Here is a 72,089-nt window from a genome sequence, read left to right on the forward strand (position 1 = left end):
ATAAGCTACATCGCTTCCTGTACACCTAACTCTTCTGTCCCCCATTGGTGGACATACTCTTACGGATTTCAGAGAAAAGAACAGACATGGCTGAAAGTTGCCCCTCCAGGATCCCACTGCCACAGACTCCAATGTGCCACATGACCTTGCTGTTGTTTAAAATTCCACCAGAATCCCTTTTGAAACAAGCACCCCATTTTCCAGGTGTGCCTGGCAACTTGGGTGTTTTTTCTTCTGAGTCACAACCTCTGTCTTCCTACCCAACTGGGGAAAGTGGGTGAGGACCAGCAGTGAGACTTGGGTGGGATGGGCAGGTAGGAACCAGCCAACAGTTAGCACAGGAGCAGCAAGTGATCTCAAGATCCGGGAGGACGGTGGAACTGGCGCTGAGGCAGGGGCGCACCACACCTGAGCTGGTGACCCAGACCGGCGCCAGGGCGGAGGCCCGCTCACCTGTGCCCACGTGACGGGGCGGGGCTCTGTCGGTAGAGGGCCCGTGGCCACACCCTTTCTGCGCGCAGCACGCCTGAACCCCGCGGACCGGATCGGCGGCGGCGGCGGCCAAGCCAGGGAGGCGGAGGCGGGACGCGGGAGGCGGTGGCGGCGGTGCGCGGAGACGTAGCAGCGGCAGCATGTCGGCCGGCGGAGCGGCAGTCCCGCCGCCCCCGAACCCTGCCGTGTCCTTCCCGGCGCCCCGGGTCACCCTGCCCGCTGGCCCGGACATCCTGAGGACCTACTCGGGAGCTTTCGTCTGCCTGGAGATTGTAAGTGGGGCAGCGGAGGTGACGATCGAGCCCCGGGAGCAAGGACAGGCAGCATCCTTCCCCCCCCAGCCCTTGCCCCCAGCCCGGGCTGGTCCTTCTGCACCCTCCCTCAGCTTTCTTCCTCTAGAAGTGGCCTTTTCCTGATGTCGGTCTTGGGGTCCTCTCCACGCTGTACCGGGGCCTCTTGCCTGGCACCTGTTACGCGGACACCTGCTCACCGGCCTGGAATGGAAATGTGCCCTAGAGACCCAGCAGGCGGGGGCCCATGATTAGGGACTTGGGCAGGAGCCCTTTCCTGTTAGCTTTTGGAGGGATCTTGGGGACTCAGGGCTTTGGAAAGGAGCTGCGCTTGGCTAGAGGAGGAACCAGCGCCCTTGGCCTCTCCTGTCGCCAACCTGCCATTTTGTTGGGTGGTGCAAAGGTGTACTGATGACTGGGTAGCCAGGAAGCTGTTAGGATGTGGAAAGCCTGGGCGGGAGGTGCCAGGAAAAGGAAGAGAGGGGGCTGAAGCCTGGGTATGGTTTGCACCAGACTTACCCTGGCCATCGCCAGTGCCCTTTGGATTGGGGACGAACAGGGCAGGGAGAAAGGTGAGGTTGTAGGTGCAGCAGGCAGTGTGTAATCAAGTGGGTGTGAAAACAGAGAGGCAAAGTGGAAGTGGGGCCGTCAGTGTCAGCCACAACTCTTGCCTTTGTGCCTCGTCCTTTTCTACGTTTACCTGAGAATTCCAAACCACCTCAGAACACGTTGCTCCGCCCAAAGTCAAGTTGATGCCACAGGCCTGCCCCGCCACCTTGTTGAACTAGACACTTGAACTTAACGAAAGGAACGCTGTGGAGCTGGGAGCTTTTGAAGCTCCTTGTGGACAAGGGGGAAATGTGCAAATAGAAATTGGGCAACTGGGCTTGCATCATGCCCAGAGAATGTCAAATAGAAAGAAATGTCAGCAAAGCCGTGTCATTCCTGCAGGCTGGTTTTGTTTGCTCTGTTTAGGGTTTTCATGTCAACCTTCATCTACTCCTGCGAGTTTGCATAACCTGGATCTAGGTCATTCTGGTTCCCCTTTGTGCTGCGGAGCTGAAAACCTTGTGAGCATTGGTTTTCTGCCCCATTATGCTTAGGTAGCCAAGCCACCTTGGGTTTAGCCCAGATTTGAATCTGAAAGAAGAGACACAAGGCAAGAAAGAGTCACAGGCAGTGGCAGCTGAGATCAGATAGTGAGTGTGACACTAGAAGACCCTGGCATGGATTCGGGTTTGAGCCTAATTCAGCATCATCGTAGTGATGACTGAGGTGTGTGGCAGGCATCCATTTGAGAAGAACAAGGAGATGGCATTGGACCAGACTCCTGGCTGTGGAGGGGACACAGCCTTTAAAACAGGAAGTAATGCAGAGAAAGAGTTCCCAGATTCTGGGCTCCTTTCCTACCATGTTCAAGTTCTACATGCTTGCTTCCTCTTTCTCGAGTTCTTCCCACTGCTTTACTTACGTCCTCCTTATCCTGAAATTTACAGAAGATCCCCATACATAGATGTGCAGCCTAAACTTTAGTAGAAGTTACCCTTATCCTCAGCAGTAATATACATGTAATCTCCAATTTGATATATTGGTTTCTAATAGTTATTCAAATATGTATGTAAATTATACACAGAGAAGTTGTGTGTGTGTGTGTGTGTGTGTGTGTGTGTGTGTGTGTAAAATACATGCACGGAAGTCTTACCCATGTGTTACTAAATCAAATGATACTCAAGATCCACCTGTGGACATGCCACACTTTGTGGAACGCTATTTAGTTCTAAAGGTTAACAAACCAAAGAGGTGATTTGCTCAACCCCTCCCAATTTCATATCTCCTTTCCCTATCTATCATAGTAGTTAGTTCTCAATTCTTGCTGTACTTAATAACTTGGCAGCTTTTACAAGTCCTGTTGCCAGCCCAGCCTAATTAAATCAGAGTCTCAGGGGAGCGCCCAGATTCAGCTAATTTTTTTAAAGGCTCCCTGGGGATTCTAATACACAGTATAGCTGCAACCCACTGGTAGAGTCTTTGAACCAGGCTGTGGAGAGAGAGAGAGAGAGAGAGAGAGAGAGAGAGAGAGAGAGAGAGAGAGAGAGAGAGAGAGAGAGAGAGAGAGAGAATGAGAGAATTTCCTCACACATGTGAATATTTCTGTTTGTTAGGACAGATAGGATAATTAGATCCTGGAATGTGGGGAAGTATCCCACACATTTCCAAAAAGGAGGCTTGCTTCCTGCTTTCTAAAACTTTTGCTCCTCTGGCAACTTACCTAACCCTGACATGTGGTCAAACTCGTATAAAGATAGAAGGGACTCTTTCAGACGCCATTTGAAGCACATTCATGTTCAGTTTATGTGGGAGTATGGGGGTGGGGGCTCATACTTGTGTGTGTAAGTGAATATAGAGGTGTCATTCCTCAGGGACTGTCCATAGTTTCTTTTGTATATTCTTGCTTATTAATTGAGGGAAGGGGAAGGCATGCTCGTTTCCACAATGATTCTAGAGAAGCAAGAGGACAACTTTTAGGAGTGAGTTCTCTACTTCTACTATGTGAGTCCCAGGGGTCAAACTAAGGTTGACAGTCTTGAGGTCAGGGACATTTCCCCACTGAGCCATCTCACCATCCTGTTAACTCTTTTGCGAGGCATGGGGATCCAGCTGATCAAATTCTCTTACTGCCCTGGAACTTGCCAAGTAGAATAGGGTGGCCTCAGCTTGTCTCTGCCTGTCTAGCCCTGAGATCACACATCCGAATACCCAGCTTATCTTAAGCATCCTCTGGGGGTTGAAGTCAGGACTTCAAGACTAAAATGCAATTACTTTTCCAGCCCTACATTTTTTTTTTTTTTTTTTTTTTTTTTTTTGCCAAACGTTTTTCCAAATTTAAGTTGAAGTTATCTTTTACCTCTTTTATGAACTTCTGTTACCTCTCCCCATGGGAAGGATCAAAATGTACCAATGAAACCAGTGACCTCAGGGAAATGTGAGGCCACGTGGGGCCAAACCAACCATTCCTTTTTGGCCTCCATCCTTCTGGAATGCTTAGTGATACTGGATCATAAGATTTAAAAAGCAGCCAGAAGATCACCTTCGTGGTTCTCTGCCTAGAATGCCCACCCTGAGGGGCATACAGACAAGAAGCAACCCTGATCCGTACATTTCACAATTGCTCTAGGATGTATTTTATTCCTTTTTGATCCCTAAGTCACAGACTCCCATGGTTCCTCTTCAGAAGTTTTCCCCCCTGTAAACTAAATGTGAGGATTCCCTAGGCACAGTTTCAAATACTAAGTGGACTCCACGTGGAGAGCCAATTATTTTTAACTTCTGTTAATGTTTCTCGATATCTCTTAAACTCCCTTTAAATTTTGACCTCCCACTGAAGTCCATTCATCTCCAAGATTTCTTCTCTCTGTGTCATGTTGCTCTCTGAAGCTATGCACACTGTGATCGGTGAAGACGGTTTCATCTACCAATAAGAGATTCTACTCATGGGCCTGTGATCTTAGAGCTCAGTTCTCATACTAACTTTGCTCGAGGAATTTGACTCCAATCTCTGGTACTGTACTGCAGTTATGACTCTCTGTAGACAGCGCCTGCTCTCCAGAACCAAGTAGGGCAATTTACAACACCTGTTTCATAAGTGGGGTGCATAACCTTGAGTTCATGAATTTTTTTTAAGATAGGTATGTTCTACCACTGGTTTCCTGACTTGTCAGCCCTTTGGTTTTGGCCTAAGTTATTTTTTTCCAGATGTATCCTTATCATGTATCTATAAAGTTTAATACAAAATTAGAATCACAAAGTCAAACCTTTTTTTATTAATCATTTTTTGTTTACATTTTAAATGATATCCCTCTTCCTGGTTATGCCTCCACAAACCCCACATTCTATCCCCCCTCTCCCCTCTTCCCTTTGCCTCCATGAGGGTGCTCCTCCACCCATTCACTCCTATCTCACTGCCCTTGCATTCTCCTATGCTGGGGCATCTAGCCTCCACAGGACCAGGGCCTCTCCTCCCACTGATGAAGGATAAAGGCAACCCTCTGCTATGTATCTGGAGCCATGGATCTCTCCATTTATACTATTTGGTTGGTGGTTTAGTCCTTTGGAGATCTGGGTGGTCCAGTTAGTTGATATTGTTCTTCCTATAAAGTTGCAATCCCCTGTAGCTCCTTCAGTCCCTCCCCTAACTTATCCATTGGGCTCCTCAGGCTCAGTCTGATAGTTGGCTGTGAATAGCTACATCTGTATTGGTCAGGTACTGGTAGAACCTCTCAGGGAACAGCTATACCAGGCTCCTGCAAGCAAGTGCTTCTTGACATCAGCTGTAATGTTGGGGTTTGGTGTCTGCAGATGGAATGGATCCCTGGGGCCCATGCCTGAAATAGCCAACAAAAGAGAGATAGAACCTGTAGAGACCACCTCCAGTAGATAGGCATGGCCCCCAGTTAAGGGATGGGGCCACCCACCCACTTCAAAATGTTTAATCCAGAAGTGTTCCTGTCCAAAGGAAAGTCAGGGACAAAAAATGGAACAGAGACTGAAGGAAAGGCCACCCAGAGACTGCCCCACCTAGGCATCCATCCCATTTAAAAAACCAAGATTTTTAGCTCAGACTGAAAAACATTAACTCCAAAAATTATCATTTTCAGGGCTAGAACAGTGGCTCAAAGCGTACAAGACTTGATGCAAAAGTATGTGAACCTGTGTTCAAACACTAGACCTCTTGAAATGCTGGCCTTTGAGGTAGTTTGTGTTTGCAGTCATTGCTCCTGTGTGAGATTGGAGGTAGATACAATGGAATCCCAGAAACCTCGTGGGCCAGAGAACCTCACCTAGACATCAGTGAACAGCAAAACAGACCCTGTCTCAAATAAAGGGAACAGTGAGGTCTGACACTCAAGGCCGTCCACACTTGTTCTCATGAACAAAAGTTACAATTGTCAAATCCTCTCAGTGTTTCTAGAGTGCATATTTATTGACTACCTAGTGTGCACAAAATTGTTTGGATGCCTCCTAACCTGTAAGCCCTTACGATCTAGTTAAAGTACAATAAAAATGTCACTTCTATTTGGGGAAGAAAAGCTGTTATGAAAGGTGAAATACAATCAAAAATCAATTTCAGTCTGGGCCTAGCTATAATAATATCAGAGTATCTTTACTCACAGCATGCATGAGATGTTAGACTCCTATTCTCAATGACATTATTTTATTAAAAATGTGTAAGAAAGATACAAGCATAGCACTGTTAATTGTGGCAAACAGTGACATTGATTTATTCAGTGACTCTCACAGCTTCACTGTTTTTAAAAAACACCTTCAAATCATTTATTTACATTTTGTTTTGTGAGAGGAATTCTAGAACACATTTTCTTCTGACTGTGGTGGTTTTAGTGCCATAATTGTTTTTTCCTTTATTTATCACAATAATATACTAAAGGAAACACTGTTCATTGGGCCTTCTCTTTATTCCCTGAAAATCTGATAGCCAGTATAGCCTTGCTTTTAAAAGCAGTTGTGTATGCCAGGCATACTGCTGCATGCCTTTAATTTCCACACCCAGGAAACAGGGGCAAGTGGATCTCTGTGAGATGGAAGCTAGTTTGGTTTCTTAAGTGAGTTCCAGGCCAGCCAAGGGCTATTTAGTGAGACCATTGTCGCAAATGGATGGATGGATGGATGGATGGATGGATGGATGGATGGATGGATGGATGGATGGATAAATAGATGGATGGATGGATTAGATGGATGGATAGACGGATGGATGGATGGATGGATGGATGGATGGATGGATGGATGGATGGATGGATGGATGGACAGAGTAGCAGGATATAAAAGTCAAAAAGCATTTACAGTTTTGTGAAATAGGCTTATGGAAATACTACGAGAAAGAGTGTTTAACGACTGGAGAGCCAGGACGGGGAGCTGGAATGGAGCAGTAACATCTGAGGTTAGCCTGAAGTGGTGAGGCAAAATTCTAGGTAGAAAGAAGGGCACATACAAGCCTCAGAGATTAAGAAAAAAGAAAAATAATCAGACATACCATGAAATTTCTAGCAATTGTTAGTATTTTGCTGTGACTGATGAGGAAAGAGAAGGAAGACAGTGCTAGCAAGATTGAAGCTGTGGTTGCTGACAGATGCTAGGTCAGGCTTTCAATCTGTCCTCCACAGAGCACTGCTCAGGACAGGGTCAAAAAGGGTGAGGCTTGTGGCTTAGAAATGCTTAATGAAATTTCTTGGTAAAACAGAGAGATTAAAGTTAAAAAGGCAGGAGATCAATGTTCAATGCAGGTGTGAGTATTACTGTTACTATTACTATGATTATTACTATTTACTATTACTATAGTTCAGATAAGAACTGATAAGACCCTGAAATAATACCAAGAAAAGGAGGGATGGAAAAAGTAAAAAGAGAAAAGCTGGAGACTTAGTGGGTTGTTCATATATTAGTGGTTCCTATATTAGTGGGTAAACTGATTTATGAACTTGGATCTTCTCTCGGGTGCTACTAGACAAGACTGAAATATAAGATGTATCTGAGGAGGAACACAAGTGAAGGCTGTTGAGAGAGAAGGGGCAGCGGCAGGTGCAGTCATGCAGAAGACTCTGGAAGGTAGTTCCAGTTATTTTCAACCAATCAATATCTTTGAGCATAGTCTTACTAACACGTAAATGTGCTGGTATATAGAACTTTCTTTCCTTGGCCAGAAAATAGATTTTGATTGCAAAGTGACACCTGTTGGAAGTAGATCAGAAGGCCTAGAAACCAATGTGTCTGCCTTTCTAGATGGCGTTTTTTATTCTGTACATAATACATTTTTCCTTTTGTACCTATGAGTTAAGAGTCTTCCATCATAGGAAAAGGCTCTTTAACATTTTGTAAGGGAAAGTAAGCCAGTGCCCCTGCCAGAGTTCTTTGTTCACTATTCATATTCCTTGAATCACAGCCCTGTAGGAAATAGGAACTAAAATTTTGAAGACTTTGAACCAACTTGCTGAAAGGATTGACCTTGAGCTGCAAATGGAAAGGTCAAAGGGAAGAGATTTGCTTTATGTGGCTGCATGAAAGTACGCCTGGTAGTAAGAAGTGTGGACTTGACATAGCTGGCGGGATGTGGCTGAGTTAACAAGGCCAGTGATGAAGAACTGGTACCAGGCTAGAGGACCCAGTATGACACACATGCAGAAGTCAGCAAATGCTATGCTATTGGCTTATAATACAGTGTACAATAATATTCTAGAAGAACCAATGAATGGAGAAAAGCAGTTTGGGAGTAGTACGCTGTTTAAGGTCATAGGCTCTAATACTTTTCCCAGTTAGACACTTTGACCTGTATTCCTCATTGGCCTGTTTATAGAAGAGGGCAGAGTCTTCTCAATGCAACCCTGCCCAACACTCTTAACTTTTGTATAAAAACTTTCAGAATGAAGGCTGTCAACAGAATAAAAGAAGGTAGTGGTCTGTCCAGTTCTTGTCATGACATTGGCATGCAGGCATGTTTAGTGCACATGATATTGCTCTATCTACATACATGAAAAGGAGATTTCAGAAAACAAAGGAAATGGTAAATACAAAGGTAAAGAGACCAGAACCTACTTCTCTTCTACACTGTCTGGTTTCTGTTTTAGGGTTTGCCTTAGTTAGTCAGAAAACTGACATGGAAGTTCTAGTCATATGAGGTGAAAAGATGACTTTGTAGCATTGACAAACGTAAATCAAATACAAACCAGAAAGTAAAACTTAGTTTGTAATTAACAGGCTTGAGTTCACAGACCAAGTCTACATATGTCTTTTCTGCCCTTGCTTCTCAGAATTTGTTCTTTCCCGAATTCAGAAGTACCAAATCTTCCTGATTTGAACCTCCGGATTAGTGTGATCTATAAGCTGTACTAAGGTTAATTCAAGAGCAATCTGGATGGATGTCAGCATGATTAGGGAGCAGGCAGGCAGGTCCATAGGGGCCAACATGATCAAAAGTCAACAGTAGCAGTTGCAGTACTAAAAGGGTATTTTGGCAAATGGGGACCAAAGAAGATTGAAAAGTGGTATTGGTGGGGTATGCTTGCAAGACATGACCGTTTTTCCATCACCTTCTTCCCCAGCATCCAAAGATCTTGTGATGGTTTGGGGCTTGTTGCCAGTAATTACTAGAAAATTAATTAAGAAGGACATGCTTCTGCTTGTCTTACCTGTCTCAGACATCCGTCGTGTACCAGGAAGCAGGCTGGCCTTCAGACAGGTGTTCCTTGGATCTGAAGGCGCATGTCTTGCTGACTGATTGGTTTCTGTCCCTTTGGAGCAGCACACCACTGAACACCTTATGTAGAAAGAACCACCTGGGTTACCAGCTTTCAGAAACATTTAAGGAAATGTCACCAATTCTGACTTCACAGCCCAGTGAGTAAAAGGCATGTGAGTCTATGATTTCAATCTAGATGTTGTAAATGGTCAAAAGGATATATGCATCAGTAACCACAGAAACAGGGAGGATGGCTTCTGGCCAGAGAAGTTTTTCTGGGTGATATGGTGCCACAGGTCAGCTATGCAGTGGTTTGTGGCATGCTGGGCAGACACGTGGACAAATGTGGATCATTCTTTGTATGTAAAGGATGAAATAATGGACTAGAATTCAGAGAAAAGGGATTGAGAAAGAAACTTTACAGGATGAAAGAGATTTGATGTGGGTGGGTGCCTAAATTCTTCAGTATGGCTACCATTGGGCACAGCTACATTGTAAAGGAATTTGTAATTTTTTGGCCCACTTGTAAAAGTATCTTATCTACCAGTGAACTATTGTATCTCTTGACATAAGTATGTTTCCAGTTTAAAAAAAAACTTCAAGTCATAAATTGTATGTAATATGAAATTACTATAGATTCTTTATGTGGGTGATAAATTCTATGTATAGTGAATAGCCACTCATTAAAACAGAAGCACTTAGTAAGTAGTAGAGGGGTAAAACTTCCCCATGTTACCATTTGGCCAGTTTTACATGACTGGAGGCAGTCATTTGGATAGTTGATAGAAATCTAAGTCTAGAATGAACACTAATGTTTAAAGAGGCAGAAATTATACTGATAAAAGAATAAGCTCTGGAACCCAGTGCCAAATTCAAAACCCAAATTCGTTAACTGTGCAGCTTTGGCAAAGTGGCTGAGAGCTCTGACCCTCAACTAACTTCCTTATAAAAGGGGGCTCATAATATCTCTCAGGCTCTGTAAGGATTAAGTTGATAAAAATAAAACTCTTAAAACAGACTTGGCCTTAAAAACCCCACAGTATATGTTAGCTAATATTTCTGAGATTGTATTATTGCCAATTTCATGTTCAAATTAATTCTGTAAGTCACCCATGAAGACAGAGTTACTTCCCACCCCCAAGCCTGCTGGTTGTTCAGTCTCCCTGCTGCAGAAGAGAGATGGCATGGCCATTCATGTAGATAGCAATGCAACACAGAAAATTCTAAATAATGAAGTGTTTTTCTCTACGGTATTAGTTCTGAGAAATTGTTTCTTTAGATTTGTGTTCTCTCAAACATTAGAAATGTTTGTGTTTACTTAAGACAATAATAGTGAGATATACAAAAATGGAGGTGTCAAGTAGGTTGGAAAGTTATTAGTGAAAATGTCAGAACCTGTCAGAAAGGAAATTAGTGTCTTTGGGGAAAACAAAAGAAGAGATATTTACAAAGAGAACTCCATTGAGAGCCAATGGAGAGCCATCCAAATAGGAGGCAGGTTGAGAAGTCCGTAATCCACACAGCCCAAATCACAAGCATCTCACCCCTGCCAGTACCATGTTTTCTTGTAGGGCTGTGTATTTTTACCAGCCTGTAGTTTCTCAGTCAACTGTGCTCAGGTCCAACAGTGAAGGTTCAGTGTATGATGATCTGTAGATGACTATCTGCCCCTTTGTTTCTATGGCGAGTGGGAGGAAGGCTCTAGTCAAGTCTAGGAGGAAGGTTTCTGGTCTACAGAGGCAAACGGTAATTAGCAAACATATTTTAAACCACAGAAGTATCTGTTGTTTCAGAAATGAGTAGTCTATTACTTTTATTTCCCATTAGCTGTGATGATAACTACCTGGCTCATGCAACTTAAAAGACAGAGAATTTACTTTGGCTCACAGTTTGAGAGGATGCAGTTCATCATATCCAGGAATGCCTAATGGATTTCTGTGAAACTAAGATTCCTCAGATGGCTTCTAACCAGGAAGTAGGAAGGAGAGCTCAAGCCAGAAAGGGGACTAGACTATGACCCCCAAAGCATCACCTTTAGTGACCCACTTCTTCCAGCTTGGCCCCCACCTCTAAAAGATTACAATAGCCACCCAAGACACCCTCAGGTGAACGCTGCACTTTCAAAGCCTAACGGGGAACAAATTAATAACTTCACTTCAGAACATAATTGAACGCATGTGTGCCAGGTACCCATAAAGTTGGACCACGAAGCCAACAACAGGGAAGCTGGAGGATGTATCTAGGAGATTCTTTCCTTTGTGCTACCTGGATATAAAGGTCCCTTTTTGTTAGAGTTTGAAGCTTGGTTGGATCCGTGAGCCCTGATTTAGTTCCTTACAAAAATGTGAAATGAAAGCACATTTTCTACATAATTATCGTGCTTTTTAGAACACTGGGGAGCAGCAGCAGGCAAGGGGTAGACATGAGGTCAGAATGTGGTCTCAGATCCAAGATGTGAACATGGGGGTGTGATGGCATCTGCAATACCTTTCTTCACAGTTTGCACACTTGCTGTTGCCAGGATACTTGATCAGCTTTTCCCTCCTCCGATGTGAATGATTTCGGTGTCCCCCTGTTCATCCCTAAGAGCAGGGCTTCCTCCCCTAAACAGGGACACTGGCGATTATCACTTATTTGGGGAACATTCCAAATTTTACTGAAGCCCAGAACTGGAATCCAATATTCTAAGCACAACCAGTCTCACCAGAAACTCACATATTAATGCTGAAGCCAAATTGAAAAGCTTAGAAGAGAAGATAGCGTTCCTTGAAAGGAAATCAGAAGAAGGGAAGAGATACTTGAGTCAAAGTGATAGTGACATCTACAGCAGCAAGGGTTTTTTTTTTCTTTCTCTCCATTGTATTTATTTGTATTACATCCCAATCACAGCCCACTCCCTTCTCTCCTCCCAACCCCACCCTTACAAATACCTACCCCATTTCCCGTCCCCTTCTCCAAGAGAAAGGGGAGCCCCCTTGGGTTCTATCCCACCCTAGAACATCTAGTCCCACCAGGACTAAGCACCTCCTCTCCCACTGAGGCCCAATCAGGAAGTCTAGGCATCAGGAAGGGATCCACTGCAGGCAACAGAGTTAGAGACAACTCCCGCTCAGATTATTAGGGCTCCACATGAAGACCAAGCTGCACATCTGCTACAAAAGGATAGGGGGCCTAGGTCTAGCCCTGCATGCTCTTTGGTTGGTGGTTCCATCTCTTTGAGCTCCTATGGGCTTAGGCTAGTTGATTTGCAGGTCTTCTTATGGTGTCCTTGACACCTCAAGCTCACTCAGTTCTTTCCCCAACTATTCCACAAGACTCCGTAAGCTCTGGCCAATGTTTCTCTATGGGTCTCTTCATTTGTTTCCATCTGCTGCTGGATATGTGTGTGTGTGTGTGTGTGTGTGTGTGTGTGTGTGTGTGTGTGTATGTATGTATTAAATCCAGGGTCTTGCAGATGACAGTTAATGAAACTCTTGAAGTGGGGAAAATGGCTAGATTAAGGGGAGCATAATTGTGCCATCCACTCATTCACTTAAATGAGAACTTAATTGCACTGATCCACTGTCATTCAAAGCTAGCCCATGAGCAGAACAAACACATAGATGTCTAGGGTTGCTATGTGGGTGGGATTAATTGAGAAAGAAGAAAATAGCACTCATTCCCTCTTCTCCCTCCTGTTGCCATGCCACCAGACTCCATAAATGGGGCCAATCAGATCACTTCTTCTGTAAGTATCCAGTGTCCTTTTCAAAGCTTGAGATGTAGGAAAGGCTATAATTTAGAGTTCGAAAGATTGGTTAACCCATATTCCTTCTTGTTAGTCTCCCTGCCGAAGTCTGACATCAAACCTCCGGGATGCCCACTTCTCAGGATCCCTCCAGTTACATCTCTGGTCCCCTCTCCCATTGCACAGAACTCACTGTACTCAGTTCTTTTTATAGCACTTGCCACAATCTGTTCCCCAATCAGATTTAATGGTGTGTATTTCTCCCTCAGTTAGAATGCGTAGAGCTGGGCTCACTGGTTTGCGAGTTTTGTTGTTGTTGGGGTTTTCTTTTGTTGTAGTTTTTCTTTGTTTTGTTTTGTTTGTTTGTGTTTTCTTGAATGTTCTTGTTCTCTAGCTAACAGAATAGGTTTGGGGCCCATCTATTTGAGTTCAGGTTTATTCATACTACTTTTATCCCAAAGGATTATTTAGAGATGTGAAACTTACGACAATGCCCGAGTCACGTGAGTGTGCTTGTCTGTTCGATTTGCCTCTTTAATACATGATGACCTGTTGTTCTTGATTCCTCATTACCCTTGCACAGAGCTTCGCAGTAAATGATGCTTGCATTAATTGAAAATTAATAATGATTCAGAGCTTATAAGTTGCATTTAAAGTAATACAAAATTTTTGTAGGTACAAAATAAGGAAAGACTGCTAGAAAGAAGATGCTGAAAAGCAAATTAGAGACATTCTTATTGCCTTCAAATATGCAATAAGTGATGTAAGAGAGGAGATATTCTCTTCTGGAACAAGCTTATTCTAACTTTCATGATAACTAATAAAGTGGCAGTTGAAATTAACATACATTAATATTCATTACTTAAATTTATTGTATAAAATATTAGGGGTTGTTAATTTTTTATTCAAAAGTAATAGAAATTGAGATATATTACCACAGCTATAAGTTTATTAAATGGATACTTGAACTATCATTACACAAGCAGTAATTTATTATGTGTGTAGAATGTTTCTTCAGAGTACATCATCAAAATATATGACTGAGCCCTTTGGCTTTTTTTTTTTTTTTAAAGCAGGGTTTCTTTGTGTAGCTCTGGCTGCCCTGGAACTCACTTTTATTGGCTGGCCTTAAACTTAGAGATCCACCTGCCGTTTCCTCTTCTGGGGTTAAAGGCCTGTACCACCACACCTAGCTTGAGCCCTTTGTCTTAAAACTTGAAGTTATTTTATCCTTTGTGATTTGTACAATTTGTACATTACCTAAGTACAAAGAAATCCACATGCACATGCCTGTTGGCCTTTCAGCGTTGGAGTTCAGATTGCTCTTACATAAGCACTTGTCTAGCACTACAGTCTGTATGGTCACTGAACAAATATTGAGAACATCCTGTATGGGGTTTTAGGATGGGGGAGCAGAGAGAGTGGTTCCTACTTGCCTAAGGCATGAAGCAAGGATGTGAACAAACTTTTTGTGTTGCCAAATGTAGGTCTCTGACTGGTAATTAGAAAAACAATACCATGGGATTAATAACTGACTTGGATGCAGACATATAAGAAGTAGTGCCAAGAAAGTCTGATAGTGAAGACAGAGAAATGGCCAAAGTATTCAAATCCCTTTGGGGAGTGTGACAGGGGAGATATAGCCGAGATTTTTTTTTTAATGGTTCAAGATTAGGTATGTGGTAGTGACTCAAGCACACTCCAGTGACTTTCTAGCCCAGCAATGGCAGCCACTTAGACATGAAAGAGCTTTGTTTCTGAGCTGTAGTTTTTTTCTCTTCTGTGATATATATATACGTGTGAAGGGCTTGTTGGCATAAAATAAAAATGGGGGCTGAAAAGATGGCTCAGCAGCTAAGAGCACTGGCTGCTCAACCAGAGGACCAAGTTTTAATTGCCAGCATCCCCACTGCAGCTAACAACTGTCTATAACTCAAGTTACAGGGGCTCTGACACCCTCACACAGAAACATGCAGGCAAAACACCAATGCACATAAAATTAAAAATAAATAAATAATTTTTTTTTAAGGAAAAGGATATAAATGACTGGTAAGATCACAGAAAGCCTACTCTGTCTTACAAAGGCCACGCCATTTTTCTTGCTTTGATGGCAAGATGTAGAAGACTGAGTATTGTTGCCCCTGTTTCTCCTCCTGTGTTTTCTGACATCATCCTAGTTCCCTTTGCCAGCATCTGGGGATTTCCCTTCCATGCTTTGCCTGATATGTTCTATATCTGCTGAAACACTGTCACCATCTACTTATAAATGTCTATCTGATCCATTACCTCCACTCTGTTCTCTATTCCTTCGTGATAATTTAAGCTACACTGTCATCCCATGTGGCCTTCAGTCCTGCATCCTTCCCTCTCCTGCATCCTTCCCTCCCCTGCATTTTTTCTTCGCCTGCATCTTTCCCTACTCAGTCCATTCTCCCAGTCTAGCCAGCAAACCTTCCAGGTGCAGATCTTGAGCACACTACTTCCTGATCAAGACAATCATGGCCTCCATTGCCCTTCCATGAACTGAATTGCTCTATGTGTCCTCAAGACCCTCCAGCTTATTACCAGTTGGCTCAAAGTGCTTAGCATCACATACTGCTATCTGCATCCTTTGCTGTGCTAAGGTGCTGTCCTCGCGCCTATGCTAACACCAAAAGGTTTGTCTCCAGCCTAGACTCCTTCTACCCCACCCAGCCCCGTCCTGGGGCTTATGACTTCTAGGATACATTTCTTGGCTGTTCAGACCTGCATCTGGAGCATTTACTTAGTGGAAGTATAGTGCCCAGTTTTCTGCCAGCTCTGGCATTGATTCAGCAGTGTTTTCAGTACTTGCTTTGCTGTCCTGTCCATTTCCTAGAATAGACTCAGTTGTGTAATAGAGGCCAGTGAAGCTAAATTTTATTCCCAGCACCTAGCACAGTGCCTGGCGGTTATTGGTAGTTACCAATTATTACATAAATCTAAGGTACAAATTTGATTTCCCATGCGTGGCTGACAGTGAATGCTGATGGCTTGCCTCGCTTACTCTCTTGAACAGTTGCAGATATAATTGTGTAAGTGGGAACTGATGTCAAAAGTACAAGTAGGTGATGGACACAGAACAATGAGCACTGCACTTGGGAAATTAGAGGATTACGGCTGTGCTTCTCTCAGAAACTCACTAACAATCAGTGGGAAAGGAAGGAGAGGGAATGAAAACCAAACAGTATGATGTTGACTTTAATGAACACCCATCCAAGAGGCAGCATCGTCACTGCATGGTATATGTTAATGGCTGGAAAACACTGCAGGTGTGTGAGGATGGCTGGGTAACACCACAGGTGTGTGTAGATGGCTGGGTAACACTACAGGTGTGGGGAATAGCTGGGTAACACCACAGGTGTGTGTAAATGGCTGTGGAACACTGCAGGTGTGTGTGAATGACTGGGGAACTCTGCAGGTGTGTGGGGATGGCTGGGGAAGACTGAAGGTGTGTAGAGATGGCTAGAAAATCCTTCAGGTGTGTGTAGATTAACTAGAGAACACCTAGGTGAAGAAGAGAATCGTACATGAAAATCTAGGTCCAGAGTTTACTTGAACTCTGAGTCTGAGCTGGTTTTGCAGCTAAGGGAAGAACACATCTTGCGTAATGATATGGAAACAAGGAAACCTGGGGTAGCAGGGAGGAGTGCGGGGGCTTCAGGTAGGAATGGGAGAGCAATGTGGATGCAAACGGAGTTAACTCAGCCAAGAGTGCTCTAATGCAAAGCTGCTACCTACCACATTCTTTTTTTTTTTCAGGTACTTGGGGGACTTGTCTGGATTTTGGTTGCTTCCTCCAATGTTCCACTACCTCTGCTACAAGGATGGGTCATGTTTGTGTCTGTGACAGCTTTCTTCTTTTCGTTTCTCTTCCTGGGTTTGTTCCTCTCTGGTATGGTGACTCAGATTGATGCCAACTGGAACTTCCTGGTAAGAAACTTTTATAGTAAGCCTATTGCAAGAAAATGTAAGAGATGTACAAATATCTCATTATGTTCAGAAATGCCCACGTCTCTGCTCTTTCTGTTGTTGCATAGAGGAGAAGACAGGAGGAGGCCACTGTGGTGCTCATGTGTGGGTTTGGTGGACAGCAGGACCTTGTTCTGTAAAATTCCTATGCTGATAAACCTGAGAAATCACACTTATTTTTATGATTTATTAGAAAACTATGTCATATGATACAAGAAATGAATTGAATTATAACTGAACAATAGAGCAGATGTCGTTAGCAAACAAGTCACATATGTCTTGAAATTTTCCATTCATTTCTTCCTCTGATATTTAAATGGGTTTAGTCATACCTTAATAGGAGGACCACTGATTGCATGACATACCCTCTCACCTGAGATACTAGCATCTGTAGTTCTCAAGTCATGCATATGTTTGCATATATTTAAATATGTAATTAAGCAAGAAGGTTTAATCTGGATATTACCTACAAGCATTGTATTAGAAGCTTTATGTCATCTGTAGGTTACTTAGAATACACATTATAAATACTATGCACATAGCTTTTTTGTTTTTAAAGATTCATTCATTTTATTTTATATGTGAATGTTTTACCTGTATCCATCTCTGTGTACTGTGTGCATTCCTAGTGTTTGTGGAGGCCAGAAAATGGTTGATAACCATGATGTCGTTGCTGGGAATCTAACCAAGGTCCTCTGCCAGAGTATAAGTGCTTTTAACCAGTGAGCTATCTCTCTAGGCCCTGCATGTTGTTTTTATACTGTATTGTTTGAATAATGAAGATTAGAGAAAAATGTATATATTTAGTATATACACATATTTTTCTGAATATTTTCAATGCATAATTGATTAAATTCACACTCAGGAACTGCACAGACACAGAAGTGGGCAGATAGTCCAAGCCTTTCAGAAAACATGTAGCTCCATATTATTTTCAAAAGAAAATATTTTACGATTAGTTCTTCTCTAAAATTGATTACTGAGTCCTGAAAGATAAATTGATAAAATGATGTCAAACTCATTGTTTAAGGTAAGCTACCATTCACTGAAATCGACTGACGTCATATTTTCCCGTATGTTCTGTGGAGCATCTCTTTCATACCAGTGGCCCTTCATTCTCTGGGACGCATTTTGAAAGACCAGTGGGGATGATTCCGATCCACAGTGGACGGGGCTTCAGTGATGCTCACAGGGACCCCACTTCTGGTTCTGACTCACACTGGGGTGAAATTTAAGTCAGACCGTCATTTGATCGTTATATGCTTTTATATGACCTTTATATGCTTTTTATATGACCTTTGTATGCTTTTTAGCATAATAGCATTCCTTTTCCCCAGCAGCTTATGGGGCAAATGGTAAGGGGAAATGTTTCACTTACAAAACTCAAGGAGAACTATAATTCCGAATGTTTTCAGCAGAGCCATCCAGCAAATCGGGCTGTCTTCTAAGACAGCATACAGGCTAATGGTGGCACGGATTAGGATAACAACGCTAATAAAGCAGTGTTGTGCAATGGTCACACCCTCAACAGGCTTTTACGTGAAGCCTGATTTGCCTTGGACAAAACAGCCAGCCTCTCTGTATTTCAACTCCCTCCTCTGTAAGATGGAAGTAATAGTAACTGCTGTACCAGAAGCCACTAAAGAATACTAGAAATAATGCATTCATAGTGCTTAGCTTTGTGTGGCGGTTAGAATCACCAGTTGACAATAATTCTAATTCCTTAAAGACAGCAGGCTCTTAATCCAGAACTTTGGGGGTTCTAGTTCTATGAAGTTGTTAAGGTAGGGTTTTCCTACATTTTCCCTAATTTCAGTATTTGTTATTTGATCACGTGATAAAATCCACAGTCTCAAATTTAGGTACAAAGAAATAGTTCATCTCTTCTTCCTAAGTGCCTGGTGTTCTCATGAGAAGGTCTGCAGATCTCCAAAGTTACCAAGGGAAAGCTGGTCCTTCAGTCATCAGACTTAAAGATGGTACCAGGTGTCTTTGTTCCACTCTCCCCTGCTGGTACTTCAGGAAGCTTAATAACCACTACTCATCTTGTTGGCTCTTCCCAAAGGCTGTATCACACACACCAGACTGTTCTCATGGGAGTCGTGGGTCTCCTGGTTGCCTAGCAACTGAATGTTCATTCTGGAAATGTTTCTAGGATGCTGCAGTATCCCATATTCTTTCTAATTGGTTTATACACGTAATTGTTAAATGCTTAACTACTTTTCACATCATTCTTGATCTTGTTAGACAGCTACCTATACTGTATTCCTCTCCCTGCTTGTACTGAATCTTGTTTTCAGTACTAAAGCATTCTTAGGAGTTTATTGGTCTTCCCAACTTACCATTTCCCTCCCATTTGTAGCATTGCATGTAACGGTCAAGCAATAAACCATAAGTGTTCTCACTGTTTTAATCTCACCACTATATCAAAGTGACTATTGGAAAGCTGGCCCCGATGGGGTAAATCCATAATTCAGCACTCTATAGAATGAGGCAGGAAGGTCTTAAGTCCAAGGCCCCTTTGGGCTAACAAAATGAGACAAAACAAAACAAAGCAAGCAAACAAAAGAAACAAAAAAATAGGAAACCTCTAATGCTTTGCCTCATGGTCCATCTGGGAAGATTTCTTATGTCCTTGTCCATTTTTCAGTTATGGAAAAGAACTAGGTACAGGCTAAGGAAGTGCTTAGAGCCAAAAGTGTCTCAAATGTTTAGACTTTTAAAATTCTGGGATATTTGCACAAACTTTAGTACTCAAACTGTTTCAATGTGTGGACCGTTTCAGAGGTCGTATTTTCCAGTTAACGTTGTCCACCATGTGATAGCTGCACACAATGTGACACTATTGTTGCTATGGCTGGGGCTCAGCACATGGTGAGCATGCCAGCTCCTGCCACTGTAGAGTTTACTAAATGCCGTTTAGGTTTAGATCAGGTTTTTCTTTCCATGTTCTCTGCGGCTTTCCTCACGTGTATCCCAGTTCTGATCGCATATCTAAGCCTTACGTGGGTTGTAATGCTTGCTGTACACTCCCAGGCCATGCTCCACAGGTTTTGGGTCACACTCATTACAGAGTCCTCATCAGATTGGTACAAGTTCTAATTTCTGCATTCTGTAATTATTAGACATTAACTGATAAAAATTAATTAATTTCCCCTGTGACTAACACTATTTTGTACTCCGATTGAGTGAAATAGGAGTGCATTTCAGAAATAATTTACTCTCTACAAGTATTTATTGTAAACACTAATCGTGATTTTTTTTCATTTTCCATATTTATAGTGTGCACATGTAGTGTGCATGTATGTGGGGTGCATGTGTGGACACGCATGTTTGGGTATGCATACATGTATGTGCCTATGCCTGTGAACCCAAGTTTTATGTCAAGAATCGGCATCAGTAATTCTTCCACTTTCATCTGTGAGGCAGGGTCTCATTCAAACTGGAGCTCGATGATTAAAGTGCAGATCTTGTTACCCAGCATGCTCTGGCTCTCCTGACCTCCACCTTCTGGAGATGCGAATATAAGTGGGCCACCACACACCTTGGCATTTAAGTAGGAACTAGGGAATCCAGATTCTGGTTCTCTTGCATGCCTGGCAAGCCCTTTAACCACTAAGTGATTTCCCAAGCACATTTTCTATTCTTTATTAACTGGTATTAAATTCACATTCACAATACAAGATATGTTTAGTATTTTTCAGAGGCTTTCTTTTCTGGTTATAGCTGGTACATTGAAACCAAAACTGTTTCTCCATTTGAAGAAAGGCAAGATATTTCTGTTTCTGAATAGTATTGGAGATTGACCCTCAGGAGGCCTTCTGCGTGCTAAGTGAGCTCCTCTTCTCTGAGCTACATCTCCAGCCCCCTTTCACGTTTATCTTGAGGCCGGGGCTTACTTGCACAGGCTACCATTGAACTTACTTTTACCTCAATCTCCAAGTGGTTAGGATCACAGGTCTGCCCTGATAAGAAGACAATTTTGATTTTGAAGTAGCTGAGGTTTGGGGACTTTCTCTTTACCCCTGTATATAAAAATACACCACTTTGGTATAAATTTGAAAAATAAATTTCATATTTGTATTCCCCCCCCCCTTTTTTAGGAGAAATATGCTAAGGAAGGATACTTTTTAAAAGAGATGTTTAAATCCTATACAATTAAAAAAAAAACATTTTAGTTTACAGAAGTCTAGCAGGCATACATTTAATTATATTCCTGCTATGAATATCACTTAATAATTTAAACATCCTGAGCTACATTCTATGCCACTTTGACCTGGACACGTCTTTTTACCCTTTGAGACAGTCTTGCTACATGTATGTAGACCAGACTGTAGCCCAAACTGCTGATCCTCCTTGTTCAGACTCCTAGCTGCTGTGGCTATGGTGTGTGCTATCTATAGTAAAACTCGGGGTTTAGTGGGTGCCTTCCCTCTTCTATGCTGCTGTGTAACCAGGATTCCCCATAGGTGTGCAGATTTTTTTTCTTTCCTTTCCTTTCCTTTTCTTTCCTTTCTCTCCCCTTCCCCCTCCTTCTCCCTGCCCCACCTCTCTCAAACTATTCAGTGAATGTTCATCCCTGAGCAAAAGAGCAGAGCACTTTTCTCAAGACTAGAATTTTCGAACTGGTTGTGTGGGTTGGAAAAAAAAATTCCAAGCAATGTTTGAGGCTGAGGTTGTCTGATAAAAGCGTGAAGAGGCAAAGAAGGCTCTGTGGTGTGCGAGTGCTAGCAGGATTGGTTAGGAGAAATAGCACGCAAGCAAGAGTCAAAATGGGACTGGGCCCATTATGAAGAACTGTCAGGGATGGTGCTTTAAAACACAACCCCCAAGCAAGGCATCGACATCACCCAGACTCCTGTCAGAAATGCACAGCCTCGGCACACCCTATCCAGACTGCTGAGTCCAAAACTAGGGGACGGTACTCATTAATCTGTGCTTAAGTGAGTTCTCTCGTTGGTCCTGCTTCATCCCAGTATTTGAGAACCCCCAGTGTAGTTCAAGTGTTCCAAGCCACGAGTGAACCTTGCAGATGACACTAGGTGTGGCTCCCATGTACAACAGGCATAGAGTGGTCAGATGTTAGTGATGCTCTCTAGTGGACAGGGTGCACAGGCTTCGGAGAGGCTTTCAAGATGTTTCTGCAGTAGACAGGGCAGCAAAAGAATCATCGTGCGGTTAATAACTTATCTAAAACTACTTAATGGTCAAGAAGTGAAAACATTCTTTTAAAAAGCTTAAGTCATCTCAAAGTTACTAAGTAATAGACTGTAAGAAAGATATAGAAAAGGGGCTCCGTCCAGCAACTCATGGAAACAGATGTAGAGACCCACAGCTAAACATAAGAACAGAAGGCAGAACTTAGTTTATTCTGCAGAGAAGGAAAGGAGAGATTGTAGGGACCAGAGGGATTGAGGACACAAGAAAATCCACAGACTCGAGAAACCTGGACTTGTAGGGGCTCACTGAGACTGAGCCAACCACCAGGGAGCCTGCATGGGTCTAACCTAGGCCCCTCTGCACATATATTATAGTTGTGTAGTGTTTTTGTGGGACCCCTAACAGAGGGATTGGGAGCCTGTTTCTGATGCTTTAGGGACTTTAAGCTCCTACTGAGTTGTCTCATCCAGTCTTGTTATGAGGGGACGTGCCTAATCTTATTGCCACCTGATATGCTATGTCCAGTTGATATCCTTGGGAGGCCTGCCCTTTTCTGGAGGGAAATAAAGGAGAAGTGGATAGGGAGGAGAAGTGAGAGGCAGGACTGAGAGGGAAGGCTGCAGTCAGGGTAAAATATATGACAGAATTAAAAGTTTTAAAAAGCCAAAAAGGAATTAGAAGATTGTGTTATTGGTGGTTGTTTGGTTCTTTTGTTTGTTTGGTTTGGGCTTTGGTGCATGCGTGCATGCAAGTGTGCGTGCGTGTGTGCATGCATGTGCACAAACACTTGTGCACATGCACTTGGTATCTTTTATGGGGAGAAAAAGAAAGACCTGTATTAGAACCAAAATCCAGTTGCAAAAGTTGATGGTATAGAATTATTCAAAAAATAAGCAGTAAATCTCCTAACGTTTGTAAGTCACATCACTAAACTGTACCTTTACCTTTCTGTTTGAAATGTGTCAGAGGCACAGTAATGTATGTCAATAACCCCACAATATAGCTTGCCATGTTCCGCCTGGTACTTCTGTACTCCAACTGGCCAGCCTTCATGACCATGTAGTTATGATTCACCTACCCCATGGCATCTTCTCCTCCCTTCACCTCTCCCTTCTCTCTTTGTGGTCTCTGCCTCAGACCCCCAGCCCTGGGAACCAAAGCCCCACACAACTCTTTTCTGCCCAGCTAAAAGCTGAAGACATCTTTATTCAACCAGTGGTTTTATATATTAAAGAGCAAGGTTACATAGTATTGTTTTGTGTACACCTTGTCCCTGGGGGGGCATCTAGACTTTGGGGGCCAGTTTTTAACATTGCAATACATAGCAACAGACCACACCTCCACAGAATCCCTTCCTGTGATCTGGAAGTCATCTACATTAGCTGTCCTTGAAACCCTAGGGATCTATTGTCTGTCCCCAACTCCTCAGTACTGAGATTACAAGTGCATGCCACCAGTCCAGGCTTTTTAACATGAGTGTTAGGTTAGGATTCAAGTCCTGTGTTTGCATGTCAAGTAGTTTACTTTCTGAACTGTTGTCCTAGCCTCTAGCTTGGCTTTTCAAGATAAAACGAAACCTTCTTGAGGCTGAGTGACTAATAGTCAGTCATAATGCACCTTCTCAATTTTTACAGCTATTAATAATTAATAACCCAGTTCATTTTATTCATGAACCCACTGACATTCCAGTTTGGATATGACCTTTGTCCATGAACATTTATTGAGTAGACACATGACTGCATGTATCTGAGCACTGGCTATGGGTTAGATGTATGGCCAGTACATATGTTATGTGGATCAATTCACAATGACAGGTATTTTATAGAAAGCATTTTTTCCATTATACCTTATGTATCTCACTCTGGTTAAATTTGACTTAGTTTTCTAGGTATAATAAGAACAATTCTATGGACAATGCTGTTGAGTAGACATTTACAAAGTCAGTACAACATTCCCTTTTGTAATTTTGTTAGTAATATCGTTTGAAAAGGGAAAGGTAGACTTTGAAGAGAGCTCTCAAACATGCAAATTAGCACTGTTACTATGGAATTTTCTCCAAAACTTAGCAGATAGAACTCCCATATGATCCGTGAATGTCCCTATATGTATATCTAAAGGTAATGAAGTCAGTCGGTCTGTCTGTGCCCACATTTTCTTTGCAGGATTGTTTGTAGTAGTCATCATATGGAATCAGCTTAAGTCTTCACTAGTCATTGATAGGTAAAGAAAACATACTGTATATACACAAAGCTATTTGGCTGTTTAGAACTGAAGACAACCCTGGTGTTTACAATAAGATAGATGGACGTGGAGGATCTGTAAAATGAATAAGCCAGGCACCAAATGATGTTCATCATAACTTCACCAATTGGTGTAAAGTTGGGGAGAGGGGGTGGGAAGGCATTTGCCAAAGCATTGCAGGAACTCAGCAAGAAATAGTACCATCAGAGGCTCCATAGCACAGACTGCTGAGTAGATTCTGAGAGTTCTCACCATTTAAAGGGTCAGTGCGTGAGATGACAGTAATACATAGTTCAATTTAGTTGGTTCATAATGCATGTGCATTTTAAAGCACATACAATGCATATATCATTCCTATTGGTCAGTAAAAATTATTAATTTAGATTTTTTTTAATGAAAGAAAGTCAACTTTGGAATCAGGTACGCATGGTACTGATCCCCCTCAGCCCCCCCAAAAAAGGTAACATCTGTGTAAAAAAATGAAATTTTGTTTGTAAAAGAGATAATAAATGATAAGTGTAAAGATAAGAGTTTATACAGATGAGGATGCTGGAATGTGGCAGCTGTATATATAAACTATGTAGATGGTATATTTCAAGTAAGGCTGGATTGTGATAGGTTATGCTTCACATTAATTCTAGTTGTGCACAAAATAACTTAAATAATTTTTGCAGTAGTATATATTCTTTATTTTTAATAAAATATAAGCTTGTATGCCATTGAATTCTATCACTAAGTCTGTATCTTGCAGAATATAGAATAATATATAATTATAATAACAAATACTAAAATACTTATTAAGTATATGAAATTGATATGCTTTTATGTGAACTTTAAAGATGGCATGTATCTTAGCTTTAAATTTAATTTAAAGACCTTCTTATCTTATCTTATTTAATATGGATATCTTTGTGTATTAATCTAAACTGATATTATATTCTATTAGAAAATTCAATATATAAGAAAATTTACTATCGTCCCAAGTAAAATAGATTCACTGATATTTTTTAGTAGTTCTTTGAGGGTTTGTAACTTCTCATAAACCCGCTTTGATCATATTCACCCAAGGCATCCAGCTCTGTATCACCTCTGAAAAATATGCTTCAAGACCAATTTGTGCTCCCAAATGTTTTTGGACATATGGTTTTCCACTGGAATGTGGTCAACTTATTCCTCCCTTTCCCAGCAGCTAACAGTTGCTATCCCTCTACAGTTAAGGATGGGCTTATTTAGAGTCTAATGCTCTAACTTTGCTAAAGCATCCAAAATAAACACTGGACATACTTAAAATAATTTGATTAAGTGGTCTGAGATTGCCTGTCTAAAATTTCATTTAAAATAAAGAACAGGAAAGCATCTTACAGTTGTTACCTATAAATGCCTTTCCTCTACTCTTCCAGGATTTTGCCTATCATTTTGTAGTCTTTGTCTTCTACTTTGGAGCCTTTTTATTGGAAGCAGCAGCCACCTCCCTGCATGACCTGCAGTGCAACACAACCATGACTGTGAAGCCACTCCTGAACGATAACCAGTACAACATCAATGTGGCCGCCACAGTAAGTGCTCCATGGGGAAAGCATCATCCTTCCATGGTCCAGCATCCGGGAGACTCCTCAGGCAGCAGTGGCCCATTAACAGTAGCCTTTAGAAACAAATGTGTAATAGCTACTTACTTATCTATCTAGTTGTCCTGTGAGCAAAGTCCTCTATTCACCCCCATTGTGTGCAAGTCAACAGCAGTCCAAAGCTATTGACATTACCTGAGAAGGCAAGAAGTCTATAGCACTTTATTTTTTTAGAAGTATCCACTGTTCTGAGGGGACTTTGCTCTTTTCAACCTTGTGCCCATTTTTAATTGGGATTATTGACTGCATAGTCACCATAGGCCTGCCAAGTAGACAAGTGTTTTCTAAGGGTGGGGATGACATGAATAAGTTACAGTTCTTATTGTTGAGATCAGTGCTGGTGAGCAGGAAGGCAAATTCACCAGTCATTTTAACAGACAGAATACAGGAGAAAGCCTTCTGTGGGGACTTTCAAACATGAATCCTCTTTCATTCATACACTGTAGCGAACCTGTTATTTTGTATTAAATAATACAAAGAAATGCTGAGTTTTTGTTTCCATGAATAAATTTTGATGGGGGTAGTTTGAGACAGGCTTTCTCTGTTTAACAGCCTGGCTGCCCTGAAACTCACTTGGTAGACCAGACTGGTCTTAAACTTAGTGGACAATTTTTAAAACTGTCACAAATTGAAAGTATTTTCCTAAATGAAGTATCTTGATTGGTGTTTAATGGTTCCTACAGTACTTTAGTGAGCCTAGTGTCTTTTCTTCTTAAGCCCTTACCCCCTAAAGGGTCCAACTTTTAGAATTTTCTAGATGTGCCTCTTCTGGAAATCTGTCTCTTTGTCCCTCTGCCAGAGTGAAGCCACCTATATGTGTAGACCAATGCTTCGAGTCTTTCATGATACTCCATTTTTTTCCACACACTCCAGTCCAGTCGGAACTCTAGGTCTTGAGTTTTCAGCAGCTAAAATTGATCAGCCATTCATGTGTCACATTGAGTTAAATCTTTTGCTTCTCTTTTTCACACAGTGTAGTTGAGGCCCACTCCTTCTCATTATTGATAGATTCCCAATGCAATTATTCTCACTCAGAGGACATTGTAATAAAAATATATTACAAAAAAAAAAAAAGTGAAATGGGAAGGATTAATTAAACTGTGACAAATATCTGTGGATGGAACTGTGCTCCCTTTCTCGGCCTGCAGTTTCCTGGGTAGGAATCTACCCTTGCCAGGAACCAGGCGGTGGTGACACATGCCTCTAATCCTAGCACTTGGGAGGCAAAGGCAGGCGGATCTCTGAGTTTGAAGTCAGTCTGATCTCCAGGCCAGCCAGGATCACACAGAAAAACCTTGTCTTAAAAAACAAACAAACAAACAAAGGAATCTCTGCCATAGATAGTCATATTTTATCATTTTGAATTGGCCTGTAACCTTTTTTTTTTTCTCACAAGCCTCAGAATGTCATGTGAAGACAAATGTAGACTATTTGGTTATCTGAACCAAGCTCACTGATGTCTGCACAGTTGGTGTTAATGGCATGGCCATCATGACACCAAGAAAACAGCTCCAAGCAGGGCTTGGACTGGGCCAACTGTCTCCCACATGAGAAGGTGCCGAACTCAGAACACATTCCTATGGGTTTTGTTTACTGTCAGTTTAAAACTGACAGAAATGATTTGATGTGTCCTCGGGGTCTGATAGTTACTGTCGTCTTAGCTGTGAAACTACTGGATGATGAGATAACTCAGGCTGAATGCTTTAACACACTGTCCGGGGTTTCATAAGTACTTAACAGGTGAGCCTGACATGTGAGCAAATGGTGAAAGTAAGGTTGCCTGTAGATTTGAAAGTTCAGAGCTGTAGTGAGCAAAGGGAGGGCCAACGCTCTGAGGCAACGAAACAAAGTCATCGAAACACAGATTACTATAAAATATCGTCCTGTGTTGACGTCTATGCAGGGCAGTCGGGGAGTGTTGGTTCAGTAGTTTTTTCACGATGAGACTTCTAAAAGTCCATGTTGTGAACCTGATGACAGTGTTTCTTTTCTTTTTGTAGGTTTTTGCCTTTATGACAACGGCTTGTTATGGTTGCAGTTTGTGTCTGGCTTTGCGAAGATGGCGACCGTAACACTCCTTGGAAACCGACAGTTGTGTGCTGGTTTCATTTGTCTGCTTTATATGTCTGAACACTTGGGTACCATTTGTCCCAATATAACATTCCAAACATCGTTTGCTTAGTACAGAGAGAGCCTCAGTGAAAGCTGTGGTTTGTTACATGGGTGGGATTTTCATTTTATTCTGATGTTAGAGAAGTATCCTTTCATTTTTCATCTCTCTTATTTTAAATACATTTCTCTTATATAATTTTAAAATACACAGACACTGTTCACAAAACAATTGTATTCCCTTTTTTTATTATTTTGATTAGGTCACCTGAACTTTAATAATAGTAAATAACTAAAACAATACATCTCAAGCAGGCTTCTCATTTAATTCTATCTTTAATATAAAACAGGAAATGATACAATTTTTTTTTTTTTTTACAAAAAGGCTAAGTAGCATCTATGTAGGCTTTAATAGGCCTTATAGCTTCTGTGGCAATTGTTCCATCCTATAGTAACATAAAAGCAGCTATAAATGACATGTAAATAAATGTCTATATCCTAATAAAGTTTTATTTACAAAAAGGGAGCAAGACTGGATGTGGTCTATAGACCACACTTTTATCAACTACTGCCATAAAAACCTTAGGTGTTCTGCATTCTATTGAAATAATCATGAGAGTTTATCAACTCCATTAGACAAGCCACATAACATATTTTGTTTCATTATGCAGCAATCACATTGTCTTTGTTGAATAATCAAATATTACCCTTGGAAGGGCATATAGTTTCCCAAGCTAACCCCAGCAGAGCCTTGTAAGTAGAGCAAAATAAGGTAGGAAATAAACTCCAAAATAATGATCTCCTAAGAGCTCAGCAAAACACTCACATGAGAGTGCTTAAGACATGATTTTCAGAAGTAATTAATCACTACTGGATCTAGTATCTTGCTACTGTCTTACTTTTTTATTTATGCCATAGAGTGTGGTGGTTTGCCCTGTGCATGAATATATAAATATTTATGTATGTAAAGCTCTTCCAAATAGCTCTCTGAAGAGTTGGGTTTTTAACTTCTGATTGTTTTTGCATCGCTTTCTGACCTAAATTTGAGTAATGGATTAACAATAACATATAAAGCTATAGATTCTTACATGGTTTGATAATTGCCCAGATATCTATGTTGTTTTTACATTGGTGTCAGACAAGCAAAGGAAGTTTAACACAACAGCTAACACAAAAACTAGACCTGGCTGAACAGACCAGAAAACAATCCTAGTCCACCAGTATGTGTCATGGGCTTGGCCGTGTACCACGAGTGGCCACAGGCCCCACCGCCTTCTTATACAGGTGATTTCCAGATTGTTTTAGCAGAGCTGCCTCCAGAAATGGAGGCTTTAGAATTGCTTTCTAGGTGGCCCATCACCTATGAGTGCCATGCATGGTTGGGGTATTAGACTCCCTGGAGCATAGTGAACACATGGATGAACAGCATGACCAATACCCAATGATAAAGTGCTGCTTATCTAATGCTCCTCCAGAAGGAGAACCAACTGAGAGCTCAGTTTGTACTACAGCTGACGAAGAGATGTACTTCTATATGTAACTTGAAGAAATCAGTCTTACGGCCTTACACTCATGTCTTATTCCTTTCTAAAATGCCAGACCTCCTTCATGTTTTTCCAGCTCCAGACCACACACCTAAAATCGGTATTGTGAATTATATACTATGAAGTCACAAATGTGCCATAAAGATATATTGTACATTGTACTCAGAATCACTAAAATGTAGGACACTAGAATTTAGTTGAGACATTATTTTCCCCCAAGGTGTAACAGGCCATGCTCCGTGCGTTATTAATGCAAATGAATTCATTCAGATGTATTGGTGTTACTTTTGTAAATGGATTGCTTCTAGATTAGCAAGGACCAAACCCAAAGCTGACTAACTGTGAAGACTTAGGTCTGTAGATTAATTGCATTCTAGATTTGTGAGTGACAAAGCACTTGAACAAACAAGATGGCGTTTAAAGAATCTCTTTATGTATCCTAGCTGTAAAAGCAAAAAAAAAAGTGTTGGTTGGTCTTAAAATCTGATAAATTTATTTTATAAGTGTTACGACTCTAATAAAGTATTCATTTGATAACCTTTTGGATCACTCTTTTCTAATGCCATTCACGTAGACATTCAGTTATCTATTTGGGAGGAACCAGACTGAAGATCCAGACCCACGAATGGGCTCTGTTTCTGATAGTTCTGTGTAAAAGGAATCTGTCAGAAAATGTCAGTAAATCATTTTCTGGGTGAGCATGAGAAGGTAAATCTGGAGAAATACCATGAGAAGGAAATCAAGGTTAGACATGTACTCCACTTTATTTTAAAAGCATCTGGCCCATGTGCCCTGTATGCCAGGTGGTGTTTAAAGCATTTTAAAAATTATTGTCTCACCTATAACTCATTAGGACTACTAGAAGGCCTGGATACCATTACCTTATTTTAAAGATTAGAGGACAAAAAAACACTTTGGAGGACAGCCAGAGTCCTCCACTTACCATGAAAATGGTAGGCTCCAGAGCCTTGTGTCTGTCTGTTGATTTCTCTGTAAGCCTCCATTCTCCCAGATTTTTACTTCCTTTGCCCCATAAAAAGTATTTAGAAGAATGTTTAACCACATAATCATATCTTGTCTTAAGACTATTTTTTGTCCTCAACAAGACTCCTGATTTTCATTAAACTAATACAGGCCAACCTGGGGGTGGGGCAGTTGGTAGAGTCTCGCCTCCAGTATATAGCTCTGGTTTTGATACCCAGAACCACGGAATGTGGTAACGTGTGCCTGTAACCCCACCACCCAAGAAGTGGAGGCAGAAGTATCAGAAGGTCATCACTGGCTATATATTGAGTTCAAGGCTAGCCTGGAATATGTAAAACCTTGTCTGAAAAAATAAAAAGGATTTCAGGCCAAACTTGCATGCAGAGGATAATATTGGGCAGCTACAGTCTGGACAGACCCAGGAGTTCTTGGCTGCCTTGTTCTTTAGTCTGTTCATCTTGGTATGGAAGGGGCTAGGTTAAAGGGGCCAGGAGACACTTCAGTGAAGTTCGTTATCTAGTGCTGAGTCAGACATTTTCCAATAGTTCGCCGGATTGCATAGCAATTCCTAAAACTGAATTCAACAGACCTTTCTAATGTGTGATAACCAATATCAAAGTCATGGAAGTGAACTGACATTGTATGCTTGTTTGACAGATGCTGTGGATAAGAAAATGAGGTGAGATGCGTAATCTGGGGGCTGGTGGTCATAGGTCCTAACTGTTATCATGAATACTGCGCTTTGGTTTTCCAAAAGAGATGACAGTTACCCCATTTTTTTTTTCTTTGTAAACATGAGTCCATGTTCTTTCCTAATGCAATATATTTTACTTTTTGTTGTGTATCTTTACCTCAAAAGTTACCTGTGAAAATTTGAAAATTTCTCACATAGCATGGGCATAGTTTTCTGGTTATATTTCATATGAGAGATATTTAAAAAGAGGACAAAATACATCTTTCAACAGAAGTATGACAAAGGCAAGTTATTTATTTGCACCTCCCATATCACCTACTAATGATCCTGTAAGCAGGTCCCTGGAGAAGAGGAACCAGTGTGGTGTTGGTTTCAGAGGTACTGACTATGAGAAATGAATGTAAGTAGGAAGGTTTCCTGCCCCATTCTCTCTCTCTCTCTCTCTCTCTCTCTCTCTCTCTCTCTCTCTCTCTCTCTCTCTCTCTCTCTCTCTGATGTCTTTTGTGATGGCAGAAGGAGTGAACTCAGGTAGGAAGAGCCTCTGCCTAAGCTCTCCTGAGAAAGTCTTCTTGAGCTAATCATGACCTCCAGCATCAAGGTAGCCCACAGAAAAGTCCCAGATTCTTAAACGTGGCGAGCCCTGTTCCATCATCATGACCTATCATTGGCAATGGATTGCTTAAAAAGTATGCAACCTCAGCTCATTGGCTCAAACCGTAACAAAGATTCCATAGGCACCTGTAGCTAGAAGCTGAGGTGATTTCCAGATTGTTTTAGCAGAGCTGCCTCCAGAAATGCAGGCTTTAGAATTGCTTTCTAGGTGGCCCATCACCTATGAGTGTGGCTTCTGTGTATGGGTCTCAGCTGGAAGTCTGAAGAGCATGCATCCTAACTTCTGCTTCTTGTCCCTTCTACCCAATAAATCGCCTCTCCAGACTCTTGAAGCCATACCTCTGTGAGACTCTTATCAGCAGGAAGAGACTTTAGAAGACATTAGTGGATAAATGGAGCCACATCACTGGGCAACCACAAGTGCTTTTCACCATCACTCTTCCTGCCAGTAATCAATTCTGAATTTGCTGTCACTCACCTTTCTCGACATGCCTTTGTGCAACTTCTAGTGTGTGCTTGAAACCTTTCTTCATAAGGAGTCTTAATCTCTGACAATTTTAGAACATGGGGCCATTGAGCATGCATATATGTACACACACGCACACAAACACACAAACACACACACACACACACACACACACACACACACGAGCATGGAAGTCTGTACATATTCCCCCTTAGCATCTACAGTGTCAAAACAGCCGTCCTCTTTACCACTGTGTACTGACTACCCACAAACAGAGGTGCCCTCATAGGCATTGATTCATAAGAGTCTAGAATGTTTCACCATCAAAGCTGGAGAATGAATCATTGTTTTGTTCCCTGAGAAGAAAGAATCCAAAATGTCAAGGACAGAAAGCACCAAGTCCCTGTTAAGTTGCTGGTAGTATGAGTAAATGGGGTAACCTCTATTTCCACATCTTCCCCCCCCCCAACTTTGTATGTTCTTCATTTGGAGAGCAGTGTATTATAGAAATCTCTGATTCTGTGTATATCACATCCAGAAACATCATTTGAATTTCAGCATCTGTATTGGTGTCTCATGCCTTCAGCAGACCATCACAATACTCAGGCAGTGTGATGATGTCAAATTCATGGGGATGTTGCCTTGGTTGGATGCTGAGTTGAGTCTGGTGTTTCTTCAAGTGATACATTTTAGAAGCCCACTGTTTTGAAAATGTATGTATTCTCACTTTAGGACATTTTTCTTCCACAAATGATGCATAAGATAAAACTCAGGGGGAGCAAAAGAGGAATAAATTCTTGTCACCTTGCAAATGCCTTAGATTCTCATGTGTAACATTGAAAAGACAACAACAAAAAAAGATGGATAAAATAGACTTTAAGATGATACTACAAAAAATGTATATCAGAAGGATCTTTAAGGATGTAAAGTGATAACTTACAGAATGGGGAAAATCATCTTTCGTCAAGGATTAGTACAGAGAATACATAAAGCATTTTTATACCTTAAACAGACAATCTAATTTAAAATTGGTCAAAGCACTTGTAAGAAACAAATCCAAAGCAGAGTCAAGAATGGCCAGTCAGCTAGCACATGACTAGATGTCAACACATTTAGCCATCAGGAAATGCAAACCAAGCCTAAGCAGATGTGAGCTATCACTTAGTAACAGTGGGATGAGTGGCTACATTTTTAAAGGAAAATTACTAATTCAAAACCTTCTATATTACAGGTGTGCACACAAAATGCTCTTTACTATAGAGTAAGGGTTTGGAAATTCCTCAAAATACTTGGAAGGCAAACAGAATTATGTGTCCATGATCCAGTGAGTCCCCATTATTCAAATGCCCCATCCCATGTCTCTGGTCTCCACCAAGGCCATGAATTCAGGGTTGCATATTTGTTTTGGCAGCATATGACATTTGAGACATCAATAAACTTTTTGGAACTTGGATGTGCTTCTTGTTTGTATTGTTTTTTTTAAATTTTACTCCAAAAGCCCAGGTCCTCATCATGAAACAGGCTGACATATTTGGTTTTCCCTGCTGACCCTCAGTTTCTCTATCCTTTTCTAGGACAGCAGTTCAACTGACCACCAGCTTTCGTTTGTCAGTATCCTTCCCTTGAAACCTTTTGTGGTCTGGATCACCACACTTGTGGTTCTCCTTCATGTGTCCCTTTTCTCTGTCATAATAGTTATATTTATCCAATAAAGCAGTTGTGACTTTAAATTTTATCTAATCTTATTTTTAAGTGTACTCACCATTAGCCAAAGAAATATCATTTCTCCTAAAGCATCATATAAATCTATTGTGTTTCCAGTAACTAGCTGTAGCTTTTTTACTTCCTTTTGTTGTTGTTGTTGTTGCTACTGTTGTTGTTGTTGTTGTTGTCTGAAAGGATTTGAACAGACTTACCTCTCCAATACAGAAAACGAAATTAGGCAGTTAGCTGAAATAGTGCACAGGGATATTGTGAGGGATCCCTTTAAATTAGCATGGATGGCTCTCCTCATTAGCTCTTCACTCAATCGTGTTTATTTCCAGTATATGCTAGTTTGATGCTGTAATAGTTGTCTAAGGCTTCCTATCACTGTGAAGAGACAGCAACTCTTGTAAAGGACAACCTTTAATTAGAGGCTAGCTTACAATTCAGAGGTTTAGTCCATTATCGTCATGGTAGGAAGAATGGTGGTTTGCAGGCAGACTCAGTGCTGGAGGAGTAGATGACAGTTCTATATTGGAGTCCCCAGGCACCAGGAAGAGAGAGTGACACCAGGCCTGACTTGATCATTTGAAACCTCAAAGCCCGCCCCAGTGACACACTTCCTTCAACAAGGCCACACCTCCTGATGCCATCCCCTATGAGCCTATGGGGGCCACTTGCATTCAAACCTCCACAATAATAAGCACTGAATCCGAAATACCTAGATGTCTTCTTTCTGCTTCTGGTTCATTTACATTTTAATCTATTTTCAAGTAAATAGGAAATTAAATTGTTAAAGTTGCTCAACTCAGATTATTAGGGGTTGCAAATTAGTTGCTGGAGTACTGAGTACACGTGCTTTTTAAAGATTGCAACATTTGGACATTTATTTGGAACTCTGATTTTCTGAATTTTTTTCCCAGTGGGGGAGAAAATCAGAAGATTTAAGAGATCTCTCATTCATCCACTCATTTAATATACATTTATTGAACTCTTATATGTATTCTAGATGTAAAGAAAATGAGGTGTCTGTTCTAATGGGGCTTCCACTTAAGGGTAAGGAGGCACTAAATATATGCTAAAAAAAAAAATTGTCCTTCTGTAGATTGAGATTCTGTGTATCTGCAGGTTCAACTAATCATGGATAGAAAATATTAAAATAATCAGTTACATCTAAACTAAAAATGTGCAAACTTTCTTCGCTATTATTCTTGATGTCATATGGTACAGCTACTCTTCACATAGTGTTTAATGCTTAAGTAATGCTGAGATGATTTACAGCATATGGAAAGATGTACATAGATCATATGCAAATAATTTATAGTCAAGACTTAAACATATAAAGATTTGTTTCCACGGAGTGTCCTGGGGCAAATTCCCATGGAATCTGAGAAACAGCTATCGTGTATTTTGAGATAAATGTTCATGGGTACTAAAGAAAAGAAATCAAAACAAGTAGAGTATAGGAGGGGCAGGAGCAAGGAACTTGCAATTTTCTCTAACCTCTGACAGGAAGGAAAGACTAATACAGAATAAAGAAGATGAATCCTCTGCAGATGAAGGAGAGGATGATAACTTGGTCCTGTTAAGAAACCATCTGGTGTGACCAAGCTCCAGCAAGAAAAGAATCTTGTATCTAGAGAATCAGGAGTGGAAGGACTGGTGAGGTAAGGTTAAAAACCAGGGTCGGGGTGAAGCTCATGGAAAGAAATTCTCATCATTTGCAAGGACTTTTTTTGTGTTGACAGAAAAGCCATTGAGGAATGCTGTGGTCTGCCTTCTGGCTTAATGTATACTGGGCAGGGGATATATTAGGTAGCTCAGAAGTAGAGTAACTGCCTAGTATTCATAAGGTCTGAGGTTCAATCCCCTCTATGTTTGTGCTTGTGCCTCTCTCTCTCTCTCTCTCTCTCTCTCTCTCTCTCTCTCTCTCTCTCTCTCTCTGTGTGTGTGTGTGTGTGTGTGTGTGTGAGAGAGAGAGAGAGAGAGAGAGAGAGAGAGAGGCAGACAGACAGACAGAAACAGACAGACAGACAGACAGAGACACAGTCATCTGGGAGCTAGATATGATGCATTCTTTACTCCACTGTGGCAGCAATGGAAGTGAGGCAAAGGTGAAGGTAATGCCAGCAAAACATATCAATGGATCAATGGATTGGTTGCAGAGTGTGAGCAAAAGAGGGGAAACAAGAATAAGACCAAGGGTGGAAAAAGGACTTAACTGCTTGTAAGAGGAGGTGGTTTGGACAGGGAGCGGGATTAGGTTCTGAGTGCTATAGCAGTTTTCTAGGAGTACAGTAACAGACTGATAGTTAAAACAACCCAAACACTGTTCTGTATGGTGGAAGTTGGAAATCGAGGTTCAGAAGAGCAAGACTTCCTCTGAGACTCACAGCATCCTTTGAATCTTCATAGCTTCTAATGGCGGCCAGCAGTCCTTGCCATTCCTGGTGGCAGCTTGGTCTCTAGCCTCTCTATAAATTATAATTAGGGGTGAGTATTTTAAAAAAGAAAAAGTTATGTTTTGTTGGTTGTCTTGACAATCTTTGGAGCTTTGGGCATTCTTTAAGGCGATACCCAAAGGGGAGCTTTACTAGGAAGGTTCAGTATCAACTCCAAACTGGAAGTTCTGAACAACTGAAGAACTCTTTTTAATCATTCAGAACAGCCAAGGACAGCCAATAGAGGTTAGGCACTGTCCAAGAGGGAGGAGTAAGATGGTGAAGGAGACTCTATGAAGCAACTTTCCTTGAAGAGACAGACACAGAAATAAACATTCTATATCACAGAAGGAGTTAACCTTAGAGAGAAGGCCTTAAAGCTAACTAATCTGGTCTGAAGGGGAAGTGGATCTGAGGGCTTCTTGTTACAGTGATAGATAGGAGCTCTGGAAAGTCAATCAAAAATAACAGAGCCGTTGTGACAGAGCAGTACCCATGTGTAAAGCCTCAACAGAAGAGACTGTGTTTAGGGAGGAAGCAGCTTCTGCTCCGCTGGCCCATGGAGGCTAAGAGAGCAGTGCCTGCAGGACTCATGTCGTATGTGTCAGCAGAGGTTAAGCATCCAGGTCAGGCTGAGGAACTGTGCTTTGTCCTAGGGGGCTCCAGTTCGATCCCATAATCCCTTGAGTGACATCTACAGAGTACAGAGAGCTGACATTCTAATACAACAACTCTGTGGCTGACAGTGGTCCCTTTCCTGAAATGATAGGCCTGAAGTTGCTTTTACTTTTCAATTTTTGGACAATTTTTGTCATGTGCAACATAATCAAGTGCACAGTCTTCTGTAGTTGGAACCACTGGATTGACACAAGAGGAAGGAAAGAAAATGTAGGACAGCTTCTGGGGTAAGGGAGGCTGCTGGGGTATTAATTATTTCCGGACTACTTTGAATTCATGGGTTTTTTTTCCCTTCAGTTTGAATAATAAAGCTTTCCATATCCATCATAGTGATTTTTATTATGCCTTCCTCAAAATTTCCCATTAACCTATAAAATTCAAATGAGTTCTGACATTTTGAGCTGTCTTTTAGAGACTGGATCTGAAGGCACTTAAATAAAGAATCGACTTCAGAGAGTAGAACAGGGCTTTCCAGATACAGAGAAGGTAGAGGGAGGATTGGGAGAAGTTAGGCAGTGTGTGCAAAATAACAGCTGGACAGGATTAAGGTCCTGATGTTCTCGTGCCCAGTGGGAGACTGAAATTAACAATAAAAAATTACATATTTCAAAACAAGTAAAGATAGGCTATCTTATACATGGGCTAATTCCCCTGATGAAATTATCAGGCTTTTTGTATATATGTTGAAATGTCATACTATACCTAAGAAATGGGTACAGTTATATGAAAAAAAACCTTAAAACTTGAACCTGTTTTACAAAACAAATCTGCATTCCTGTGTCACGTGCATCTTGAAAAGAATTAGATAGATCTGAGTATATTTTTAAATTACTACAATTCTACAGTCTGCTATATATGGTGATTGCCAAAGAGATTCTGTTTCTTTCACTGAACAGAGCTTTGAACAAGTGAGTGATTCCCCTCTTTTTTTTTTTTTTTTTTTTTTTTTTTGGCTACAGAATAAAAATAGCAAATAGGATTTATTGAGTATACATTATGTGCTAGTCACTAATTTAAGAATTCGGCATACATCGAATTTAATCTTCACAATTAGAAGGATATTTTCTCATGGTCCCCATCTTTGACCAATGTAGAAATGAGTCTCATCTGCTAGGAGACTCACGTAAAGTATTGTGAGAGAGTTTCTTGATTCCTGACTGATGTAAAAGAGCCCAGCCCACGATGGTTGGTGCCAGCCCTAGGCAAGAAGTTCTGAGTTACCCAAGAAAGCAGACTGAGCAAACAAGATGGAGCAAAGCCAGTAAGCAGCATCCCTCCATGGTTTCGACTTCAGTTCCTGCCTCCAGGTTCCTGCTTTGAGTTCCTGCCTTGAGTTCCTTCCCTGGCTGCTTTTAATGATAGACTGTGATGTGGAAGTGTAAGATCAAAGTGTAAGATAAACCCTTTTCTCCCGAAGTTGCTTTTGGTCATACATCTTTTATCCTGGCAATAGAAACCCTAAGACAGTAATACAGCCAGAATATAACCATGTCAATGTCATGAAGTGTTGTGCCAGACCCAGCAAGCAATGGTATCCATAGCCTTGAAAAGTAACTGTTCTGAACCAGCCACAAGCAGCTGAGCAGACAGACTTTCTTCGTCACAAACCATGAATCTAATGAAGGAATGACAGAGTATTTAACAATAAAAAAGAGGACCTCTCCCTTGATCTCTGTTTACCTCTGTTCTTATACCCCAGTCTGGTGAGCTTTTCATCCTTCTGTAAAGTACTTTAATGGTCACTGAGCTCCCAAGTGAATACTTGAATCCTTTAAAATGTGACACTGCATTCTAAGCCCCCATTGGCTTCTGTTTTACAATTTATTAGCCTGCCCATCCTTACCTAGAACTTAGATGAGTTTTGGTCACTCACATTAGCTATCTGTGGTCAGTTGGTCATGCCTACTAATGAAATGTCCCCAAATAAGACTTTAGGACATGAGACTACTTTTACATGGAATCCATTATGCAAGGCTTATATTTGCGTTGCAAAGCACCAGTGACAATTTTTCTTAGGCCTCACTGCTTTTGCTTTTCTCTTTTGACCACTTAATAACTTCTGTTTCTATTCGGATTGATTAAAGAACAAGCAAACAGCAAATCAGATGCTTACTGTCCCTTAAACCATGCTTCTTCCCTCAGAGCCAGAAGAGGGCGCTCGGGATATATTTTAGAAACGTCGTAGGCAGCTGCTCAAGGGTGGGAAACCTCAGCAATATTTTCCATTCTGAATCTCTTTCCTCTGGGTAATATGAAAATCCAAACTTTAAGGCAGTGTGTAACATGCTACTCTGGTTGAGAGCCAAGAATCTCAGCCTCTCTTTAGGCACCAGCCAGAGCTCAATGCTGAAAAGCACTGGAGGGCTGGACTATGTTTAGAATACCTGTTTTCACAGGGCAGTAAGAGAGTGGTGAGGGAGGAGTCAGAGGTTTGGAGACTGAACATAACAGTGTTTTGTACATTCTTGGACACTCCACATGTCACCATGAGGAGCTGGCTTCCCAATACCTTCTGGTATCATTCACTATATAACCCCAGATACAATTTGGACCGTGTACACAGGGCACGCTTAGCAAATATGTCTTCTCCTCCTATTCTTCCCTCCTGTGCTAAAACCCTTCATGAAAGTCAACGTGCATTCTACAGTAGAAGTTCATGCAGAAGAAAAGTCCTGCCCTCCATGGTAAAGCTTCTTTTGTCATTGTCTTTGAGACCAGAATCAGTTATTCTCCAAGTAGTTCTCTCTGTTGTCTCCAGAAAAGAAACACTGAATTGAGTTTCAGCAAAAACACCTTCCACTCTGGCTCAGAGATATGATTTGGGACAAATCTCCTAATTTTTAGTTCCGTTTCTCTCTGCAGTCTAGATAACGAGTCTGTCCGGGTCGTAAGCAACACAGCAAGTGTTTGACTCATTGTTTGAGCAAAGCAGCCTGGCTCTAACCAGTGGCTCCTTCCAGAGGTATTTGTTCTGCTGAGGCTAACACTGCCCAGACCATTCTGGTTTCTAAGGTGTAAAAGTCAAACTTCCCTCTCATTCTAAACCTAAAATCTAAAACTGCTGTTCACATCAAATTCCCTCTGTTATATAAATTCCCTTTCTTCTTCTGAAGCTCCATCCTCCATGTACGGAAGGGATGTCGCCACGTCTTGTTTTGTTTTTGTTTTGCTTTCTTTTGTGTTTGCTATGTGCACACATACACTTCCTTGTGGCACACATGTGTGTTCACGAGGCCAGGTGTTAATACTAGATCTTCTTCCATCGTGCAAAACCTTGTTTTTTTAAGACTGAGTCTCATTAAACCTACACCTCATTGCTTGGCGAGACTAGCTGACCAGCAAGCCTGTGGACTTTTATCTCCCCTCTCTCTGGAATTAAATGCATGTCCCACATACCTTGGCTTTTTATATGGAGGCTGTCCCTAGCCCTGTGCCCACATATCCCTCCCCGAACCTGCATGCCAGAGTAATTGTGATCATGTAGGCTAGGACCCACTAACAAACATTCCCTTGTGTAAGGAGAAGTGGACTCACAAAGCAGTTTACTAGTCATGTGAGGCTCAGGCACTCCCCCAAGGATATGTAAGCAGTTAACAGTTGCCTTAAGCAGAAAATTCTTCCTGCTAGCATAACTATCGTGTTAGTCACCCCTCCACCATAACTGTTTAAATAACCCCCGTAAAACTCACTTCATCAAAAAGCTTCACTTGAGTAGAGGCATTTCTTTGGTCTGTTAATGCCTTCCCTATTGTGATGGTTTTGTATATGTTTGTCCCAGAAAGTGGCACTATTAGGAGGTGTGACCTTGTTGGAGTAGGTGTATCACTATGGGTGTGGGCTTAAGACCTTCATCCTTGCTTCCTGGAAGCCAGTATTCTGCTAGAAGCCTTCAGATGAAGATGTAGAACTCTCTCAGCTCTGCCTGTATCATGCCTGCCTGGATGCTGCCCTGCTCCCACTTGGTGATTGTGGACTGAACCTCTGAATCTGTAAGCCAGAATGTTGTCCTTTATAAGACTTGCCTTGGTCATGGTGTCTGTTCACAGCATTAAAACCCTAATTAAGACACCTTATGTAGGGTAAGTAGAGATTCCTCAATAGAAGTAAGACAGCACTTCCACACAGCCCCCCTCTCCATTCGGAATGTTAATTCCCCAGTAATAATGGGGGGGGGGCAAGGCAACTTTTAAAAAGTTAACTTCAGCAACAGTTGACACTGAGTTGTATCTAAGAAAGAAATATTATTTAGTTCATAAACAATACTTGGGGCCAGTAAGAAGGTCAGACAGGACAGGAGCTTATTATTAAGCCTGACGAACTGATTATACACTTATACACTTGCACACAAACAAGTAAAATCTCATTTCAGTACTACAGATATACTAAAAGTGTGTCCTCAATAATTTTGCATATTTCATTGCATATGTGTAATATATGTGTGGATGTGAAACTTTCAACCTAAATATAAACTTTATTGCAATCATGTATTGTTTTCAATCAATAATGGAGGCATATATTATTTACAATGTACTGAGGTACTAACAAAATCTCAAAGCCAGTTTCTAGACTTTCTCATTCAATTGTTTTGTATAACATAACATCATTTTTATACCACCATTACAAGCAATTAAGTCTGAGTGCATTTATAGAGGACAGGCAAGCATGTGTGATTCTTGTCCTCAGTAAATGTGCAGAATGCAGTGTGATACCTTTAACCACTCAATCTGACTCCCTACAATGAACATTTGCAAGTTAAAGCTATTTAGACAAAAGGGTACACTGTGTGACACACCTCGGCTTTATTGGCAAAATGGATTGTTTGTTTGTTTTTAATTTTTGTTTTCTTTTCAGCAGGGGGGGTTCCCTCTGCCCTTGCAGAGGGAGGACTTGAAGGGACAGAGAGAGAACTGGGATTGTCATGCGTGATGTGTAATTCACAAAGAATCAATAAAAAACAATCTAAGAAAAAGATATACAATGGATTTAAACTGACCCTGATGACTCCACTAGGCAGTAACCACAGGCTTTCGTGATTCTTTTGCTAAAATGAGAGAATGTAGTAGTCTTATGAGAACCTGGCATTGACTAAGACAGGTTCTCTCATCTTTTACCTAACAGCACCTCAGAGCAGCTGCTTCGTAGTTGACAGTCTCAGTGAAACTTAACCAAACTAAAGGCAGTAAGGGTCTATCACCATTTGAAGGATAAGAACTGGAGGTATGCACTGCAGAAAACTGAGCTCTGGTTACTTTGTATTCGAGCTTGCCAGTGCTCAGCATTTGTGGTGTGCCTGTTATTAAACTTGCTCTTCTCAACAAGTTCTAGACATTGAATGATGACACTGGCATATTGTGTGAATGCTGACAATAGGAGATGTTAATAGAAGTGTCAGAAACATATAATTTGTATTTTTAACAGCGCAGCACAATAATACCAAGGGCAGACTGGGTGTCGTGGCTATGTGACTGGGGCTTTTCAAATATTGCTTCATTCAATCATTAAATAACCCGAAGAGATAGTGGTTGTCCATATTACATGAAGACAGAGAAGGAAAAAAAAAGCTGCAGTAGAGTCTAATGAATGATCTAAAGGCCTTCCTAGGAAGATAATGAGAAAATAGCATTAATAATGGAATTAGGAAACATTGTATGGCAGGCACTGAGTGATAAGCTTTAGGTTTCCTCCTTTATTCTATGAGTTTATGAGACACATGGTTTATAAGACCCAAAGGATGGTCTTAGTAGGATTATTTCAGGTGCAATGTATGAGAGAGAGAAAGGGAGAGAGAGAGAGAGAGAGAGAGAGAGAGAGAGAGAGAGAGAGAGAGAGAGAGAGAGAGCTATTGAGAAAGAACAGGGCAGCAGCAAGCTGTGCAACCATCCAGAGTAAAGTGGGTGGTGAATAAGGATGGAGAGTAGGCAGAAACAGGAAGGATTGTTGTGATGCTTGGCTATATGCTAGCCAGGGAGAGTTTAAGGTAGAAAAACTTAGACAATAATTTGAAGGGAATGGAGACTGAATAGCAGGTACCAAAATCATAGGTAATAGAAACAACACCCACTTGGGTAACCAGAGCTAACAAGAATCTATAGAGTTGAAGTATCCAGACATGAACTAACAATAGAGAGATGCAAAGCATCATCCCTGTCCTGATTTGATGAATGGACACTGTACATGTGCTCAGATAGCACACCGTACTCAATGGATGAGCACACTTAGTACATGTTGATACTTGACTTCAAATCTGTTGTTGGAAATGGAGACATCTGCTTCCTTGTTTTGGTCACAACACACTGTACACATGCATCTCATCTTCACCGTCTACCCAACACATGCATGTAATTAACTCATCTTCAAAAAAAAACCACCTGAAGGCCCAAAGAACTAAGGATTAACAACATGTGAAGGAGATTAAACTCTACATTTTGTCACTGATGTGGATCTCTGTACTTAGAAAAAACAAAAACTGAAAGTCTTCACTTCTAGAATTCTGATTGGCAAATACCACAGATATTTTCACAATGCTAGACACAAACTAGGCCTTTCCTACTGGGGGCCATGTAATAAGCTGAGACTACATGGCCTCTGAGATTAGAAACTGTGGCTAAAAAAAATAATCTCACCTATCCTGAGCCATAACTACCCCCTTTGAATTTCGAAAATTAAAACATCACTTCCTAAAATTAATTGTCCAATAAAAACACACACTGAATGTTCTTAATATGCGTGTGGTCTGTGTACATGCATAAAGGCACATGCATAGGTGTATTTGTTCCATCTTTCAACCCATGTTTCATGAAGGAAATGACAGGTCTTAGAAATGAAGATAGGAACTTCCTGACCTTTACTCACACACCTTGAATCTAGTAAAAAAAAAAAAAAAAAAAAAAAAAAAAAAAAAAAAAAAAAAAAACGTTATAAACCATGATACAATAGGACCATAAATATCATTTTGTGGGTATGCGGAGGAGGTCCTGCATATTGATCTAGAACTTATTGAGGGGTGGTTTGTTTTTAATTAACTGGGCATGATCAGAAAAAATTTTCCTGGAGGAACAGATGTCTATGCTGAATTTGAATCATAAATGTACATTAATTAAGTCTTTGGGAGGATAAAGTAGCTTTAGAGAATGAGACTGACAGCTGTACAGGAACGAGGAAAGTGAGGTTTGACTTTGGAGAACTATAAATAATCACTATGACCACACCATGCAGTGGGGAACCCAAGGAGAATTTACGAGCATGGTAGCTTGACTCCTGGTGTCTTATCTGTGTGAGAACAGTGGCCTTAATCCCGAGGGGCAGGACATCGCACATGGAGGCAGAGTGCTGGCCTCGTCACATCTTGTGAAAGACAATAGCTGCACTGGCAAAATTAGACTATAAAGAGGTCATTGAGCACAGGCAAAAGAGTTAGGAGGGTGCTGAGAGACATGAGTAGATGAAGAAGTTATGACTTAAGAAAATGATAAAGGAGATAATGGAGAAGAGAAGTGTACAGGAAAGATAAGCTAGGAATAACTGATGGGCCTGCATTCGGGAGTCTCTCTTAAGTCAATGGATGGCTAGTTATTCCTACGTAGCTGTGCATAACACAAACACACGTATGCGTGGTCTGTCTGTCTATCTATCTGTCTTTCTATCATCTGTCTGTTTCTCTGTCCATGTCTGTATCTGTGTTTCTTTGTCTGGGGGGGGGGGGGTGGCACATCAGAGGTTATAAAGGTAGAAGGAAGGGAAATATAATACCTTTGATTTAAACTCATTAGTCTAACTGAAAGCCTGATCCTACTTGTGTGAATCAGAGCTACGAGCTGGAGGTGTGAATAAGCAAGTGAAAGAGACACCTAGAAAGAGGCCCTTGGTTTGATTTCAAGTGTCTCCAAAGGGTCCATGTGATGAAGATTTAGTCCTCACCCTGAGATGCTACTGGGAGTTGATAAGATAAGTCATGGAGTGAATTTGTAGTCATTGGGAACATACCCTTGAAGGGAGGTTTGGGACCTTAGTCCCCACTTGTGTACGAGACTACCAAGTACTGTCACCAAGGTATACATACCACAGACTCAAAAAGAACAGGTCAACAAAACCCAACCATTGACCAAAAATCTCTCAAATTGTGAACCAAAAGTAACTCTTTTTTAAGGTGGTAATCTCGGGCATTTTGTTCTAGCAACAGAAAGCCAATAAACGCAGTAGGCAATCCATGAACTCACCAATGAAAACATGCAGAGCAAGAGAAGAGGGCCAGCAGCACAGAGCAGGGACAGGGAAAGCAGGCCAATAAAAATAAAGGAAGACCATGCACAGAGAGTCGGCCCTGCTTGAATAAAATCAGTAAAGAAAGAGCTGGGGAGAACACTCAGCCTACCAAATGTTGGACAGACATGAGCCAATCAGTGAAAAACTGGGTAATGAGAAGAGAACACAGGCAGTGTGGCAGGAGCAATAGGACCATTCATTTCCAGCACCGTCAAGTCACACAGAGGAAAAAGGCGAGGTACTGAATTCCACATACATTGACATAATAGCGGGAAACAACTATGTATTCAATGACATCACATATTCTTTTCCTCTTTTCTTACTTTACCTGGTATAATGTCAGTTAACTGGGGGTAGCCCAGATTTTTACCCAAAATCTTTTTGCAAAATCCCCAAAACTCTTCAAATATTTATTTCAAAACTCCAATATAACCTGAACTAAAAGTTAATTGAAACCTTTCTCGCTCCGTGCAAGAAGCAACTACGTATCTTACTGGAGAAGTAATGTATCCATACATACATACATGCACACACATACACACATGCACACACACACATACATGCATACATACATATACACACACATATGTATAAGATGCTCATATGTAATACATGTCATCTCTTTAGCATACAAACAAAATTTCAGCTTAAAAATGCATATTCTTTCAAGAACGCTACATTAGAGTAAGGGCATGACAAATCAGTGTGTTTCTTTTTTCGCAGTGGTGGTTTGTTTGTATGTATGGAAATCTTTCTATGTGCGTGTATGCTACTTGTGTGGAGATGTTCAAGGAGGCTAGAGATGGGATTGCAGCCCCAGGAACTGGAGGCACAAACAGTTATGAACTGCCTTGCATGGGTACTGGGAATCAAACTCAGATCCATTGGGAGAACCATGAGTGCTCTTACGCACAATGCCATCTCTCAGGCTCCCAAATTATTATATTTCTAACACCTCAGAAAAGACACTGTATATGTTTTTCTTTCTGGATTAAGCACCACTGATGGAAGCCATATATAATATTTATTTTGAGCGTGAGAAGACCTCTGGCAGAATTCAAGTTGCTGCACCAAACAACAGTCTATTTGTCCCTCTCTATGGAAACTCTCACGGCTGCTCCAGTGTGTTCATTCCGCAGAGCCCCGAGGAACCTGGAGGGTGCTTCTCAGCTCGTGAAGATGTCCTGTCCTGAACTTGACCTCATTCCCCTGAGCATCCTCCTTGCTTCCTTCGCTTTATAGCCCAGGGGCTGCTGGCTCCCTTTTCTGCCGTGCACCTGGGCCTGCTTCCGTTTTCTTTTCCATGAAATCCTAGGCCAGGAGAGTCTTCCCTTTCTGCTTTGGCACGCTGGGGATCATTATCACTTCAGAGCCAGGGGCGAAAAACTTGGAGGGAACACTGAGTTCAAGCCCTTCCTTTTAGAAATGAGGATACTGAGGTGCAGGGCAGTGAAAGGACTTGGCAGTGTGGACGAGGTAATTTATGACAAAATGGAGACTTTGATCCAAATTGTGGTTCCACTTTCTCCATGGAGATTCAAATGTCAGATGAATGTGTGCAGTATGGCCATTTATCTAACTCTTTACTTATCTATGACTATTTAAGCTTGCTTGTTTTCATTAAACGTTGTTGAATAGCTTTTACTCAGTATTTACTGTCTCGTCTTGTAGAAACAATGTCTTGAGTTACCTAACTAATGTCCCTTCTCCATCTCCATCCTGCTGAGTGAAGCAATGCTCAATCAATCCACCAGTTCCCTGTGTAAAACACAGCTGAGGACCGGCCAATCAGAGAACTATAAGTTTTCAGCATACTGCTTGGTTTTGGAGTGTCCTTTGGCCCAGTCTAAGACCTAGAGATTCTCAAATATAGAGAATTTGTATTCTAGCAAGGGTATGTCCTTAGAGTCCCCTGGTGGAGAGTGGCAGTATCAGTCAAGTTACTTGAACCATGTTATCATTGCATGAAGGCTGTTAGCATCTCTAAATTTGAGAGTCTTGTTTAAGCTTCTGTGTCTCTTATACCTGCATTTCCTTTTATCTGTGAGCTTTGGTATCATATAGACCAATAAAGATCTTTTTCAAAGACCCAGTCTTCTAACCCCAAGTTCTTTAACCAATGAAATGACCTCTTACAAAGGTCTTTTCAGACTATGTCGGAGTAATTGCAACCATGACTGGGCTGTCTTTTTTTATATATATATATAGGACTGATACTTTAGGAATCTCTGAAGTTTGACAGCCTAACATTGAGACAAAGTGAAGAAATAAAGTGGGCAAACTGTGTCACCCTGATATGCTCCAGTTTACAAAAGAGACACCCACTGGTTGTGAGATCAAGGCTGTTTGCTTGTGTTGTGGATCTGTGATATCTATTTGACTAATTTAAGAGCTACACAAGCATCGTGAATCATTATGCTGCCAACTGACTGAGGGTTTTTTCATTTATTTGTATTTATGAAATCATAATTTCCTGCTCTTAAGATGAAAAAGTTAAAAGGAGCTTTTAAAGTTAGATGGATTTTTTTCTTGTTTAAATAAGTAAGTCCCAAGAGATTTCTTAAACTTCAGACCACTGTAAAAGAATAACATGGTAATTAGTTAAATGCACATGAGTCAGAAGCACCAGACTGTTTGCCTTCAACTCCACATGAGTTTATAAACCAAAGGGAGAGCTTTGATTTGTGAAAAGACCCTGGGGAAAAACTGAATATTTAGCATGTCCATCTACACACATCCGGGCATTTAGCTGAATAATTACCCGACTTGGATCTAGAAAATACCTTCTCAGGACCTCCAAAGTGTAGGGGTAACCATGCAGGAAGGTCTGAGTTATGTAAATTTTCTCATGGCCCACTATTCAGATGAGACAAACCACAGGCTACCAAGCCATTTCAGCTTTAGTAGAAAAGGATAAGGGATTTCTGAATCCTGTGGAAAAGGAAGAGGAGGAAGGATTTTAGGAGCCAGAGGGGTCAAGCACACCACAAGAAAACTCATAGAATCAACTAACCTGGGCTTATAGAGGTTCACAGGAAAATCACAGAGCCCACATGGGTTTGACCTAGGCCCTGTGAATATATGTTATGGCTGTGTAGTTTCGTCTTCTTATGGAACACAGAACAGAAGGAGCGGGGGCTGTCTCTGACTCTTTTGCCTCCTTTTAGACACCTTTACTGCCTACTGAATTGCTTTGTTAATCCTTGCTATAAGGAGAGGTACCTAGTCTTACTGAACTTCATATGCCATGTTTGGTTGGTATCCCTGGGAGGCCTGCCCTTTTCTGAAGGGAAACTGAAGGAGGAGTGGGTCTGAGGGAGAAAAAGGGAGAAGCTGGAGGAGAGGAAGGGGGAAAAATTGCAGTTGGGATGTAATACATGAGAGAAGATAGATAGATAGATAGATAGATAGATAGATAGATAGATAGATAGATAGAACAAATAGTAACTGGTGGACCATCATCTATTGAAAACAAACTTTACGTCTTTTGTTAAGTTTCCAAATTATCCACCTGCTTACTTCTACTTTTGCTTCTGAATTTTTAAATTATTTATTAACTAAAATTTTTTTTGGCTGTGACTCTAGCTGAGAGATTCCTAACAGGGCGCATATGAATCCTGAAGTGACCACTTCCTGTAGACGGTCAGGATTCCCAGTGAAGGGATAAGGACAGCAACCTACCCACAAAGCCTTCAACCCAAAATGTGTCCTACCTACAAGATGTGCAAGGACAAAGATGGAGCAGAGACTGAGGGAATGGCCAACCAATGACTGCCACAAATTAAGACCCATCCCATGGACAAGAACCAGTCCCTGACACTATTAACAATACTCCGTTATGCTTACAGACAAGAACCTAGCATAACTGTCCTCTGAGAGGCTCCACCCAACAGGCAATGGGAAGAGATACAAAGATTCAAACCCTAACATTATATGGAGCTTGGGGACTCTTACAGAAACATTGGGAGAAATATTGAGGGAAGGAGACAGGGACTCCATAGGAACACCAACAAAGTCAACTAACCTGAACCCTAGGGGCCTCCAGGAGACTAAAGGACCAACCAAAGAACAAGCCCAGGCTAGACCTAGTCCCCCTGAACATATGTAGCAAATGAGCAGCTTGGTCTTCATGCGGGTTCACCAGCAACTGGAGCAGAGGCTGTCCCTGAGCCTTTGCCTGCCTGTGAATCCCTCACCACTAAATGCACAGTCTTGTCTGGCATCAGTGGGAGAGGATGTACGTAGTCATGTAATGACTTGATTGAGGGTGAGGGTCTTCCCCTTCTCAAAAGAGAAGCTAAAGGTATAATGGGGGAAAAACTTGCATGAGGGAGTTCTGGGAGGAGAAGATGGGCTGATGTTGGGTTGCAAAGTGAATAAATAAATAAATTTAATAAAAAATTCTTTGGCAATTTTATACGTCCACACAATGTATTCTGATCATTTTATTCTTCCTACTCTTGCTCATCTCTCTCTCTTTCCCATCCCTGTTAATACCTCCTTGTCCCTTTCCTGGATACATGACTTGACTTTGTTTCACAACTCATTTAATCTGATAAGGGCCATCTCTGAGAGTGGCTCAAAATTATGCATTATCATCTGGTGGGGTCATGAGTGGGTGCTCAATTGAAGAGAATGACTCCCCTTCTTTCTAGACCTATCAGTAGCAAATAGTTTTTTAGTGAGAGCTGGGGGCCTCATGAGCTGCTTCTTTATCCTCACATTACTCCTGATCTGTCCAGTCTTGGCCAGCTCCAGCAGACACATCTATCTGCAGCCGCTCTGAGCTCATGATGGCAGCATGTCTGTCTTACCCAGAAGATATCCCTTTATGGCCTTTCTCGCTATCTTCACGCTTCCTACACTCTCTCCCGCCATCCCTTCCACAGTATGCCCTAGAGCTTTAGAGCTGGTGGTAGAAATGTTTTTCTTGAGGCTGAGCACTCATCCATCACATATTCCCAGCATCTTTTATAGCCACAAGTCTCTGCAGTCATCACTACTCACTGGGGAGAGAGGGCTCTCTGATTAAGCCTAAGGGCATAAGTTTAAGTATTTATCTACTGCTTCTCTGACTCTATTTTCTTATTCTTATTTACTTATATTGTATCCCTTACCACATCTTGAACCAAACTCTTCATTCCCCAAGTCTTCCTTGCTCTTAGAAAGCTCTTTTGATGACTGGAAATTTACCTATAATAGGATATTCTCAACAAGCTCTTCCTTGATACTCAGTATCCTGTAGTCTATACATTATTATTCTATCTCAGCACAGCACCCTGCTACAGCACAGTACCCTGCTAAACTTCTTTGCACCTCTTAAAATGATCAAACATATCTTATTTATTTACTTTTTTCTACTACTCTACTTTATTCAAGGACCAGAACTGGTTTTGTGTTCATAGAGGTGTCTCCAGCACTTTGACTAGTGCCTGTTAAATAACCAGCACTTGAAAAGGCAGCAAGAATGTATGGAAGGGCAGCAGAATGAATAATGCCACCTCATGAGTATGCCCAGCTATGTTGCCAGAGCCCATGGCATCTGCATATATCCCTCACATTGCTTTTAACAGCCCACATTATGATCGCCCATTTTAAAACTTTTTATTACTTCATTTATGTATTTATTGTGGGTGTGTGCATGCCATAGTACCCATGTGGAGGTCAGTGGGCAGCTTTGTAGAGTTGGTTCTCTTCTTGCACCATGATTGTATATTTCTGTAATACATGTCCACGGATGCCTAACACACAGTGACGTATAGTTGTGCAGTACCATCCCATTGCTCTTCTAATACATAGCAACAATCTATAGAGGTGTAATAAGTACACGGGTAAGTAGAGATCAGTGAAATTATGAATAAATAAAATATGTTTTCTAGGCATATGCATCACTGGTATAATTTCATTTTCATACCCTTTAAGGTAACCAGTTCCAAATCCACTTACAGTTTTAATCATTTACATTTCAGCATAAGATATTGGAACAAAGTAATTTGTATTTTGACCAGGATTATTAGTGGATTTTTTATACAACGTTGATTTGGTTGTCCTGAATTTAAAACCAGAAACAAACAAGCAAACAAAAAACTTTACTTCTATAAAGAGTTCTTTAATTCCTTCACACTTTGCTCTTACTGAGAGAAATGTTAAGTTTGTATTTAAAAGTAAGAAGCAATTTTCTTTAGAATTATTAAGTTGGAATAGCTGCCGTCTGGAAAAAAAAAAAAAAAAAGCAGAATCCTTGGTACATAGAGATGTAAAAGGGATTCCATACGGTCCACAGATCTGTGAATAACAAAGGTAGTCTATCCACATATGCAATCAAGAAATGTGTACACAAGTCATCAGTCTGGAGGGTTTCTGTAGACCAGCTCCTTTAGTCCACATTGTTGAGATAAGGATTCCATAGCTAGAAAACAAGATGACTATATTTATCAACTTTTACCACATTTTATACCCTTAATATTTGAAAAATATTGACGGTACACATAAAGTATTAAATTTATGTCAGATTCTAAGGGATTTTTCAGCATAGTTCGATCCAACTGCTGCCTTTGAAGTAGAGTCTCTACTTCAAAGCACTATAATGTACTTTGCCAAATATATACTGGCTGTCTCCCTGAGAACAAGAACAAATGGGCTGCAAACATGTTTTGTAAGCCACTTGCAGGGTAGAGGAACTGGCTGCGGGCAGAGTGACCAGCAAACCAGTAAGCTATTTACAACACTCATGCTGTATCTAGGAGGCAAGCTAGAGCCAGGACTTCTCTCTGTGACTTCCCTGTCGTCTAAATCATACTATCAACCTGCCAATGGGAGTGAGGGGGGTCTCAAAAACAGGGAGACTGATTTGAACTCACAGAAAAGGTGGAGAAACGGAGATCAGAAGACAGACTCCACAGAGGTTCCTACAGCCAGTCTGTTGTAAGTGTTGGATGAATTACCCAAGCTCAGGGCTCAACATTTTATCCCTTCATAAAAATAAGCCCTAAAGTATTTGTCCAAAGTACCAAGTCAAATTACCACAATTCATCATCATAAAATACTTTACATTCTTTTATGAAAGCTTTCATAGAAAAGGTCAGGATACCAGCCTGGGCTGGTTTTATTCTGGGGAGTTCTTGGAGAATTTTAGGCTTATTATTCTTAAGCCTCTTGTTCTCAGCTAAAGATAAATAAGTGTGTACAGCTCAGGCGACTTCACTTACAGGTACTTGGGTACATTGTGCCTGAGAATTATAGCAGTCTTCCTATATTCTGATAACGGGAAATTGGTTGGAAGTAAACCAGGAGTGCCTCACTGTTGAATGTAAGTTAGATAGCAGTTAAGAACTATTTCAAGGCTGGAAACAACTTGGTTGAAATGTATCATTAAGTGGAAAATCTACAGTAGGTAAAGGGGAAACTGACTTATACCCCTTGAATGATACATATATAACAATAACAGGAAAACAGGCTTTCACTTTGAGAGCCTATGGAGGACTAGGGAGAAGGTGGAAAGAAGTAGGAAAGTGGGAAGTGATGTAATTATATTTTAAGATGGAAAGTATCAATTCATTTTTTAAAAGAAGTTATCAAAAATTTGTTGAGCAGAAATTTCTTAGAATAAATACAAGAAGCCAACAACTATTTGAAAAAAAAAAAAAGTTCAAAATCCCTATCAACTGAGAGTCCACCTAACCCAGTTCTAAACGGCAGCCATGAGAAAACAAACAAGAAACTCTAGTAGAGACTCAGAGAAAGAGGGACCCTAAGACAGCTGGTACAACCACTGTGGAAGTCAATATGGGAGGTCACCAAAAAAACTAAAGCAGAGAGGACCAGAAAGATGGCTCAGCAGTTAGGAGTGCTCTCGTTGCTTTTGCAGAGGATCCCAGTTCAATCTCTGGAACACACATGGTGGCTCTCAACTGTACTTAACTACAGTTTCAGGAGATTTGGTGCCCTCTTCTGGCTCTGTGGATAAAAGGCATACATACATATTCACACGGGCAAAGCACACATACACATAATAGATAGATAGATAGATAGATAGATAGATAGATAGATAGATAGATAGATAGATAGATAGATAGATGAAACATTAAAAATGCTATCTACTTCTGAAAAAAATCAAGACAAATTTAACCAAAAAATAGAGCTGGTATATAATTTATCATTACCACTCCTCACATCGCTCTCTCCCTCTCCCCCCACCGTGTGTGTGTGTGTGTGTGTGTGTGTGTGTGTGTGTATGTGTGTGTGTGTGTATGTGTGTGTGTGTGTGTGTGTGTGTGTTAGGGTTCCACAGACATCTCTGCACTTCTGTATTTATTGCTGCATGTTCCCAATAGTGTAGTTGTACAATCTGCCTAGATTCCCATTAACAGGTCAATAGATAAAAGAAGTGTAGTATTTATTCAAAATGGTGCGGTGGACTTTTTTTTACTACTAAAAATATATAATTTAAACGAAACCTCAATTTTTCTGTTCTCCATTTGAAACATTTCCTTCAACACTATGGTGTTTATTCAGCTGTAAAGAAGAATTAAGCAATATCATTGGCAGAAAAAAAATGGATGGGACTGGAGGTCATTTTGACAAATGAAAAAAGACAAACTGAGAAAGACAAATAGCACATGTTTTCTGTCATATGCATAGTCTTTATGCATGCACAGGCACAGATGCACACACACACACACACACACACACGGAGGGGGGATGAAGAGAAGACTACCTGAGAAGCAATAACTCAGAATGACAGAAGACAGCATTAGAGAGGGTGAAAAATACAAATATGTCATTATTTTCTCCTATACCCAGTAACATGGTTTGAATCAGAAATACCCCCTAAAAGGCTATGATTTAAACTTTGTCCCCCAAATGATGATATTACATTGAACCTTGTTTCACTTAGGGTTACTATTGCTGAGATCAAGCACCATAACCAAATTCAACTTGAGGAGGAAAGCATTTATTTGGCTTATACATCCACATCACTGTTGATCATCAAAAGAAGTCAGGACAGGAACTCAAGCAGGTCAGAAACCTGGAGATAGAAGTTGATGCAGAGCCCAGGGAGAAGTACTGCTCCCTGGTTCACTCCCTATGGCTTGCTCAGCCTGCTGTCTTTAATTTTTTCTTTTCTTTTATTGGCCATTTTCTTTATTTACATTTCAAATGTTTCCCCTTTCCACATCTTTCCTCCACAACCCCCTACCCCATATTCCCTTCCCTTGCTTCTATGAGGGTACTCCCTCACCCACCCACCCACTCCCACCTTCCTGCCCTGGCATAGAGACAGAAGGAAAGGCCCTCCAGAAACTGCCCCACCTGGGAATCCATCCCATATATAGTTGCCTGCTTTCTCATAGAACCCGGGAACACCAGCCCAGGAATAGCACCACCCACAATAGACTGGGCCCTTCCCCATCAATCCCTAAGAAAATGTCCTACAGACTGTGTACAACCCAATATTATGAAAGCATTTTCATAATTAAGGTTCCCTCATCTCATATGACTTCAGCTTGTGTCAAATTGACATAAAACTATCCAGCACAACCTTCCTCTAGCTTGAGAAAGTAGGCCACTGGAGTATGTTCATGGGTGAATTGTCCCTAGCTCCATCTTGGTGTGCTTTTCTCTGCTTCCTTATCTTCCGGGAACTGGGGAGCTGCTGTCTCCTGCTGCTTCCTCCCAGCGCAGAGCATCCTAAACCACCTTGTCACCCCTGCCACAGGCTCATCTGTTACTGGCCTGGGCATGGACCAATGAAGTGTGTGGTCATGGTGACAGTGTATACTTTCTTGAGTCTGGGAGTTTCAGTCTCAAGCATTAGTATATTGGGTTGCTTTTGTGCAACAGCTGGTGCTACAATAGACTACGGTATCAAATGTAGTGGTAAGATATGTCTGGAGAGTTTGCCTTCAGGGACCACCCTCGAGTTTGAAGACATGCGTTTGTCCAATGCTGAGTTTCACTGAGAAAGCCTCATCCTTATGGTTCAAGGGAAAGTCTTTATTACACTCCCTTCTTCAAGGTAGAGGGCATACTCTGTGCTACCTGTGATAAGGGAGAGGTAACACACATCTTTTCACACTCTCCTCCCTTCACTCTTCAATGCTGCTTTTCTTATCCCTGCTATGTCCCCAAGTGCTGGAACCTCTCTCTCAACAAAAGCCAAATGGGACAAGCTCACAGACAAAATCACATGAAATGACGAAAACTTCAAAATTATTTTGCTAATATCAAAAAAGACTCATCATTCTTGCCAGTTAAACAGTCATTATAATGCTAGATGTTCCAGTGGTAACTACTAGGAACTACTAGGCAAGAGAAAGGACTGAGGAACAGAAGTCTAAAAGGAAGAATGACATTATCTTATTAGAGTGCATACTTTCACACAAATGAAACCCTGAAGTCTTCTCCTCCCCCCTCTTTCTCTCTCTCTCTCTCTACCTATCTCTATTTCTCTCAATCTCTCTGTGTGTATGTCATTCTCTTTCTCCACAAGTAAATAAGAGCAACAGTATTATATGACACAAAATCAGTACATTTTCATAAAGTATCCCACATATTACTAATGAACTATTCAAAAATAAATCAAGAAAATAATCCCATTTGCAATAGTTAATAAAATAAAATCAATCTCTTAGAAATAAACTTAACCAAAGATTGGCCAAAAATCATGTATTGAAACATATAAAACTGGTTTAAAAGTGAGTTAATGTACAAATAAGTAAAAAGATATTTCATGTTTGTGGGTTGAAAGTTTAATTTTGTTAGAATGTCCATACTACCTAGAATGATGTACAGATTCAGTCTGAGCCCTCCACTTACCAATGCAATATTTTACAGAACTTCCAACTACTAAGGTGGTGGTGACATTTACTTGTTTGCTTTAGCTGTTCACTCTGTACATTTATGTAGGTGTTTCCATCTGTAACTTTATTTTAAGTCTGTTTTGAATGCCAGTCTGAATTTGTAGAACACTGTGAATCTCTCTTAAAGAAAGTTAATATAGAATTCTGCTCAGGATTGAAAGAAAAGCTACCAGGCATTTCTGCAGAACTCAACCCCACTGAAGGTTTCTGAGGAAGAACCAGAAAGACACTAAGAGTAGACACTCCACAAACAGAACATAGCCAAAGGTTGCACACAAGATGAACTCAGACATTGTTTAAATATGTGGAAGACTAGTATATCCTCCATTCTGCTATTATGCTCCACAAATTACCTCATTTCAGCATTAACTCATAGAAATAATGAAATCTTCCCCAATTAAAAGTTACTTTACATTTCAGTGAGCCATAGACTCTTAGAATCACTGCAGCATAGATAATAATAGTCAAAAGGCAACAGCCTGGGTGAGGGTGTGGCTCAAATTGCACACTTACCTAACAAATGTGAGGCTTATGTTCAGTCTCTAGCACTGAAAAAGAAAGTGTGAAACTCCCCACCAAAAGAGTGTCTATAAGTATAGTGTAAACTCAACCAAAAAAAAAAGTATCATAGGACTAACCCAGTCAATCACAGACTGATTAGGGAGAAACATATGTTTGAGGTAGTTGTGAACAACAGTAAGATAAGGTAGTCTCTGTGTTTGCAATGCTTGCCTATGTTGTGTTTCATACTGAAAAGAGGGAGAAGGGATAAAAGCAATGCCACATTAAGCCATCTGACTGTTTTCTCCATCTATCCTCTAACCACTTAAAGGGATTAATTGGGTTTTCTTGAATAAGGTCAACCTTCCCAAAGCAGCAGCAGATACATGAATGTCCTAGTGGCAGGGTTCTGCATCTCAGTTTTTGGCCTATACCCAGAGTACCTTTTTACAAACACTATGTCCCTATCAGTTGTTTTTTAGTTGTGATTGTGTGTCTACAGTGATAAATCATTCATTGCATCTTTTTCCTGAGTATATCATAGACTGTTTGAAGTTAGCAAGAGATAAAGTTAGGACAGGATCTGGATCAAACAAGTATTAGTATATATGTTAAGCCTCTTTTTAATCATCTTTTGTTTCTTCTACAGTATTTAATGTAAGTTGCATTTATTATACACTTTCTAATTGTGTTAGTGTGTTGAAACCCAGTGTGTCTGTTACGGAGGCCTGTCAACCAGCTGTTGTTTTATTGCCCTTGCATAGAAACTTGGTTTTCTGAAAAAAGCTTGCAAGTAATGAAAGAAGTGAGCCAGGCTTTAAGCAGAAGCAAGAGGGTAGTGGGCTTGATTATTGCTGGTATAACAGCTTCAATTACATTAATTGCTAGCACCACTGCTTCTGCAATTGATTTGACACAGGAAGTTAAGACAGCTACTTTTGTTAATCATTTAGCAAAAAAAAAAAAAAATGTTACTAATGTGCTGAATATACAAGAGGATTTAGATAGGCGTTTGGAAGAACAGATTGATGGTCTTTATTCTATTTAAATTATTGGAAGGAGGTTCAGAGTTTAAGAGTAAGGCATCATCTCGAGTGTCATGCCAAATACCATTGGATTCATGTTAGTTCTAAAATTTACAGTGGTTGTCATTATAATTAGGAAAAAGTTTAAAAACACTTGCAGTGTGTTTGGCATACTTCTAACACCTCTCTGGATGTTTTAACTTTGCATAGTGAGCTTATGAATTTAAAGGATGCTGCTCTGATGAGTGTTGATGTGGCAGATACTACTGATAAAATTATCCATGGCCTGAGGTCAATATTTCTACTTTGGTAAAGCTTCATGAATGGCATATAGAGCTTGATCATGCTAGCCCTTTTTGTCTTGGGAATACTTTTATTCCTGCCCATTGTGTTAAAGCTTGTCTTTAATGACATCAACATGTTGGCAGCCAAAGTATGTGGCTTGAAACTGAAAATGGACCCCCAGACAGAGTTATTAAATTAACAGGCTGGCAAGCCAAGGATGGGTAACATTCTGCACAGAGCCTTACCAACCTAAGACAGAAGTACATTACTTTTGATAATACATATTCCACAACAGGTAAGGAAGGCATTCTTGTCAGAATGAACTAAGACAGGCTCAGTCTCGTTTATAAAATAAAAAAGGGGGAGATGTGGAGAACTTTTGGAGCTGCTTGGCAAGAATATGACATGGTCCATGGTCAAGGAAATGGGCTACTTGGCAGGAATATGATATTAGCCAAGGACAAGGAAGTGGGCTTCAGACAAGAATCTGACACTAGGCTAGAACAAAGAAGTAATTTCAGGCAAGAATCTAAATCTTAGGCTAGAACAAAGAAGTAATTTCAGTCAGGAATCTAAATATTAGGCTAGAATAAAGAAATAATTTCAGGCAGGAATCTAAATCTTAGGCTAGAACAAAGAAGTAGGCTTCAGACATGAAAATGACTTTGGGCTAGGACAGGGAAGTAGGCTCAGATACTTTGGTCATCCTGATTAAACCCTCAGAAACAGTGATCACAGAAGTGTTCATGGAACTTTGTTTATTGCCTTGCTTGTTTTTTGAGTATTTATGTTTATTGTCTTGCTTCTTCCTTGGCTATTTGCATCTATTGTTTTGCTTGTTCTTCAACCTAAAACTGACCTTAATACTTGCATGTAATTAAAATGGTATAAAAGCAAAATGGAGGAAGGGGATGGGAAACACTGAAATCCCAGGCTTAGAAATTTCAGAGTGGTAAATTGTGTCTAAAACATATCCTGGTCCTATTCCTTAATATCTGCACATAAAGATTCATTTAAATATAATTAATATACATAGACAAAAGTTAAGAAATCTAACTCCAGAATTAGAAATCATCCTAAATACAGTATGTGACCACCTGAGTTCAATCCCTAGGACCCACATAATAGAAGGAGAGAAAATAAAACTCCTTCAAATTGTCTTCTAACAATACCTGCTCCATGGAACCCTGCCTCCACACACTTCACAGTCACAAAGTAAATTAAATAGCTTTCAAAAAAACAGATGATATGAAGACCCAAGGCTGTGATGTGATGACCCAGAGTGAATGCAATGGGAAGATGAACAAAAAATTTAAAGCTTTGTGGTCACATGCCAGGAAACATCAGGATCCACAAGAAAATTTAAAAAAAAAACAAAACAAAAACAAAAACAAAAAAAAAAAAACTTTTTAAGTGAAGCCTGGTTAAAAATAAACAAACCCATGCCCCAGGAGAAAAAAACACCACTAGTGACAGTTAGCTAAATGGACATAACATCAATCTGCCCCCTAAGTATCTATGTCTATAGCCTTAGACAAAAGCTACTCTCCACCCTAATCAAAAAGCCATTTGCAGTGAACTGTTGTGAATGCAGAAACTCATGGCTGCCACAGATGCTGAGAGTAAGTGACAGATGAAGGCTCAGCCTTAAAAGAGTGATTTATACTGCTCATCCAAGGCTCAGAGAAATTTGTGGAAGAGACAGTGAAAGAATTTAACAGCCAAAAGGCGAGGAACTGCAAAACTCTGTCCAATAGATACGATGCAACCAAAGTAATCCTGACCTTCCAGCTGTGTAGGTCTATAGAAGAGCTCTTCAACAGCCAGATATGGATGAAAGCAGGGCTTATGGAACTGAACTACAGGCTACTGAGAGATTCAATAAACCAGCTGTCTTCAGTTTCATTCCCACTAATATAGCCCTTAGGCTCTGGCCACAAAGTATACAGACAGCCCTGGCCAGACGTAGAGAGACACCAAAGAAACAGACCTGAACGTTGGAAAGAGACTGGTAGAAAAGAAAGATGGTGGAGAGCTGTCTAAACAGAACTATATGCCCTGTATGAGTTATGTTTGCATCACTGTGACAAACATACTTGACAAGTTAAGAGAGAGAAAATCTGTTGGCTCATGGTGTCAGGTTTCAGTCTGTCTCGACAGAAAGATATATTCATGGTGGCAGGCAGATGTGCCAGAGGCTGTTCACACCCCAGTGGACCATGAAGCAAATATCTCCACCAAAACCAGAGACAAGTTATGCCCCTACCCTCCTGCCAATGAGTTTTCCCAAAAGATAGGCTTCTAAAGGTTCCGCAGCATCCCATCTCCCATGATATTAATTGCTATTCATGCAAAAGCAAAATTCTTCAAGCATCCATCTCGCATGCTTAGAAAGTTATTGTTTTTCAATAATAGTGAAGAGAGTATTTGGGGGCATGTTGACTACTTTTATGTCAAACGTGAGTCCTTTTGTAAGAGGAAGGCTCATTTAAGAAAGTACCCCTACCACATTGTTTTGAAGGGCATTTTCTTGACTGATGATTGAGGAAGGAGATCTCAGCTCACCGTGGATGGTAGCTTCACTAGGATTGTGGTCCTGGATACTGTAAGAAAGTCATAAGTAGCAATTTCCCATTGCCTGTGCTTTAGTTTCAGCATCCAAATTCCTAACTTGAATTCTTGCCCTAGTTTCCTTCAAGGGCTAACTATAATACGGATGTATAAGTGAAGTAAACTTTTTCTTCTACAAATTATTTTGAATCATGGTATATTTTGTTGGTTGGGGTTTGGATTTTTGAAAGAGTCTCTCTATGAAGTCCTTGCTGTCCTGGAACTCATTATGTAGACCAGGCTGGCCTTGATCCATCTCTGTATGCTTCCTGAGTGCTAGAATTAAAGGTGTGTATCACCATGTGCTATCTTTAAAAACACATTTATTTTTTTTATTTATGTGTAAGTCTGTATACACATGAATGCAGGTACCCACAGAGACTCTGGCTTGGAGCTAGAGTTATAGGCTGTTGTTAGCCATATGACAGGATACTGTGAATTGAAGTTGGGTCTTCTGGAGGTGACATGCATGCTCAATTATTGAGCTATCTCTCCAGCTGGCCATCATATTTTATCACAACAATGGTAACCCCAGCTAAGACAGTGGATCTATGGTTTACGGTTCCCTCACTCTAGATGCCTGATTGCATTGGCTACAATAACAGAAACTCAATATAATTGTTTCAAAGTGGACATACGTTCTTCAACTCACAGAAAGTCCAGGGTTACTAGCTGCTGCTACTGGCCAGGATCTAAAACAGCCTCTTAGGCTTTTTCATGGGCACATTGTCAAAGAGGATTGCTAATCGAACTTCCTTTCTAAATACAATATTTTATTTTTAAATAAAATAAAAAGAGAAAGAAAAAAACACTTTTTTAAAAAAAATATTAGCTCTTCCTAAGTTTTATACCATGCACCCCAATCCTACTCATCCCCCATCTTTTCATATCCTCCCTCTGCCCTTGCAACCTCCTCCACCCAACAGAAAATTAAAGCACAAAAATAAATAAATGGCTGGGGGCCAGCCCCAGCTGGTGGGCGGAGAAGTGATCTTCTTTCTTCTCTTTATCCGGTTCTTCTTGAGGCAGCCCGTGGGGGGGACGCGGGGGGGGATGCGAATGGAAGAGCTTTGGCAGCACGTATGTAAGACTTGGTCTTATGAGATTCGGGTTAAGGCCTTGGGCTTTACAAGATTCGTGGTAAGACTTTGGTCTTCCAAGATAATTAGGGTTGTTGTTTAATAAAATCTTACTTATCTATGTTAGAAAAGTTTTACTCACTATGCTACTGTAGCTGGCCTGTCCTCTGTCCAGAAACTGCCGTTTCTGGCACCCAGCACCCCAGTCCAAAACCAGCAAAGGATTAAGTAAATAGCCTTGTACTATCCTAAAAACTCTTGAGGGTAAAAGACTGCAGGCTTAGGTAATTAACACCTGTAGCCTAACAGCAGAGGATTAGGCAACTTATGCCTGCTAGTCTGAGGTCACAGGAAGAAAAGATACTTAGAGATGTGGTTATAACATTTATTACTAAGTTGTTAAAAGTTTCTTAGGAAAGCTATCTAAGGAGAAAAATGGAAAGGTCCTAAGTGGGGAAAAAGGAAAACTTCTATCTGGGAAAAGGGAAAAACTCTATTCTATCTCTATTCTATCTTCTATTCTAACTCTCTATTCTAACTCTATTCTATATCTAACTATTCTAACTCTCTATTCTATATCTAACTATTCTAACTCCCTCTCATCTCTTTGTCCTCAGTACTTACACATCTTACAGAGTACATGGTCACATGTTAACAAAGTTTATCACAAGTTCACACCAAAATTCAAATCATAAATTGAAATACAAGTTTACAACAGAGAATGTTTACATGCATATGCATTAGGAGCAATTATCTAGCTAAACATTCATCACCAGTCTGACTCTACAGGTTCACTAAAGGTTTAAAACTATAACAAAGAAATTAGTGAAGTTTTGTATAGATAAAGCCAGTCAATATTTTCTCTTCTGTCCTAGTACCTATAATAAATCATGAGTTCCCTTTCAGTGACCTATGGTTAATTGCTTTACAACCTCATTGGAATGTGCTCTGAGCCGGAGAAAGCCTGGTTACTATCTAAGGGCAATTAACTGATGACACTAGGGAGACTGGCAGAGTTCTCATTGCTGTTTTGACTATCAGAGATGGACCTAATAGCAGTCCCATTATAAAAGAGCTTAATAATCATTGATATAATTTTAGGAATTCTTATAGGATCATCATTAAGACTTAAGAAGTCATCCATTTGTCTATACAGCATCCCTACAAGACAGTACATCTTCGTGGATCTGCAGAGATCTGCTCCAAAGGGGTGTGCTATTGCTTAGTAATTGTTACATATGTTTAAATAATAATAATAGAAAAGTCCCTCACAGCCTTGCTGGATGAGGGCTCACTTTGTCGCAGATTATATAATAATCCGAGGCAAGCCATTTCAGGATGATCACCTGCTAATTATTAGCTTGTCCCATTATGGATCCTAACAATAAATAAATAAACAAAACAAAAGGAAGCATAGTTGTGGAAGCTATAGTCACAGTATGTCACATAGTATACCCTTATGTCCACACGTCACCTGTAAATGTTGTTGCAATGAGTCATTACTCTGGTTGAAGGTCTCTAGCTTCTGCTACACCATCAATAGTGGATTCTCCCTGGAACTCCTCCAGGTTTTCCTCTTGTTGCCCTGTATCATGGAGCTCCTGCAGCATTGCATCTGCAGGACTGGCTCTTTCACACACACCAGCAGTTCACAGATGAGGCAGATTTGTGGGTGAGCCAATGCAAAATCATAGATCTGAGCCTGTGTGGTAGCTAAGTTGTTCAACCCACCAGCTCTCCTGTACCCCTGTACCACCAGGGTGAACTATGCAGTACTGTCCCAGCTAGCTCACCTAATGCTGCAGCCCTCAAGGGGCAAGGTTAGCTCTCCTGCTCTCATCCCTTTGGGCTATCTCACCCACAACCATGCCACCAGAGCCAGCTCTACAGGCCAGGTAAGGTGTAGGGCTTGTTCTCCCAAGCACTGCAGCTAGTGAGGGGCAGAGCCAGCTTTCCCATTCTTGCGACCCTGGAGCCAGCTCTTCCTACTGCTGTAAGTGGCAAGGGCTGAAAGGGTGGGGAAAAATCCCTTCTTATTGAGAGTCTTTGCTTTCAAGTTTAAGGCTTTGTACTTATCTCACTGACTAATTCTTTATCACATGCCCACCTGTACATTCAAGGAGGATCAGGAAGCTGAATATTTAGCTCTTCTTCTTGTTAAGTAAAATATAGCAAGAAAAATGTACTGGGAATAAATGTTGAATAATAAACATCAAGCATAGATAAGCATCAAGTTGGATAGAGCTGGGGCCAAAGTATAGGTTACTTTGGAGAGTTTATTGAACTCCCATGGCATCCACTCAAGTTGTTGACCTTTAAAGTCTGTGCTGTGTTCAGAAAGAACGTCTTCAAGAAGCCATGCTCTCATTTTCCTGATGGAATTTTTCCTCATTATCTCTAATTATTTTAACTCCATCTTATGGGGTAAACTAAGAAGAGTGGAAATCTCAAGTTAAAAAGTAATACCATCAGGAAGAAAAAACATGAGTCTTCTGTGAGCTCTGGATTTCTTGGGTGATAACATCAGATTACACTAAAGAGGACAAACCACACCAATGTCTTATTAGTAAATGCTTGGCCACAAGCAGCAAAAAGTCTGGATGGAAAATCTGGCTCTACTGGGCTGAATTCAAGGCTCAAAAAATGTACATGGATAGAATCAGCCAATGCATTAAGACCACCTATATTTTTAAATTTCTTACTTACTTGATTTATGCAGAGGACATTTCAAAAGCCAACTCTAACTGTAGCCATAATTCAGGGAGCCAGCTTTCCCAATGATATGCCAAGTTATAAAATCAAAACAAAGAAATAGTGACTATTAGAAGATAAAATCTTGACCACAATACCACTCACTGGGAAAGGGCAGAGAAATTCTACTTCTATATAACTGTGTTCCACTGCTACACACATGCCTCTGTCTGTACACTATCACCAGCACAGCAGCCATTGAGAATAAGGCAGTGAAAAGGCAAAAACTTCTGTTAAAGTCAATCTACACACAGTGATACAGAAAACACCATCCAACAAGCATAGCATACATAAGCCATGACAACCGCTGCCCTAGAAAGCAGCTAGTCAACTGGCTATGGCAAATTCAGATTGCTTTTGTTGAGAAGCAAATGTGAACTTATTGATGAGACTGAGGTATTTGATTTCTTATTTCCCAGAAGGATAGAGTTCACCTGAACACATTAGCTAGTGTTATTGGTTATTGGGAAAGGATGAATTGTCTCAAATATGCAAATCATTGAGTCGAGATTTCTTTCTCAGAATTTCTATGTGCCTTAGAGGTAAGACAGAGAATGGTTTATTCAGAAATCAATATAATGCTTCAGAATGGTCAAAGCAGAAAAAAATGAGAATGAAAAAAAGAGTTGGAAGCGAAAAGACAGAGTCAAAATAGTCTCATGTCAGTGTGTTATTCTAAAGGCAATATGTACTGTTAAGGGTTAGTCAGGAGAATTCTATAATCAGATTTAATTTTTAAAAAAATATCCTTCCAGCTCCAGGTGAGACTCATTTGAGGGTAAATCATTTTGAAATGTGAGAAGAGTCGACACCAAGCTGTCTTAAGACCCCAAATGAAGATAATATTAAGAAGTAGAGAGAAAGGGGATAGATGGAAACACAGTTCCTGATGAAGAATTAGATGCAGAAAGTGAGTGAAACAAGCGTGAAACTCCATGGGATCTCTTGGAGGTTAAGCTTCTGTAATTAGTTAGGTGGTGGCCTTCTCACTGGGAGAAGGACTTCAAGAGAGGAGTATGGTAACCTTAGCAGTGATAGGAGCAGATGGGTAACTAGTGGCTTTGATCTGGAGTTCTGCAGTAACTATATGGTCAAAAATGTAGATTTGAGAGTCATAAGACAAATGATGAAACTCAATTTGCCATAATAAATAACAATCCTCATAGGAGGAATCTCTGAAGTAACTTTGTTAAAGCTATCTGGACTGAAGGAGTGCAAAAAGTTCATAGCTAGGAATGTGTCTACCTGCTTAGGCCAGTCAAAATTGCAGCAGGAATGGGAAGGGGGTCATGATAAAAGAACATGTGGTTGGTAAGTGGACTTGGAGGAATTGAAATGGAGCAAAGGGGATGATATGAGAATAATACATTCCATACACATGTGACATTCTCAAATTAAATGCAGAGGAATTGAAAAGAACCTGATACCAAAGTAGTAAGAGACAGCTTTTTGAAAATACAATAATAAAGCCACATGTGGTGGCACATACCTTTAATTCCAGCACTTGAGAGGCACAGGCAGGTGGATCTCTGTGTGTTGGAAGTCAGCCCATTTTACATAGTAACTTCCAGGACATCCAGACCTACATAGCAAAAAATATATACATATGAAATATAATATAATTCTAATATTTATTACATTAAATTATATTATAATTTAAAATATAATTATAACATAATTATATTAAAATAAAATGTAATATTCATTGCATTATATTATATATTATATTTATATCTATTTACATCGCATTACATCATGTTGTATTTATATATAATCATATTTATATTTATATCATATATTATATTGTATTATAATTTATAATATTATATTATATTTCCATTTTTATATATAATTTATTTATGAAAATAGTGGGTTCGAATTAGATCAAGCAATTGAGAACACATACTTCTTTTGCAGAAGACTTAAGTTCAATTCTCATCAACTACAAAGTGGCTCATGACTGTCAAGTTCCAGACGATCTGATGCTATCATCTGGTCTCCAAGCTAATAGACATGCATGTGGTACACAGGCATACATGAAGCAAAATATATAATACATATAAAACATAAAATATATAATAACAAAATATAAGGATACAATAATATATAGATATATTTATATTTATATATATTATTTATTTAAAAAAATGAATGTTCAAAAATGTAATAATAGAAGAGAAGACAACAAGTGATCAAAGTTTTCAGATTTCAGAAATGTAATATGTGGCAGACACCAGAAAGATGAAAAGATAGCCACCCTCAGAACTGCTACTTAATGCCCATTCGTGAACATTGGCTAACCAATTGGAATCCAGGAGAAAGTCATGTTTGTAGGGTCTGAGATGTTTCTTAAACATCTGGCCACTCCTCTGACTGCTTACATGCTGATATATAAATTAAATTGTACTGAAGATGTTCTAGAACTGTACACAATGAAATATGCAAGAGGAACATATTTGATTCAGCCTTGGAAATTTACAAAGCTTGTTTTGGGGGGCTTTGGCCTTGGTCTTGGGAAGGATTAGTCAGTAACCTACTTTGATGTCATTTTGAGAATCATAAACTGTTGGGGTCCACACTAGCCCCACGTTGGGGCAGCCAAAAAATGTCGCGGCCCAAGCAAAATGTTGAGGCCCGGGCCGACCCACGTTTGGGCGGCAACTGTATCCCGACCCAAGCTGCCGCTCTGGTCCGCGGGTTGGGGTTCAGCAAGAGCGAGAGTGAGGATGGACTCGAAGAATGCAGATCAGACAGAGTGTAATTCAATCCCGTTTATTCTTCAGTCTAAGTCCTAAGTCTTGAGTTCCTAGTGCCTAGTCCCTAGTGCCTCCAAGTTCTTTCTCCAAGTTACTTCTTCCAAGTGCCTGCTACCTAATGCCTAATTCCTACTCCAAGTTGTACTCCAAGTTGTACTCTCTGAAGTGTCTCCTTCTCTCTTCTGTGTCTCCCTAATGTCTGATGTGTCTGATTCCCTCTAGAGCCAAGTGTCTTCTACCTAATGTCTGATGTGTCTGATTCTGATCTGTTCTGTCTCTGCCTTTTATATGTCTCACTTCTAAGCCACGCCTTTTGGTCACACCTTTAATCATGCCCTTAGGTCTTGTCTCTAACTCTGATCTCTATACTTCTAGGTTATACTCTTAAGTTACACACCTTTAATCTCACACACCTTTAATCTCACACACCTTTAATCTCAAGGTATCTAAACCAAGATTATCGGAGTGTGCTCAGCTGTTGTAGGCTATTGTAATCCAAGTCTCATGTCAGGGTATATGGCTCAAGATGGCTGCAAAGCTGATAGCCGCTTTCTGCTAAAAGTCGGCCCCCAACAATAAACTTGCTTATGAGCAATTAAATTTCCCATCCAGTCCCCATCATACTGTGAATTGTAGAGCAAGCCGTGGCATTCGTGGTTAATACTGCTACCTAAATATTCAGTTTCAAATACATATACACATTCAATGTGAGAAATGAAAGAGCTGACAACATCTACACGTGCTTTGTTGCCTGCAGTTGTGTCCAGAAGGAAAACTGAACAACATGGTGACATTCTGTCAGCAGTGTTTGCAGTGGTGGTGCTCAACACAGCCCTGTTTACTCCTCTTTATCTAACTTGTGAGAATGTACTAGATACGGTAAGGGTTAAACGTAATGATGTCTGCTGAGAGTAGCAAGAAATTTGTCAATTATTTTCCTGGTGCTGAGGACTGAACTCAGAGACTTGCTACCAAATGCTAAGCACATATATGCAATGGTATCAAAATTTATTGGTCCACTAGTATGTTTAATTAAGATTCCAAGCATGCTATAATATCTGAAAACATATTTGAGAAAATTACCTTGGGGAAAAAGAAGGTAACACCAAGAAAGCCCTACATCTGTCTAACTTATCATTTTATTGAGAGACATTTTTGTGAAGATCAGCTTAAGAAAATTCTCTAGGCCCAAGCATGGTGACACAACCCTGTAATCCTAGCATGCAGGAGTCTGAGGTAGAAGTTTTTAGTTTTGACACCAGCTAAGGTATGCAGCCATACCTTAAATCAAAAAAAAAAAAAAAAAAAAACTGATCAGTTAAAAATCCGTTCACGTGAATGCTGTAATACCCACCAAGCTAATTTTAAAACACATATTTAGAAAACAAAAACCAATACAGTGCGACTGTGAGTCCTGCAAAGAGCAAGGATAACTCACAGAGTGGGCCAAAGAGAAACAAAACCCAAGGGGGGTGTTGGCCTTGGCCTCTCTGGGAACTGTTTTGAAGAAAGACTGGATGTCACTGGCTTGCATCTTGTCTGGTCTATTTGGGCACAGAATACATTTGAAGTTGAGCCTCTGTCTTAGGAGACTTAGTCTGTTTTCAGTTCATTACCAGCTGAGTTCCAGGTTCCACCGATGGCGCTGCCAACCCCATGATTAACCAAAATCTGTGCTCAGCACTTCAGCCATGATTCTGCTACAAAGGAAAGCGGTACTTACTGTTGGGCTCTTATTCCGTCTGCTCAGGATCCCAAGTTCTTTTTGTCTTTAATTTCCTTTATTGATTCATTTTAGTTGTTATTAGGGAAATGTTTGCCCTGACACCTAGTCAATTCATTTAGAGAAGTCTATTTTCTATTTGCTAATGCGTGCACTTCATTTTGCACACCCCTTCATCCATATTCAATGACTATGACCTGAGATAAGGGATATTTTAAAATGAAATAGTTACAAATGATAACCTTGTCTCTGTCATTCCATCCTCTTCCACTGATAATCATGAGCTCACATACTTTCCTCAAAAACTAAATGAGACTTGGAGTTCATCAGAGTCTTGCCAAATAAGCCATGAGTCAACAAACCCAGCTAATTGCTACAGCCTTTTCCACAGGCCCTCTAAACACAACTGAGTATCAATTTGTCACCCCAAAAAAATTACTTACAGGTAAAGCAATTCATTAAAAGAACCACTAAATTATTTAGAATTATTTTCATTAAATCCTTTTCTCCTTTTCTTTTTACCCCAAACCTCCTTAAGATTGCCCTGTGTACCTTATACATTGACTTTTTGGACTCATGTTTCTTTTTGCTACAGGGTAAAATAGAAAATCTTTGGATTTCTACAAAGCACATGCCCCCGGCATTACCAAGTCTGAAAGCACCCTTTCTCCCCTGGCACCTGACAGATGACTCTGAATGTTATCCATTGCTTGTTCAGAGTAGAAAAGCAGCCCAAGGAAGAGACCAGGGTCAGTGACCCAACAGAAAACAATTCTTTCATCTGAAAGAAAGATTTTAATTCCCAGCTCCCCAAGACTTTTCTGAGCAATGATAAAAGAATTGTTGGAAAATAAGTTTTAAAATATATACCCTGAGAATAATTTTCTCAAACTTTAGGAAAACTGAGTGTTTGTGCCATTATGAATGCAACCCCTGAGTGTCCTGTCTTAAAGTCAAGCAATGAAGCCATTATGAACAAGTTGCACTGTTCAAGGAACTCAATTCATAATGTGTTTTTCGATTACTCTGTGAAATACAATCTTCTGGTATGAGACTCCAGGTAAAAAAATTATCACTTCACATTCTTTCTTTGAGGTTTAAGTCACTTGTTTTTGCTTTCTTAAAAGATAAGCCAGTTTTCACAGAGGAGAGAGCAGAGACTGAGGCAACAGCCAACCAATAACTGACCCAACTTGAGACCCATCCATAGACAAGCACCAATCCCTAACACTATGAATGAGACTCTGTTATCTTTGCACTTGGGAGCATGTTTTTCTCTGAAAGGCTCCATCCAGCAGCTGACTCAAACAACCAAATAGTAGATCAAGCTTCAAGATTAGTTCAGAATAATAGAAGGAAGGATCGTGGGTCCCAAAGGAGAAAGGGACTCTACAAGAAGACCAACAGAGTCAACTAACCTGGACCCTTGGAGGTCTCAGAGTCTGAACCACCAACCAAAGAATATACAGAGACTAGACCTAGGCCTCCGCACTTGTATGTAGCAGGTTTGCAGCTTGGTCTTCATGTGGGTTCCAAACAACTGGAACAGAGATTTTCCCAAAAGCTGTTGCCTGTATGTGGGATATGTTCTACAAGCTGGACTGCCTTGTCTGGCCTCTGTAGGAGAGGAAGCTCTTAGCCTCTCAGAGACTTGAAGTGCCAGGGTTGGGTGGCAGATACCCAGGGGGCCATCACCCACCAAGAGGAGAAAAGGAGGGGTGAGAACAAAAGGATTGTGGGAGAAGGTGACCAGGAGGTGGGCAATGAATGGGATATAAAGTGAATAAGTAAAATAATTAATTAATTAATTAATTAATGTTTTAAAAAGATGAGCTTGTTTTTCTAACACCAAGGATAATAGGTACATAGGTAGATAAGTAGATGGTAGATATAGATGATAGGAGACAGACACAAAGTGATAAATGTTTGGTAGATGACTAGAAAGACAATGGATAAATGTAGAGAGATGATAGATAGATAGATAGATAGATAGATAGATAGATAGATAGATAGATAGATAGATAGATGCATGCATACAACATAGATAATAGACAATAGATAAAAGATAGATAGATAGATAGATAGATAGATAGATAGATAGATAGATAGATAGATAGACAGACAGACAGATGATAGACAGATAGGTAATAGACAGATATATATTAACCTATATTATGTTGTCTTTATACCATGCTATAAAGTTTTCCAACACAGACAACTTGAAAATATTCAGCAGTCATAAAAACATCTAGGATATTGATTCTCGAAATAATATTCCTTCCTCTTAGCTGTGTAGCTCAAATAAATCTGTAAGATAACAAAAACTGACTTAAAATGACCTTATTTTTAGTACACACAGTAAGTGTCTTGCTGTGTCAAAATGTCCCAGACCCAGTAATTGACCAAGAATGGAAGCTGCTAGGTTCATGTTTCTAGAGGCTGGAAAGCCAAAGACATCCTGCCTGTGTCTGTAGAATCTGGGTAGGGTCATCTTACTTCATTGTAATATGATGGAGAGTGTCGCATGGTGAAACACAGAGAGCATATGTGTCAGCCCAGGTCTCCCCTCCTCTTCTTCTAAGGCCATGATATGAGTCCTGGATCCCTGACTTTAATCCTGATTGTGTTCCAGTGGCCTGTCTTTAAATAGTCCTAACATGTGATTTAGGGCATTGTGTTTCTAACACACGAACTTTTAGTGGACACGTTAATTCATAGCATCTGTTTTATAATTTTCTACAATAAACATTATTTTATATTTATGAAGAGAAAAGTTGTATTTTAAAAGCTCTTAAGTGCTTTAAGCTGTTCCCCTTGGCTGCTTGCTAACTGTTCCTTTGGGCCCAACTAAGCTTGGCAAGCTCGCCTGAGAGAAGAATCTGTCACGGAGTTATTGGGAGCTTCCCCACTATGTCCTGCTTAACAGCGACAGGACATCCACTGTAAGTGAACTATTTGTCCAAAACCAAAGATCTGGGATAATATTATCCATCAACACGGTTATCCCTTTCCACCTCTCTCCCAAAGTCGAAAGGAACTTGGTCTCTAACTTAGCAGACTCTGAACAAGAGAAAGGAGGCCAAGAAGTCGGCTCTCTACTTTATGAAAGCTAACAAGAGTCCATCCTGAAATGATCTTCAGGCATGTTATTCCCCTTGTGATTGACAGAAAGTAAGTCAAAACATGGGAGTAAAGTGGAAAATCTAACCTCAAGAGTCCCAGGCAAAAATATT

The 72,089-nt window shown here is 40.6% G+C and overlaps 1 protein-coding gene across 1 annotated transcript; it reads left to right on the forward strand.

Moving 5' to 3' along the window:
- Positions 1–521: 521 nt before the first annotated feature.
- On the forward strand, positions 522–29,960 carry Mal2 (mal, T cell differentiation protein 2). The gene is made up of 4 exons (XM_034517550.2): positions 522–764; positions 16,535–16,705; positions 25,546–25,701; positions 27,771–29,960. Exons 1-4 carry the CDS (start codon positions 633–635, stop codon positions 27,840–27,842), a joined length of 531 nt encoding a protein of 176 aa, XP_034373441.1. The 5' UTR covers positions 522–632; the 3' UTR covers positions 27,843–29,960.
- Positions 29,961–72,089: the final 42,129 nt, after the last annotated feature.

Source organism: Arvicanthis niloticus, chromosome 13 (genome assembly GCF_011762505.2).
Source record: "Arvicanthis niloticus isolate mArvNil1 chromosome 13, mArvNil1.pat.X, whole genome shotgun sequence".
NCBI lineage: Eukaryota > Metazoa > Chordata > Mammalia > Rodentia > Muridae > Arvicanthis > Arvicanthis niloticus.

Bases quoted from the DNA above. Each gene is read 5' to 3' on its own strand.
- Mal2 (XM_034517550.2), top strand. From the start codon at position 633: ATGTCGGCCGGCGGAGCGGCAGTCCCGCCGCCCCCGAACCCTGCCGTG. The intron at 765-16,534 runs GTAAGTGGGGCA...TTTTTTTTTCAG, and splicing joins CTTTCGTCTGCCTGGAGATT to GTACTTGGGGGACTTGTCTG. The intron at 25,702-27,770 runs GTAAGTGCTCCA...TTCTTTTTGTAG, and splicing joins ACATCAATGTGGCCGCCACA to GTTTTTGCCTTTATGACAAC.